The sequence below is a fragment of the Chaetura pelagica genome, unplaced genomic scaffold (assembly GCF_000747805.2).
Source record: "Chaetura pelagica isolate M959 unplaced genomic scaffold, ChaPel_1.0 scaffold363, whole genome shotgun sequence".
Taxonomy (NCBI): domain Eukaryota; kingdom Metazoa; phylum Chordata; class Aves; order Apodiformes; family Apodidae; genus Chaetura; species Chaetura pelagica.
This window is the reverse complement of record NW_009952720.1, coordinates 1,036,536-1,106,480: the sequence shown is the minus strand read 5'-3', so window position 1 is coordinate 1,106,480 and position 69,945 is coordinate 1,036,536. Positions and strand designations below refer to the sequence as shown.

At 44.4% G+C, this 69,945-nt stretch overlaps 3 protein-coding genes across 5 annotated transcripts in view; 2 read left to right on the top strand and 1 right to left on the bottom strand.

The window, feature by feature from the left end:
• Positions 1–14,098, top strand: part of FAM20B (family with sequence similarity 20, member B) — a 15,143-nt gene extending 1,045 nt beyond the window's left edge. The window contains exons 2-7 of the mRNA XM_009994638.1: positions 2,017–2,103; positions 3,818–3,927; positions 6,125–6,296; positions 8,642–8,833; positions 11,015–11,074; positions 12,826–14,098. Coding sequence (XP_009992940.1) covers positions 2,017–2,103; positions 3,818–3,927; positions 6,125–6,296; positions 8,642–8,833; positions 11,015–11,074; positions 12,826–13,057 — 853 coding nt within the window. The 3' untranslated portion in view covers positions 13,058–14,098. The remainder of the gene's footprint in view (positions 1–2,016; positions 2,104–3,817; positions 3,928–6,124; positions 6,297–8,641; positions 8,834–11,014; positions 11,075–12,825) is intronic.
• A 6,876-nt stretch (positions 14,099–20,974) lies between these two features.
• TOR3A (torsin family 3, member A) lies at positions 20,975–26,398 on the top strand. Its single transcript, XM_009994674.1, has 6 exons — positions 20,975–21,230; positions 21,567–21,680; positions 22,386–22,651; positions 23,254–23,426; positions 25,248–25,372; positions 26,148–26,398. The coding sequence occupies exons 1-6, from the start codon at positions 20,975–20,977 to the stop codon at positions 26,396–26,398; spliced, it is 1,185 nt and encodes a 394-aa protein (XP_009992976.1).
• A 9,130-nt stretch (positions 26,399–35,528) lies between these two features.
• On the bottom strand, positions 35,529–51,159 carry ABL2 (ABL proto-oncogene 2, non-receptor tyrosine kinase). 3 transcript variants are annotated; one of them, XM_009994637.1, is made up of 12 exons: positions 51,051–51,159; positions 47,461–47,631; positions 46,084–46,379; positions 45,093–45,365; positions 44,246–44,330; positions 42,381–42,558; positions 41,600–41,784; positions 41,158–41,310; positions 39,729–39,818; positions 37,868–38,041; positions 36,992–37,225; positions 35,529–36,676 (listed from the first exon to the last, which is right to left on the bottom strand). In XM_009994637.1, exons 1-12 carry the CDS (start codon positions 51,157–51,159, stop codon positions 35,529–35,531), a joined length of 3,096 nt encoding a protein of 1,031 aa, XP_009992939.1. The 3 variants fall into 3 exon arrangements, with proteins under 3 accessions (XP_009992939.1, XP_009992938.1, XP_009992937.1); XM_009994636.1 differs by adding an exon at positions 49,068–49,082 and having other exon boundaries at positions 35,529–37,225; positions 51,069–51,159; XM_009994635.1 differs by having other exon boundaries at positions 35,529–37,225.
• Positions 51,160–69,945: the final 18,786 nt, after the last annotated feature.

The window sequence follows — 69,945 nt, the reverse complement described above, 5'->3', positions numbered from 1 at the left end:
ATGGTGATGGATGGATGGATTACGCTGACCTGCAGGGAAATTTGACATAATTGAACATTTATGAAGAGTCTTGTGCACATCTGTAAAGCTTTCTGTTTGCCTTTGGGGAAAAGGAGAAGAAAGACAGATGTAAAAAAGTATGGCAGGCGTATTTTATGGGAGTGCACTGCAAATGTCAAGTGTTGTCATCGCAGTGTGAGTACATCTCTCTCCAAAGGATATTAGGTTGAGCAAGCATGAAGTTTTTCTGTCATGTCATGAATTATTAGAGGATGAGAAAAAAAATAATCTGCCCTCCTCTTCTTGAATTCACAGCCCTGTTTCTATATGGTAATGACTGGTATGGCTGGAAATTCACTGTGGGGCTGGGCTATGTTTAAACAGTGTAGATCTTTCATACAGACGTCTTAGTGGTTCGGGAGGCTTGTCCAATAAATGCAGTAACAAGACATGGCATTTCTATAGTGCTTTCTGTGTGAGTGCTGTAAAGCATTAAATTACATTCCCATAATGGAATGTCTGTGCAGGCAAATGCAGAGAGTATGCTCCATCAGGGACATGTAGAGCTGGGACTCATTATAGGAGTGCCAGACAGTTTATGGAGTGCTAGACAGTATGGTCCTAGCCATACTGGTGAGACCCATGTCCTGTTTGGGACTGCTGAGTAGCTAGGCTTGTAGGTAGAGTCTTGTTCTGTGCCACCTTTGCTCTAGAAAGGACTAGATGCCTACTGTATGTGGAAGCAAGACGTTGGTTGTGTTTTACCAATAAGTTTTAGCTCTACAGCTTTCAGAATGTGACTCTGTTTACAGAAGCCTGCTGCAAATACATCCAAAAGACCTGACTCCGAGGATGTGTTCTGAGGATTAGTGTTCTCATTTTAAAATTATTTGAAATCCAGCCTAAGTTAATAGCTGTCACAATCATGTGATCACGGTGCCAGTGGTATCTGTGAAATAAGATGCTTTTTGGGTGTAAGTTCCAATCTGGCAGGAATCCGTCAGATCCTCCTCCCAGCAACTCCATGCTGTCCTGCACTGGTAAATTCTCTTTTGAGCTGTCTTGCAGAGAAGCTAAAGCATGTGCTCAAAGTGATGAAGTGGACTGTCATCTCATCCAAGAGATCTTCTCTGGGTGGGGTTAACACATCAAGGGTAGAGCACTGTGGCATCTCTTAATGCTATTGCTGCTACTGCTTAAAGCTGGAGTCAGTTGGAAATAATCCAGTTTACACAATTTGGTACAATGATGGAAGTGAGAAGATAGGTAATCTAATTTGGCCTGACTTTATTTGAAAATGCATTGTATTTCACCCATTTGCTCAGTATTGATTGTGGAATGCTTGTCTGAAGCTTGCTGCTTAAGCAGTATCTAGATTCAAATGTCATGAATCTTGGAAAATTTGTGTTTGCCTTGCCTATTTAAGTAACATCTATTTTAAAAAAAAGTGAAAAAAAAGTCCACTGCTTCATCAAAATATATAATTCTTTTTATCAGGAGCATCTATTTTCTATTTCTTGCTGCTCATGATGTCTTTTCTCCACCAGAATAAAGGGTCTTTTTATATTCAGTGTAGTCCTTCAGGTCGTGCTTGCTGATCTTTTAGCTGCTAAAGGTTGTGTTTGGCATTTCTTCCACAATATCAGATTGTATTTTTTTGTTAATCTACAATCCATTCTAACCGCAAAATAATTTGTGGAGTTGCTGCTTTCTAGTATAAATAGTCCCCTGTTCTGTAGCTGGATCTGTGCACTTTGTTCTTAGATGTGACTTGGCATCTGATTGAATTAAAACTCATTAGTTTGAATAGGCACCACTTCCCAAGCTCTTGAGGCCACTGTACATTACTGACCTTTCCTCCTTATTTACTACTTCAGCAGTCTGTGTGCTGTTTAATCTCATTAACAATTTTTCCCATTGGCAATAATTTTGAAAGTGACTCGAGGTCTGTTACTCTGCACAGCAAAATTAATGGAAATGCTGCTTGAATCACATTTTGACTTATTTCAATTACAGATATGCCAGGGATTATGTAGTGGAAGGAGAACCATACGCTGGCTATGACAGACACAACGCAGAAGTGGCAGCCTTTCACTTGGATAGGTATGGAATGATTGGGTTATCCGGTTGTACTGTCTCTGCTAAACACTTCTTAAGAGTTGGGGAAAAGGAGTTCTTTGAGTACACCTCAGATGTGAGCTAATTCTAACCTGCCAATATACCACATTGAAGCCAAAAATTTAAACTAGTTGTGCAGTACCCATTGCTGCTGTTGCAGTCTTGAGGTGGTGTGTCAAAATCAAGGTATTTTAGACCAAAAAAGGTGATGTAACCAGATGTCTCTTGTCCATTTGTGCTTTCAAGAAACACACTGACTTCTGTTTCCCTGAAAAAGCAGTGATCAAACATTGTAAAGCAACAATTCAAAGCCTGTGTCCAAACCCTTCTTTCTTTTAGCTCCTTCTTCCTATTGGTTTAGTTTTGTGCTTGTTTCTCTGGTCTTTCTCCTGTCTTTGTGGGCATACACCTCTATATTCTTCAGGAATACCTAGCAGAAGATACCTGCTCACATAAACTTGGCAGGTGCCTTTGTTTTGAATGGTGACAGTTAGATAATTTGTCTGAGGATGCTGTAGTGTCAAGAAGGATCTGAATCATATTTTATGTTTAGCACTAATGGGGAGACTGTGCTGTCCAGGATAGTCGCCTTTCAGCTGTGGGTCTGAAAATACAAGGACAGGTTTTCCATAGCTAAGCTCTGTGCTTATTTTCTTGAAGGACATGCGTTGCCTTAAGCTGTACATAACTCTCTATATTGGCTATGAATTTTGTCTTTATGCATATGTAATTTGTTCCCCCAACATTTTGTGTTGTCCTTTCTTAGAGGAATTTTATACTTATGGAAGGGGACTTGCTATACCTAAATATCTAAAATACCTTGCTGTACCTAATACCTGAAAAAAATACTTAACAGCTGCTAGAGTGACTCACAGGAATGTAGATTGTCTCTTTTTTCAGAAGGGACAGTCCCTTTTCAGTCTTTTTTTTTTATGAGATGCAAAGACTACCCAAAGGGTATAAAAAGTACGTTAAGAGAGTTGGGGCTGACATTGTACTGATGTTTGTGCTCCTCTTTTAAGCACTTTGAAGATTCCATTACAAATACCCAAGTCATTTGTGGTCACAGAGCAAAGACTGTGGCAGACACAGGAAGGGAACCTGGTTCTTGTGACCACAAGTTTTATGATTATTCTTCCCACCTCTCTTTTTTTTTTTTTTTCCCAGACACATCAGGCGTTCAGTTTTTGTTCTACTTTTCTCTCTTCCATTCTTCCCCCTCATGCCAAACAAAGTAACTCCTAGGTTGTTTGCTTTCACATATAATTGAGTTTAGCTTAAGCATAACATTTTAATATATAATAATTCCCACAAATGAGAAATGCTTTTTCCAGGTGACCATCCCAAAGGCCATATGGTTACTGCTTCAGCCTGTGCACAAGTCAGATGATGGATATTTCTGCTATGAGGTCTGATTTCTGAGAGTTGGAGCATGGTGCATCCTGTGTTCCTCTGCTGCAAATGCTCTAATAATAGAGTGTCACTGATGGCCTGTAAAGCAAGTTTAACATCCAGGCACTTAAGAAAAAGGGGTTTCCTTACTATGCCTTGAGGAAGGGTTCTGACTTTATGATTTGGTCTCAGTCATCTTGGTTTCAGACAGTGGCACAGAGACTGTGTTTTTGTTTTGTTTTGTTTTGATTTAGACTTGCTGCCTGTGTCGCAAATTCTCATGTCACCTTTTTTCACCCCAAATCAGAATTCTGGGTTTTCGACGAGCTCCACTGGTGGTTGGCAGGTTTGTCAATCTACGTACGGAGATCAAACCAGTAGCCACAGAACAGCTTCTGAGTACCTTTATGACTGTGGGTAAGTGGGTTCCATGGATTGTGCAGCCCAGCGAGGAAAAAAAGTGTGTAATGGGGAAAAAACCGTGTGGATCTGACACTGTTATAGAACAGTTAACTATGATACAGGAAGTTTCTTTCTGTGCCAAAAGAGATGGTGCTTATTTGGCGGGGGAGGAGGACTTGATTTTCTCCAAGAGGTTTTTCCTCTGTAACCTCTCTGTGTTCCTTCTGCTGTTACAGATGGGATTTTTTATTTTATTTTTTTGTTGTTGTTGTTAGTAAGAATTTTTTTTCTCTTTGTTGTCAGAGGTGGTTAGAAAAGTCCATGATTAGACCTGAAAGGAAAAGAATGGAATTGTATTTAGTGCAAACACAGTGGTGATTTGGGATAATTTATAGAGCTGATGCATCGGTTGGTGTTAGATGTTTGTGCTACATCAGAGTCTGCTGAGCATTTATAACCAAATGTGTCAGAACTTCCCTGTATTGTTTACAGTAATGATGCTGTGAAGGGCACTTAATGGGAATTGCTAATGTGAACTCCTACCAGGTGGTCATTAAGCACTGAGAAATTACTAATGCGGCAGCCTTAGAGCCTTCAGGCTTTCATAAAATATTCAATTATTGCTCTGGGTTTTTTGTTTGTTTGTTTGTTTTCTCTTTCCTAATAAGAAGAGTTTAGAGATGATTGTTCATTACAGCTGATAAATGTGTGCCTGTGTATTTCTATTACAAGCACTGTTGGTAGCTTCACCTACTAAATTTGCCTCTTTCAGTTACAAGGTGTAACTTTCAGATGAGAGTAGTTCTCCCTTGCCAAACTCCATTTGCATTCAGATTGGGTGTCTACCTCAGGCGGACTTGACTTTTCCTAATTTCAGCCAAGATAACTAAGCAGTTTTCTAGCAGAAATGCTGACTTGAAAAGTATGGGTCTAGAAATTTTCAGTGCCATTCCTTAGAAATGCCTGTTCTGCAGAGCATGAACCAAATTTGGGGAGAAGTTTGTGATTGCTTGTCAACCCAAATTTGACCAAGTTTCTCAGGTTTTGAAGGAAAGATAATTTTTGCATATTCAGTGCGGATCTGTTTGATTTCCAGCTATAATCTCAATTAATTATCTCTTGCTAGACCTGCTGCAGGTCATGGATAGGAAGAGAGACTTGCAGGGTTTTCCATACAAATAAGAGATCCGGTCTGCTGCAAACTCCTACGTTGTAAATTATCTCTGTCCTCAAGTTGTCTGACTGAGGCAGTGGGAGCACAAGAGGTGGGTCTGGCTGGAGGGACTGTAAAAGGAGTGCTGGCTGGCTAGGGAATTGGCATGTCTAAGGGGATAGCAAGGGGAAAACACATCTTTCAGTGAGCTGGGCCTGGTTTGGGGAGGATGTTGAATGTGGAGCCAAAAGAAGGAAGGACAGAGAATAAGAGGAATCACAAGGAAGTGAGACACAGTTGACTATGTTGGAAGAACATCTGTGACTATGGAACTGGAATTGGCAAGGGTCAAGCAAAGGCAGGGTGGAACAGAAAAAGTTAAGGTAAAAGTGTTAATCTAGACTATGTAGATTATGCTGCAGGCTACGTAGGCCTCAGTGGACTAAATACTGCAGAGTTTCATTGCTCCTCTCCTGACAGGAGACAGACCTGAAACTTCTGACAGACCCACCTTCCTAGATCAAATAAGAATGACAGTTTTGTTGTGTTTCCCTTGCTGAGTAAGCTGTAGTAACTGAGATGTGTGGCAGGTCTCAAGGCTCCAGATTCACTTGAGTTCTGCTTAATCTTTTCACTTGCCTCTTTTTGGTCAGCTTTTTAAAAAAAGTGGAAAATCTGGCACAGAAAGTGTGAACTTTTAAAGAGCAAGCACTGCTAAAGTTGCAAAGTCAAGGTCTTGAGAACTAGGAAGGGATCACAAAAGCTTTTTGATAGTGCAGTGTTGTTTTAACTCTCAGTGGGATGAAAACAATAGAAAATATAGTTACTCTCTCCTTTGAATATTAGTCTTTAACATTGCTTTGATTTACTAGATAGATATCTGTTTAATCTCTTTTGAACCTCTCCCTCTCAAAGAAAGGAAGCATGAAGTCAGGTGCAGTGGAATCCTATTGCAGGGAAGGCATTGCTGCAAAAATATGCTCCTGAATTTCAGATGGCATCCCTTGGATTAAGTTCTGCTCTTTTGATACCTCATTATTTATTATTATTATTTTTAAGGTAATAACACTTGCTTCTATGGGAAGTGCTACTACTGTCGGGAAACAGAACCAGCTTGTGCAGATGGGGACATCATGGAGGGGTCAGTGACTCTGTGGCTACCAGATGTCTGGCCTCTTCAGAAACATCGACACCCATGGGGTAGGACTTACCGTGAAGGCAAACTTGCCAGGTATGAGAAAATGATAGGCTTATTCTTTATACATGATCATTTGTACTAAGATTACCCTTACAATACTGTCACTAATTGATAAGCAAGTGTTCTCAAAACCTAAGTGTTTTGCTGACAGCTTTCTTGATATGGCAGTAAAAATTCAAGAAGTCAGAGATTTAAATTAAAACAAGCACAAAAGAAATAATGATACTAAGTACTGTCCTTTTCCTACTTCTGGCCTGGAACAGGAATGTTTTTGCCATGACCAGAGCAAATGGTTTTGAATTTCATAAGATTTTCCAAGTCTGTGTCCTGGACAAGTGATTAGAAGGAGATTTTTAGCCCTCGATCTAAAATACCCATTGATTTCCAGGAAAGTGAGTGTTCTTGGAAAGAATCTCATCCAAAGGCTTCATTGGATTGCTTTAGAGTATTAAATGTACAGTTTGATTTTTTAGCAGATGTTTTCTCCTTTCCACAAGGTCAAAATCAGCTGTATTTAGTAGATGGTAAATTGCAGTACTGAATGGACAGAATTTCTTGGAGGTGTTTCTTTTTTTGAGAGACTGTTTTTCATCATGAACTGCCTGCTTACACAGGACTTTACCCTGATACCTATGCTGATTTGATATTTGCTGCATTTTAAACTTACTTGTTCTTGCCTTCTTTAGATGGGATTGTGATTGTGTGGTTCTGTTGTTTTGCACCTTGTCACGTTGGTCTTTTCCCTTTGAGAGCAGCAGGAGAATTAAACACTCTAGATGGCACACTCTCCTTTTTTTTCTTTGTCTGGTAATTACAGAAAAATAACTCTGTAGGAAGTTTTTTCTTGGCCTAGCTCCTCTGCTCCATCCTGAGTTGACCTTTTGAACATAATTCATAAAGTCACATTAGTGTATGTAATTTTTAATGGACGTGTAATAGATAAAACCCTGACCTTTGAAGCCCTATGCTAATACAATATAAATGATCAGAAATAAATGTCAGAGCAAGGTCTGTCTTGAAAAACTGAATGGAAAATGAGAAGAGAGAGCATAGTGTGTCTGAAAAATTGTTGCCAGGGTATTAACTACTGATCCAAAGTAAAATGAGAGAAATAGAAGCACTTGAGGGAGAGAGGGATGTAGCATAAAAGAAATGTATGCAGTACAAGGAGGAGTATATTTGGAGACTTCAGCCTTGTGGGTTAGGGCTGTTAAGTTGGAATGTGAGTTGGACCTTGAGGGGACTAGAAACAGCATTTGAGTGTGTGACATGTTAACAAAACCTTTGAGAAGATACATTTTTGGCCATTCTGATTTGGATGACTGGAGGAGAGAGGATATTGGGGGCTCAGGCTCCAGACCTCTAGAAGATGAGTTAGGGTGTGTGGCAGTTCTAATAGATAAATTCTGATCTTCTCCCTGCTTTTATGACTCTCTGCAATTTTGAGCATGTCAGTGAGCTTTTTTTTTTTTTTTTTTTTTGAGCATGTCAGCTTCTTTCCTCCATTTCTAAGTCACAGATGGTTTAAAGCATTTCCAACTTAACTGTAATTTTGTGAACGATTGTTTGAGCCCTTACATGGAAGATGTTGTAGATACACTTGTTACTTAGGTTAACAGATGGAAAGGATACATACCAAAGATTTGGCTGTTTTGATGGTGGTGTTGAATAGCTTTGGAAACTATAGAGAAGAAAATAAGAAAATGTAAAATTCCAGCTTTGAAGGACTGAGATATGATATCCCTGTTATAAAACTGCAGGTATGTGCCTAGGTTATGTGTAGAGGGAGAGAAAAGGGAAGCTTGAAATTCTGCCAGTGGGGAAGGTGAGAGACTCTGAAAGGAAAGTGGGGAGCAAAGGAAAAACTGAAGAATGAATACATAAGAGGCTCTTCTTCTCAGGGTGAAGGAGGTCATTAGTAACCGTGATGGGGTTATTTGCATTAGAAAGAAAAAATGAAGAGGATCACTGCAAAGCAAGGCTGATGGAAGCAGGTCGAGGCAATAGAAATAGACACAGTACTTCAGGTCCTTAGTGAGGAAGTTAAGGCAGGTAAGTCATGACAGTAATCTTGCTGTGAGGCAGCTGAACCACTGCTGAATTGTGAGCAGTGAGGAAACAAACTCTGACCTTGTTTTCTGCAGGAAGATGATGTGTAACCTTGCACTGAAAGTGTAGCTTGCTCCATACACTGGGGTGTTAATACAGGATTTACTCTTTTCACAAAACACTTATGTCTAGCTGCTGCTTCTTCATATAGCCTTGACTGCTGCCCTTACCTCTTCTTTATGCACTAATAAATGAGTAAAGGAGCAGCTCAATGTAATGTTAGTGTGCATTATTGAAGATCTGATTTATTCCCTCATGGTGGCCCACAGGTGGGAGTATGATGAAAGCTATTGTGATGCTGTGAAGAAGACTTCCCCCTATGACTCGGGCCCCCGTCTCCTTGATATCATTGACACTGCTATCTTTGACTATTTGATTGGGAATGCTGACCGGCATCACTATGAGAGCTTCCAGGATGATGAAGGAGCCAGTATGCTCATCCTCTTGGATAATGCCAAAAGGTAAGGGAAATCCTGGTGGCCAGGCAGTGGTGAGAACAAGGGCACATGTTTATCTGCTCTGTATCTCTGGGTTTTTTTCCTCTCACTACTTTTTTTTTTCAGTACTACCTTTTGCGCTAAAAATTCAAAGCTTTTCTTCTTACTAGAAATCACTCACCAAGTACTAGGGTCCTTCAGAGGCTGTGATGCTTGCTCTGTGCTCTAGTTACTGTGACTGCTTTGGGCAAAGTCTTACTCAGACTACAGAAACTCCCAAATTAGCACAGTATGACCTTTTTTCTGCCAAGCAGCTTTCAGAAGTTTCCTTGTTGTCTCTCTTGTCCCCAGAAAAACCCATTTTTTTAATGCTCTTAATTAATGAAAGATGAAAAACATATGATTTATTGTTTACCAGTGAGTATTACTCAGTGCCAGAGTAAAATAAGATATTTTCAAAACATGTTTCTGAATAATTTTGCATTCCCTGCTTTTGGAATCTGTCTGCTCTGGTTTTAAAAGTTTAAAATGGAGATAGAACTGATACTGAGAGCAAGATACGATGATGTGTTGAGTGTGGACATTAACTGCTTCAAGAAAAAAGTGAAGCATGTAGTAGCTGAGAAGAATGGATAAGTCCTTGAGGCTAAACTTTACTATTAAGCCTATGTATTTAAAATGCGAGTTGTTCTGTCTTTGCTGTAGTTTTTGTATGTTGGCTGGCATAGTTTAAGTTAAAAATCCTGTTGAAGATACAGCCTTGTTGAAATCATAACAATTTGCTTAATTTTTTAAAAAAACAAAGGTAGCATATTCCACTTTCTCATTATTTAGCCCAGAGACTCCCAAGGTTTTTTTCTGATGGGCACTACCATCTGCAGAGGAGAACCGTCAGCTTCTTTCTGTTGGTGAGCTCTGGAAGTCTATTTGCCAGGCTCTGCAGTGGCTTTGCACACCACTTGGATGAAGTGCACACAGCACTGAGACGTCTGATCTGGACAGATTCTTGGGAGGCTTGGAGTTAGTTCTTTCCCCATTTGCCTTTTGTATATAGTGGATTCCTTCCTTCCTTTCTTCCTTTGCTCCTAATTTTTCTGCAGTGGCTGAGTTGAGTAGTTTGTCTTTATGTGTCATCCTGCTCAGGAACACTCCTTCAGTTAATGTCATCAGGATGCATTCCACCTTGGGACTGCTTAATTATTGCTGTAGGTGAATTTGGCAGACGTTGCCTTTCTATAATGTCCTGGCAATGTGCCAGAAGGAAGTTAATGTATTAGTGACTGGAAATAAACACAGTAGTTGAAGGTCATGTTAGACCTTTCATTGTGCATATAATGTTACAAAAACATTGTGGGGCATTGCAGGCCCAAAACTGAATTGTTTTCTTCAAAATGTATGTAAAGTTCTTTTAGCTCCTTTGAGATAAGGGATAGGGAGATATTTTTTTCTTAGAATCATAGAAGATCTCAAGTTAGAAGCGACCCATAAGAACCATCAAGTCCAGCTCTGCTCCTCACGGGACTAAAACTAAAACTACCTAAAACTAAACCATGTAACTAAGAGCATCATCCAGATCCTCATTGGTGCTGTGACCACTTCACTGGGGAGCTTATTCCAGTTGTGTAGCTACTAGTAACAGAGTTACTTGAGCAGAGTAATGCTGAACTCCCAGAGCAAGTTCTCTTTATTGTTGGGAAAGTTATTGATAACAGTATTATGAAGGGGGGGGGTTGGAAACTATTAAAAATAACCCCAAAACAGTGTTTAGAAGGTGAAATCCTATGAGGTCCTTTTGACAAGCCTCCCTTAGAAAGTGTGATCATGAAATATTAAAGCAGATCACCTTCTTTGAACTGTTGACTGAAACTTGGCCATCTAAACCAGCATGTGGCTGCTGTTTAATTCCCTGGTTTAGCAAGATGAGCTTAATTTCTAAACTCTTCTGAAGTCTGTTTCAAAGGTACCTTGGTCTGATAAAGAACTAGGTGTGCTGGTGTTGCTTCCTTTTATCTGGTACATCAGCTGATGCTGTTGAGAGTTATGTCTGTAATTGCTTATGGCCTGTTTATATTTTAATTTAAATTATTTGAATTGGTGGAGCATGAAATTGCTTAGTGTTGAATTTTTTTAATTCTTTACAAATCTTTTGATGTAGAGAACATTAGGAGTTCAGCTGCTTCACTTGATTTTCATTTTGCATTTCAGCTTTGGAAACCCTGCCCTGGATGAAAGAAGTATCTTAGCTCCTCTGTATCAGTGCTGCATGTAAGTGAGTTGCAGGGATGCTGTTCACTTGACTTACACAACTACTGTCTTTAGGTGTGCAGTGTAATTAAGTGTGAAGCCTTCTGGCAACCCAAAAATGTTTGCTGGGGTACATAGGGCTTTACTTTTTTGGGGTACTATGTTTGATGTATTGTCACTGCTCAAGTAGCTGAGGAAGCTGTTTTTATGAAGGTGTAAAATCAGATGGCAGGCTGTAGGAAGCAGTCTTGCTTACAGGTCAAATCTGGGTCAAATCTATCCTCAGTCAGGATGATAGGTACTCTGGTGCTGCAGCTGTCTGCATCCAGCTCCTGCCCAAGAAAAGTTCACGTCGCAGTTTGAGTTCTCCCTGACAGAAGCTGAGAACTCCACAACGTGTCTGGCAGCTTAATTACCTTCATTTCCCAATCTTCTTTCTAAACAAGCCTGCAGCACTGCTTAGGGTGCTTTTTTCAAAGTGAGGTTTGTAGGATTTTGTTTCTGCTTTGGCCTTGGGAGCTGTGGGTTTGTTAGTTTTATTTTTAGAGGCTGTGACTTGTTGATTTCTGTTTTCTTTGGCCACTCTCTCACCAGGCCATTGCTACATCTCATTAACAAATAGATAAAAGTACCAGGGAGAAAAATACTGATATATCTGTTTCATGCATCTGTTACTTCAAGATAACTTTAAAACTTCCAAAGAATGCATTTAGTTGAGAGTTCCTTGAGCCTGTCCTTGGAGATTTCTGCCTCCCAAATTGCTCAGGGCCTGTGAAACCTGGGAGCTCTGCAGAAAGCCTGAGCTCTCAGCCCCTGCTTGTGCTAAGGAAGGCTCTTTGCATGCTGCAATAGATCTGGCCTACATTCTGCAAAGATCTTTTAGAATCCATATGGAGAACAATTGAAGTAAATTATTTTCAAATTCTTCAAATTTTCTATATTAATTTTAAAGGCATTTTTATTTCTTGTTTTATGAAGATCTTTTGGAGTCTTTCTCATCTGGATTCTCCTAAATATAACCAGAAGATTATGTAATAGACTTCACTATTTCCTACTTTTCAGATATCCTTTGTGGTATCAGGCAAATGCCATGAAAGAATTCGTATGTGTGATTGGTTTTAACTATAGGTTTGCTGCACCACTTGCTTATATTGCTCTTTTCTTTGGTGGCCGTCAAAAGCCAAGAGTTTAGACCAGTGGTGCTAAAATGCAGACCTTTGGGGGAGAATCCTTAGAGTCTTCACAGAGCAAGATGGTTTAAATGGGCTGATACGAACAAGCTCAATGGCCAGTGGGGCAGAAAGATGACTGCCCTGTTCACTTTCTGTGGGACTTCAGTGTGCCTGACTTGTGTCCTTTGAGATTAGTTGTTGGTCAGTGATGCTCTTCCTGACGTAACATGAGTTTTGTTTTGAAATTAGCAGCCAGATTGTTAATTTTGTTTCCTTTTTGAACTGTGTCTGGGAGCTGTCAGGACTGAAGAACTTCCTTGCTAGCAGCTGGAATTGTTCTGTGTAACATAAGGATTACATCACATTACATTCTTTCTTCTTCCCCCTCAGTTTTCAAGCTTCACTTAAATACTGCAGATAATGCAGTTACACCTGGACCCTCCCATTCCAAAACCACTTTTGTAGAAAAGGTGCCATCCTGGTTGGTTCAAATCATGATGTAACAGGCTCCCTGGAGAGGCTGGCTGTGGTATTGCTGGTGGAACTTGGGCTGGACAGTGGTACAATGACTCTTTCTTTCTTTCTTTCTTTCTTTTGCAGCATCCGGGTTTCTACCTGGAACAGACTCAATTACCTGAAGAATGGAGTACTGAAGTCTGCCTTAAAAACTGCGATGTCTCATGACCCCATCTCACCAGTGCTTTCTGATCCTCATCTGGATGCCCTAGACCAGAGGCTTCTCAGCATTCTGGCTACAGTGAAGCAGTGCACAGACCAGTTTGGGCCAGATGTTGTGCTGGTGGAAGACAGGATGACACTGTCTCATTTGTAATTGTAGTGGAACACAGATGAAACTCCTTTTTTTAAAAACAAAAAAGCAAACAAAGAAAAAGTTATAGAAAAACAGCACAATCAGTTCGGAAAGGCTGTGGCCAAGATGGACTGAGATGAACAGGAAAGCTTCTGGGCCAGAAAACAGAGGTGACACTGGCTTTTACCGTGGGCTGACAACAGTGAGAGGTGGGAAAACTGGAGCCTTGGATGGCTCAGTACCCGTAATGGCATCTTGGCCATTGTGGTGTGTCCATTGCTGGCAGTGGACACAGCGCTGGATAAAAATGGCTCTTGGTGTTGGTGGAAGTGTGTGGAACACAGACACTGATTTTTGGACCGAACCTAGAGGGGACAAATGGAGATGAACAATACAATCTTCTCCCCTTCTCCTCCCCACATATACTCTTGAGAGTGTTTGTCTGATTTCAGGGTTGTACATAATCAGCTGGGAGCTGGTTAGGCATTTTGCTGCTTCTTTAGAGAAAGAGGAAGTGGTGAATAAAATAATTATTAGATTGAAGAATTGTGCCACCCCCTCAGGGGTGGGAAGTTCTTTGGAATGCCATTGGGGTGGGAGAAGGCACCTCTGCTGCTCAGTTGTCCTTTCCTCAACAAAAGGCTGGGAAAGGGGTTTGCCTCATTTGTGATCATGCTTCAGTGTTTTCACAGAAGCCCTATCAAAGATTTATCCACAGGGTTGGAGATTTAGGAGAGGGCAGGGTGGTTATACAGCACTTGGTAATTAAGGGGTTAAAGTAAGTTTCTACATGTCTTTAATAGGGATCTGGCAAGGTCTGAGTAGAATAAATATCCTTGCAGTCCTGTGTCCATATTAACTGAATTTTCACCTTAGCTGAGGAGAGTGACAGAATCTGTCCTTGGGAGCAGGTTCCATTGGGTGAGGTCACACTCCTTACTGTGTGTCCTGCTGGATGTGGGGAACATGGAGGTGTTGCACTGGGGAGAGCTGTCTTGCTAGGCTTCCCCAGTAACCAGCAGCCATGGGCAAGGCCCAGAAGCAGGGGGAGAACCCTGAGCTGTGCTTTTCCTTCTTCAGTTCGCGTGGAGAGTGCTGCTCCATGTTGTAACCACAGCAGCTTTTGAGTCCCAGTGTCTACCTGGCCTGGCTTGTGGCTGAGCTCTGAAGCTGTCAGCTTTTCCAGTAAGGTTTCTGCCTTCCCCAGCTGCTTCTTGTAACCCCCAGTGTGATGCTCTGACTGGGGAGGTCATCCCAAGGTCCTCACTCCTAATGGTTTTGCCCTAGATAGGGGAGGGTTGGGGTAAGTTTGTTTTCCAGGGCAGACTTCAGCACTGTGTCAGCCTGTACTGTAGAGGAGCTTGTGGCCATGCAACTTGTCACACTGGTGGTGGGTCTGAGCCTATGTCTTCAGAAGGAAAGCAGCTGTGTCATTACATTTTCAAATTTAACAGCTTTGCATCAATTTTCAGTTCAGACAGTATGGTCCTTAGAAGTAAGGCAAGAGCTCACTTCCCAAAGTGATTTTGTGTTGGACTTAAGAGCAAGAGCAGCAAAATGTCAGTTCAAGGCCTTTTCCTTGATTTATCTGTCAAGATCTTTCCAGCTCTGCAGTCTTGTGGTGGGCAGATAGAGCTATTTTCTGTTCTTGTACCTGCTGCCATACCTGATCAAAGAGGTGCTAGTGAGACAGTTTGTTGTTAAAATGCAGTTTTATTTTGTTCAAGTCTTTTTTTGTCATTGCCTGAGCAGGGTATCTTGAAAGTATAATGCAACCGTTTACCTGAAATTGAGTTTTGTGTTGTTCTAGATCTCTTCTGGACATGGCCACATCATAGACCTGCCTCACAGTTGGGATGGGATGTGGGGTTATTTATTGAGGTTACCAGTCAGGACTACAAGGCACAGCCAGCTTTTAGGACACTGATGTTAAGCTAGTGCCTGTTTATTCCTGTACCTGATCACATAGCACATACTTTAGAAGCCACGGGCCTTTGGAGAGTTTAACCCACTTGGGTTGTGCCTTGGGGCTTCCCTTCGGGCAGGAGCATGTGCTTGGCTGACAGTGAGTGTGGGCAGGGATGGCCCTGCTCCTGAGCCAGTGGGTAAGGAGGCAGGAAGGACTATGGGCAACAGTGACGTGGATAGAGAATGCTTTTATTGTAAAGCAGAATAGGTTGATACTGAGGCATTTTGGCATAAACTGTTTCCCTGGAAATTAAGATGATTTACTCAAAGGGGAGACAGTGAAGAAGCACATGGTAGTGGCTTTTAGCATTTTTAAAAGCATGTTCTTCTCTTTGAGCTTAATCATGAGCACTTAATATTTTGGGAAGGATCTACCAAAATGTGATGTTTTGATTTCTATATGATCACTCTTGATCATTTACATTTGATTTAATAATGGTTTCCAAAAAATGTCTTTATGAAATCAAATTAGGGTTCAGGACTTAAGCCTTCTTTTTCACAGGGCTCTAAACTGGAGCTTTTGCCATCAGTTGGAACCTGGAGCTAAGTTTTTCCATAGTATGAATGTCAAAGATTGAAAGCAGTGTATTGTTTTTTTTGTGAACAAAGGTCATGGAGCTCAGCATCATCAGTATGAGGAAGCAAGAAATGGTTTCTATTTTTATTTTTTTTTGGTGATATTTATGCTTCTGGTTGCAGTGAACACCGGTGCAGCTTGGTGTTCTGCAGCAGGAAAGAAGAATAAATTCCTCTCTTACACAGAATCAGGAAGGTCTGATTTTGCCCTTGTGATAATCTCTGGCATTTTGGCAGTGATCGTTGTTTTGCTTGGATACAGGACACTGAGAAATTTCAAATGGTGAAATTTCAAATGGGGAAATCAGAAGCAGCATCCACATGCAAACAGGGTTCACTTGAACCTCTGAAAAACAGCATAATGTGTGAGGCAGGTGCTGTGCTCTGTCGAGGAGGTTTTCATGACACCTTCTAACTCTTGTTCACTGTGCAGACTGTAATCTGCTAGCTCCAGATGTTACAAACTGGTTGTGTTGCGGGTATTAGTAATATCAGAGTGCTTGAAGCACAGAAATCAAGAACTAATTAAAAAGAGAGCATCATCAACCATCTGCTATTTATCTCCTCCTTCCCAAGTCAGCAGTCAGGCTGGAGGAGGCACTGAAGTCAGCTCCTCTTCCAGCAGCTGATGAACTGGGGTGTGTCTTGCCAAACAAACTTCAACTGAGAAATACTAATTTATTAAGAAGGTAATTTATTTGCTGTGGCAGCTGGAGCAAGATGCTCGAAACAGACACCCCTCTTGGAGCTGTCAGAGGATTGCCCCTGGGAGCAGCTGCACAAATGGAGGTTGCTAATAAGAAAACAGAATGCAATCATGACTTTCTACTTGTATCCTCCGGGGTCAGATTCTGCATAAAGCAACATTGTGTGAATAAAGATTTTAATAAAACAACATTGATGGATTGTTTAACTCTCTCTCTCTCTCCTGTCTCTCTCTCTCTTGTTCCAGCATGTGGTGGGCTGAATGTTTCAAGTGTTTTGGTGTTCTCTTTCATGGTTATTCCTTCATTAATAATTATCAATGGTTTATTCCTGTCAGATATATCCAAGAATAGATTCAAATGTGCAGGTTGTTTGCAAAAGCCTTGGAGGTAAGGAAAGATGTGTCTAAAAGAGTGTTCCAGAGTGATGCAGAAGAAGAGTGGTCTTCAGACAGCTTTTGAAAGTGCATTCCATGGCCCTGTATCTGCCAACCACCAAGACTGATTCCTTGGTTGTGTCCCAGTAGGTTGGCTTTGTAAGACAGAGCAAGGGATATGTAAATTGAGCTGGCAGAAGATGTCTGTAGAGTTGGCAGGTGTTCGTGGTTGCCTTGTCCAAGCTTTTATTGAGTACCTTTTATGAGACAGGACAAGTAAACAACCATCAAAATCTGTTCCCATGGAGTGCAGGGGTTTATCTGACTGTAGCAGAGCTCATTTTCTTAATAAACCACTGCAGTGAGTTTTCCAGAGGTGGGAGGTGATGCTCCAAGTTCTGAATGCCAGGCATCTGGCAGCCACCAAGAGCTGCTGCTGGGGACAGGACACAGCAAAACTGCCAAGGGACCATCCTGCTTCTGGCAACATGGGGAATGGTCTTGGACCTGGCCTTGCAGCATCACGGTGGCATTGGTAAGTTTCTCAGTTAAAAATTTGGAATTCAACATTGCTGATTTTTGTAAGAACTCTTTGGGTTTTATTTTGGGGTTTTGAGTGGGAGGATGTTCTGGGTTGGTTTCTTTGTCTCCTATTTTTGTGTAGTGACAATTTTTCATGTTCTCCATCTCTATTTTTGAGGTGCCAGTTTCCTCGGGGAGCAGGACAGGTTTCTTGCTTCTGTGTAAGCAGTTCAACAACTTAGAGAAACCAGAGATGCTTTTAAATTTTGAAAGCTTGAAACTGCTAGTTCTGAGAGCTGTTTTTACAAAAGCTTTGTTGTATTACTGCTGTGTTATTTTGGAGTGGTTTGCCTTAGTATTGGGGAGAATTCACATAACTGGAAGATTTTAAAGCATTTCTGATTGTGTAATGAACATAGTTTTACAGAAGAATGGAAAAAAAAACTTTGAGCCAATGGAGAACCAAAGAGTTTGCAAAATTAGTGATTTCCCTGAATTTCTTTCAGTTTATTTCCCTAGAAATTTTTATTGATTTAAAAAAAATAGAAATTAAAATAAATTCTTAGTTAATATATCCCAGGTGTGAGACTGGTGCTCCATTGTTTTTTCTTTCTGAAGTCTGAATATTTTTAAGAGACTGGGGATAGGACTTTGTGGGGCACAAAACTAAAGGAAGGGGGAAGGACTCCCTTAATATAATTTATTCTAGATCTTTTTATTTACAAGGCTAATCTGTGGCTGTATTATAATGAACTGCTGGAGAGGGACTCTTCTCTTGCCACCTTCTATCAAGAGTTCACCTGTGGATGTGCAGAAGGAATTGCTTTGAAAACCATAAAGCCATAAAAAGTTGGATGCTGGGCATTTCCCTGTTCCGTGGATCCAGCCTGTAGTATAAAATCCTGGATTACAATGTTCCCTCTGAGTGTTTGCTGTTCCAGGAGGTGTTAGAGGTGCTGAATAAGCCAGGCATAACCACATGCTTGTGTTTTTTTCTTTCTCTTCAGGTGACACCTTCACTGTAAGACCTGACTGGACCTGAGATCGTGGATTTTTAATCAGGTGGTTGCTGCTCAGCAGGGCTGCTTTGGAATAACCAGCCATGAGGTGAAAAGCCATCCATTTTCTCTTGATTTTTCCTCACTTCAGTGTGTTGTTAACCTCAGAGCCAGGTCAAAGAGAGTATAGAGTTGGCAAGTTATTAACAACTGCTCTGTTTTCCCCTTCAGCTCTTATGACATGCAGAGCTTGAGCACAGCTGATATCCCAGGAATTATGCCACTGTACCCTGGAGCTGGCATGGTGTTGCCCAGTCAATTGTTTTAACTTTCAGAATGTACTTTCTCAAACTTTTGTCCTTTGAAAGATAGAAGCATCTATTTTTTATCAAGTCTGTCCCTTTCTATAAGCTCTCTCCAGCTAAAGCATTTATTCCTGGGAGGGCAGAGTTTCATGTTACAGCTCCAATGGTTTGTTTTTTTTATAAAGGTGGAGAAATGCTCTTAATTCAGATGCTAAAACTAGTTTTCAGAAAGGCTGGTAGCTGTTTGCTGTGGTTACAGTAAGTTTGATTTTTTTAATTGATTTATAAAATACTCGCAGATTTTACTTCTGTTTAAGTTACTGCAACTGGTGTTAAGGTTTAAGCCTGACTATTTTTGAAGCTGGAGTGGCCAATTGGGCTAATACCAGTCTTTTCATGCCGATGTGTAATATCTGTAGGCACCTGTAGATGGTGATGTGCTCCACTCCATGCCTTGGCAGTGCTGGATCCTGCCCCTCATCCACTTAAACAAGTGAATTGCCAGGCTGGATGAATTGTGTTTGGTGTCCTCCTTATTTTTATTTTTCCGAGCATATGGAATAGCCTTAAAATTCTTTCTGTCTCTAAAGTATCTTGTCCTCATCTCAGTCAGGGTCAGTTGTGGCTGGACTTCTCCTGCTGCTCAGTGACTTGTAGCGGTGTTTGTCTGTTACACTAATCCAGTAGTGGGAACAGCTTAGGGTAAAGTGCAAGTTGTAAGAGGCTTCTCTACTTTGCATCTCCCCTGCCCAGCTGAGTTAGTGTCCCTAGCATGGCAGCACTTACCAGTTGTGCTGTGGAGGGTTGAAGTCTGCCTGTTTCCAAAATCAAGGGGGTCCTAGAATCTCCTGCCAAAGCCTGAGCAGCCAGCCCTAACCACTGTGCTTGCTGCTTGTCTGTCCAGGAGAGGTTTTACAGCTTGTTGGAGAAAACCAGTGGTTGGTGGTGAGCTTAGTGGTAGTAATGAGTTGTGCCTCAGTTCTCATACACAATTCTGTGGTGATTCTGTGCTGCATTTATTTTCCTGGCTGCTTGAGTGGAGCCCATCCTAGCTGTACTGGTGGGTGAGGGTGCACTGATGCAAAACAGCAGCACTTTTTGGGGTCGATGAGGGATGACACGCACCTGGTGTCCCACAGCAAGCCCATCCACCCCAGATCTTTGATCTGATGGCTAAACTGAGCTCAGGGCAGAGCGGGCAGCGGGAACACCCTGGGCAGCTCCCAGTGCCGCTGCTCTGACCCACCCCCTGCCTCCTGCATCCTTTGAGTCTTGCATCTGGGGAAGAACAACCCCATGTACCAGTACAGGTTGGTGGCTGACCTGCTGGAGAGCAGTGTAGGAGAAAGGGACCTGGGGGTCCTGGTGGACAGGAGGATGAACATGAGCCAGCAATGTGCCCTTGTGGCCAAGAAGGCCAATGGATCCTGGGGTGGGTTAGAAAGGGGGTGGTTAGTAGGTCAAGGGAGGTTCTCCTGCCCCTCTATTCTGCCTTGGTGAGGCTGCATCTGGAATGTTGTGCCCAGTTCTGGGCCCCACAGTTCCAGAAGGTCAGGGAACTGCTTGAAAGAGCCACAGACATGATGGAGTGGAACTGCTGAGGAAAGGCTGAGGGTGCTGGGTCTGTTGGGCTTGGAGAAGAGGAGACTGAGGGGCCACCTCATCCCTGGTTACGGATCTGTTCAGGGCAGTGTCAGGAGGGCAGAGCCAGGCTTTGTGCAGGGATGTCCAGTGACAGGACAAGGGGCACTGGGTGCAAACTGGAGCCCAGGAGGTTCCATGTGAATCTCAGGAAGAACTTGTTTGGTGTGAGAGTGCCAGAGCCCTGGGCCAGGCTGCCCAGAGAGGCTGTGGAGTCTCCTTCTCTGGAGACATTCCAACCCCCCTGGCCACGTTCCTGTGTGATGTGCTCTGGGTGCCCCTGCTCTGGCAGGTGGGCTGGGCTGGGTGATCTTTTGAGGTCCCTTCCAACCCCTGGGATTCTGTGATTCTGTGGTTCTTTGTGCCTGTTATTTTTGCATCCCCTCGTAAACGGCCCCGATGAACAACAGCTGCGTTTGTGGCAGCCAAACTTCATCTGGGCTGCTTCAAAACCACATTATTTGCCTTCCCTGGCGGTTCGGTGTTGGTGCTGCAGGCTTGCCAGGGGTGGAGGGTGGTAGCAGTGCCGTGGAGCTTCCCTGGGGACCTTCCTGGGACATCTCCAGCCCGGCTGGAAGAGAAGCCACTCGCTTCTCTCCCAGGGCGCGACCTGGGGAGGAGAACCCATCCAAGTTTTGTAGGGAGCAGCCCGGGTTCGTGTCGGGGCCGGTTTGGGCAGCGTGGGGCTGGGCACTGGGGGGGCGGGCGGGTCCCGGAGCGTGTCCCTGGGTCCAGACGAGGCGGTGACACCTCCCCAGGGCCCGGAAGTGAGATCACGGCTCGGAGGCTGAAGGGGGAGGCTGAGACACTCGGGCAGGATTCGCTCCCAGCCGCAGGGATTCCCGCCATGGGGCTGAGCTCCTGCCTCCTGCTGTTGGTGCTGCTGCTGGGGGGGTCGGGCGGCAGGGACAGCCGAGGGACACCCCCGAGGGGGGCTTGGGAAGAGGAGGGGGAGCTGTGGGGCAGGGCGAGGTACGAAGCCGTGAAGAAGCACCTGGGGGCTGTGGGTGCTCTCTCCAAGAAGTACTGGCAGTACCTGGCGTGCAAGGTGTGGCAGGAGGGCTGCGAGGAGGAGAAGGAGGAAGAGTCCAGTCCCAGGCCAGGTAAGCACCTTCCTCCTTTCTCTCCCTTGCCCATGTCTGGGGTTCAAACACCCCGCTCCTTCCATCTCCTGTGGGTGCTGTCCTCCCCTCCCCCAAAGGTTACTGCCCTGGGCATCCTCCTCCCTGCTCAGCAGCCCCTGGGCTGCCACAAACACAGGTCTTGGTGTTAGCTGAACCAGCTGCTGCCCATCGAGTGCTGATTCCCCATCCCACAGCCCTGGCTGATCCCCTGCACCTGAGCAGAGGGCTGCCCTTAACTGGCCTCAGCTGGAAACCCAGACAAAACAAAAAAGGCACTTGATAGCACCTCTCAGCTCAGACCACTGCGTTTTCCAGGTTGGAGTTTGCCTCTGGTGGGGCAGGATTACCTGGAGATCCTCTCTGCCTGGTACTGCAGCTTTGGCAAGTGCTGCAAGACGGGAGACTGCCGGGTAGTCAACAACATCACAGGTAGGTGTTGTGCTGTGCTTGGGAGACCCCAACTAGTGCTTGTCTGCTGCCTCTTTCTCTCTCTTTTTTTGTTTGTGGAGTTTTCTTCTTTTTAAAAAGGTGTATTTTAGCAAGCAGTGTAAGTAAAGGGCATTTCTGAGCAGGTGGGGAGGGGGGTGAGCTAATTTCTGTTCCCCATGATTCCTTTGTAGTTGTGAGGCTGCAAGAGAGTTTTCATCTTGCTGTGCTTGCTTGTCTCCTCCTGTTTGCCACCAGCCCTGCCTCCACCCAGTGGCTCCCAGGCATATGAAGTGGGACCCAAACTGGCCCAGTATACAGCCCCTGGTCTGGGGGGAGCACTAAGAGCTGTGTGGGAGCCCTGTGCATGTGTCATTTTGTTTTGCTGGCCCTGAGATGTCTGGTATCTATACCCACTGCTGGGAGCTTGCGAGGGAGTCATCAAATACCTCCTCCACTTCCCAAAGGAAAGAAGGATTCAGAGGAAGATCTGTGTCTCTTTGCAGCTGGTGCAGGCAGGGTCCAGGCAGCCTGCCTCATTAACCCTGCAGCTTTAATGCCAGACATGTGATGTCCTTGCAGACAGGCAGCCCCACCAGGAGGGCCCTGTGGGCTTAGTGTCTGCCATGTTTTCTACTCTTACTCTCACCTGCAGCAGCAGCTGGGTTTGCAAGGTAAAACTGAGTTCTTGGTCTCTCTTTCCTGCAGGGCTAGAAGCTGACCTCAATGAGCAGCTCCATGGGCAGCACTTGGCCAAAGAAGTTGTCATCCAGGCAGTGCAAGGGTTCCTGCAGAGCCCACAGCCAGAGAAGCCTCTGGTCCTCTCCTTCCATGGCTGGTCTGGCACTGGCAAGAACTTTGTGGCCCGGATGCTGGCCAGTCACCTGTACCGGGATGGGCTGAAAAGCGAGTGTGTCAGACTCTTCATCTCACTCTTCCACTTTCCCCATCACAACTACGTGGACTCGTACAAGGTGAGAGCCAACAACACAGTGTTGCTGTGGGTATGGGGTCCACCTGGGATGCAGTCCATTGTCTTCACAGCATTTGGGATTTGTGAGCAGAACAGTGTTGAGAACACAGCAGCGTTATGGCTGCTGCTGAGCATGGTGTGTACAGCATCAAGGCTTTCTCCTCCCATGCTGCCCCTGGGGTTGTAGGTTGGGGGTGTGCAAGAAGAACACACACCAGACAGCTGGCTCCAACTGACCAGAGGGATATTCCATACCATGATGTGTCATGCTTAGCAGTAAAACCTGAGGGGAGGGTGTTTTGGGGCAGGAAGCCATGGCTGAGAGCCTGGCTGGGTATCAGTAGTAGGTGTGATGGCCTTTGCATCAGTTGCTTTGATTTCTTTCTTTCTTCTTTTTCCTTTGCTTATTAAACTGTCTTTCTCTTGACCCACACATCTACTTGCTTTTGCTTTTCCTGTTCTCCGCTGTCCCACGGTGCTTAGCTGCCAGTCAGAGTTAACCCTGGGTAATCCTGAAAGTGAATCCAGGCTCAGCCCTGGTCCAATCTCCTGGTGGCAGTGACTGCTGCTGGGCTTCTCACACCCCTCTCTGCTGCTCTGCAGGCTCAGCTGAAGAAGCAGATAAGTGAGACTATGCAACTCTGTAAGCAGTCCTTGTTCATCTTTGATGAGGCAGAGAAGCTCCATTTTGGCCTCCTGGATGCCCTCAAACCTTTCATGGCTCCCTATGACAAGGGCCAGGTGGATTACCGGAGATCCATCTTCCTCTTCCTCAGGTGATTTCTGGGTCCCCAAAGGGATGGGGAGGAAGAAAGTGATGGAATTTATCCCCTAAAGTGTGTGACATACTCGGGGAGCAAAGCTGGGGCTGCTGGTCTTTGTGGGAAGTTCTTGTACAATGTGGCACTGTTGGTTGGGAGCAGGAGGTGGGGAGTTCCCTGGCTGTGGTTGCAGGCTGAGGTGCCATCTGTCTGCTGTGCTGGGAGGGCTCATCTGACATCCTCTCACCTTGTGGTTTAGTGGTTGAGGTTAGTTGCTTTCCCACCAAGAGTGAGGAAGGATTTTGGCATCCCTAGTGCTATCCTAGGCCTAAGTGGGATGCACAGAGGGAGAGGTGAGACATCTCAGACGTGAGACAGGCACATGCCTGAGGTAGCCAGAGAGAAATGCGAAGGAGAGACAAGCATCTTTGGCCCCCTTCAATTTAGGATTTACAACCTTCAGCTTGGCTCTGGCAAGAGGTGTTCCCACAGGCTGGCAGTGTGCAGAGCATTCCCTCTCCATCTCCCACCATCCAGGAGGCTACTTTCACCTCCAAGCTTGGTGGGTCCCCAAGGAAGCTTCTCTGCCCATGGAGGACCTATACCTGTGCCAGGTGTTTGTGGAGCTGACCACATTTCAGTCATCCCTGCTGGGCCTCCAGCAGGAGCCAGAGTGGGGGAGGCAGATTCTCCCTTGTTGCTCAGGGCAGGGTGGATGTGCTGCTGGCTCTGCTGAGCTGACCTTGTGTCCTGTGTGGCAAGCTGGGCAGGGGCAGTGGGACATCAAACCCATCGTGCCACCAAGCAGAGGGGAGCAGGGTGCCTTGAACTGCAGCAGTGTGTAATCTGTGAGGGTTTCATCACACCTGGTGGCACTGTGACACAGATCTGTTGTAGGAGGGCTGGCTCTGCCCCAGGGCTCCTTTGGACACCAGCCTGGTCCTGCAGCTTTGGCCAGGTTTGGATGATGAGGGTAGAGTGGGACTGACTGGCTCTCCTCAGTCATACAGGGGCTGAGTGGGAGCAGGATCAGTACAAGCTTTCTCCCCTCACAAGCCAGTGCAGGGGGAATGGTGGTGGCTTTTTAATTTTGCCTTCCCCCCATCTGGGGAATGTGCCATAGTGCCTCTGAGCCTCCCATCTACACCAGCCCTGCAGCCAGCTGGTTCCCAGTGTCACCACCTCACTGGTGGCAGGACACCCTGGGGGATGTTGCAAACCCCCCATCAGCACATGGGGGCTGCCTGGCCTTGAGCTGCTTTCCAAGGCGAGGAGCTCCCCTTGGAGCCTCAATGACTGTCCAGACCTCATGTCCCCCACCACAGTGCTGCCCCCACGGTTGGGTTGTCCAGAGGAGTCCTGGGGTGGGACCTGTGCTGCTCTGTCCCTCTGCCAAGTCCTGGGCTGCTGTTTGAATCCCTGCCCTGGACTTTAACTTCTGGTGGGACTCTTGCCATGTGCCCTGTCCTCTGACTTGGACATTCAAGGGTAGCTTGTAAATAGACTGGTGTGGGGCCAAGTGTCACTTGAGAGGTCAATGGCACCCCATCCAGGACAGGGCACTGATGGAGGATTCCACTGGCTCCTGGTTCTGCCCTGGGGGAGAAAGCAGCTGCCCCAGGGTCTGGGCTGGCAGGATGGAAGATAGCTGGATAGATGGCTGTGGAAAGGGTTTTTTGGGGGGAGAAAGCTGGTTCCTCTGCTGATGTTTCATATGCTGACCCTACAAGGCACATCCTTCATTGCCAACAGAATTGCTGAGACCTCTCTGTAGGGGAGGCTGTTGCAGCTCTCAGCTCTGGGGGCACAGCTGAGAAACGTCCCTTCTGTCTGCAGCAACCTGGGTGGCAACACCATCAATGAGGTGGCCCTGGACTTCTGGCGAGCTGGCCGGGCACGGGAGGACATCTCCTTTGAGTTCCTGGAGCGGCAGCTGCGGATGGAGCTGCAGGAGTCTGCAGGTAAGAGCCAGACTCACCTGTGGGGTGCTGTGGGCACGCTGCCCACAGACCTGCTCTGTGTCAGCTCAGGCCCTTTTTACACAGTCCGATCCCCTTGCCAGAGGAGGTTTAAATTGGATATCAGGAGCAATTTCTTCACCCAGAGAGTTGTCAGGCCCTGGCACAGGCTACCCAGGGCAGTGGTGGAGTCATCATCCCTGGAGGGATTTCAAAGATGTGTAGATGCTAGATGGTGCTGAGGGACATGGTTTAGTGGTGGCCTTGGTAGTGCTGGGTGAACAGTTAGACTTGATGATCCTAAAGGTCTTTTCCAACAAAAACAAGTCTATGCTTGTGCTGCATGAGTGCACATGTGCTGTGGAACAAGCCTTTGTTCCAGCCTTCCAGGGTTATTTGCAGCATGGGCCCCTTCCTGCACCAACATGAGCACAGCACTACTGCAGCAGCAAGGCACACAAGGAGGGAGCTGGGAATCCTTCTGGCCTCCCTCAGCCCTGGATAGTGGCCAGGCTGTGACAGGCAGTCCATAGGGAATTATCAAGACTTTTCTGGGGATTCAGGCTTCTCTTGGCCAAGCCATGGTGGTGTTCCATGTTCAGACTAGGTTCTGGCCAGCTCTTGACACATGGGTGTCACTCTTTCTCACCTCTTATGGCTTGATGAGCCTAGACAGTTTCCCCCCCCCCACAAACAGAGATGAGCTGTCCCTCACAGAGGGTTCCCACCTCTTGGATGAAGACTCTGAAGATTTTTTTGGTCTTGCTTTTTGCTACAGAGAACAGTTATGCTCGCAGCCACCTCCTGGAAGAGAACCTGATTGATTTCTTTGTGCCATTCCTGCCCTTGGAGTACCACCACGTGAAGCTCTGCACACGGGATGCTTTCCTGGCCCGGGGACTTCCATACACCGAGGCAACTCTCCACGAGGTGGCCAGCATGATGGTGTTTGTCCCCAAAGAGGAGAAGCTTTTCTCTGCTCAGGGCTGTAAATCTGTATCCCAGCGCATCAATTACTTCCTTCCTTGAACACCAGGTGGAACTACACCAGTGATGGAGCTGGTTCTGCACTCTAGGAGCTGCTCTCCTTGCACTAAGTCAAGTGGGCAGATTACCCAGCACAGGGACAGAGACTTAACCCCTTGTTACTCCAAGGGCTGATTGCAGGGAAGGAGGTGCACCCTGCCCAGCCTTATTCCTGGGACATGGGGATAACCTGTGCTTGAAGTCTGTCTGATGTTTTCAAGTCCCTTCTCTTAGCAGGTAGTAACCTGAAGTGGTGGTTTGGTTGTGCTGACAGAAGCTTTGTTTCACATGAGTGGGGATGTCTAAGTTCCCTGGTTTGTTACCATGTAATGAAGGCTTTGGACAGACTGGTCCTGTTCAGAAGGCCCAGCAGAAGCCACATCCTCATCCCTGACTTCACTTTTCTTGGTCACTTCACAACCTCTCAAACTGCACAGAACTGTTTAGCTGGAGTTCAGGCTTTTCTCTCTTGCTCTCCTGCCTTCACAAGTTGTCTGCTGCTCAGGGACACTCGTGCCAGGATGATGGTTTGTGCAGGGAGGAGGACCCTGTGTAGAGAAAATGACTGAGTATCTCCTCTGGAGATGTCAAATCTGTTGCTTCTCATTTTGGAGTGTCCCTCTCTCAATGGAGTCTTTCGTTGTATGGAAGCAGCTGTGGGGATGAGGTGAACTTCTGCTGAAAACATGTTTCTGAGCAGCTTGGTGAAAAGCCTGTTCACTGCAAAATCAAGAAGGGGAAACTAATTCCCCTTCCAAGGGCTAAGAAGGGCAGTTGAGGAGGATGGTGGCTGAAGGAACAGAGAATTTGGGTTTTCAGGGATGTAGTAAGCTTGGGGTTTTTCCTTTGTTTTTTGATGGGTTTTTTTGGTTGCTATTGGGTTGTTTCTTTTTTGTTTGATTTTGATTATTTTTTTTTTACTTTGTTTTTTTCCTTCAAGTTGCACGGTGTGGTTTTTTTTGGCTGGTATCAGCATTACTACACCGAGGGGCTGTTTGCTGTCTGGGTACTTGCCCAGTGATAAGTAAAGTTACAGCAGGACCAAAAAAATTTCGACAGTGTTACAGGAATCACTTTGTGACCTCTAGGTCAAAACTCCCTTCCAGCACAGCTGGGCTGGGGTGAGGAGGTGAGACAGCACACGCCAGGGACAGGGCTGAGCTCCCTGGACACCCCCTGTGTGGACCTTTGATCTATTTTAAGCTTTGAGCCTGGCTGTGGTGCCAGTGATGAGCAGAGTGACTTTTGGGAAAAGATTGACCAGACACGCTCACTGCTCCTGAGGACTTTGAGCTCGTGTTTCCCTCCAGGGCACGCTGGCTCTGTTATCTAAGCAGGCTTCATAGTCCAAGGCAGCTGCTTTCTCACTGCTCAGCTGAGGCAAGTTTAAGTTGTCACTAGACTGGAACTCAGGGCCTGTGCCAGCGTGTGCTGTTATTGGGTATTTTTAGACTTGGTTTATGGTTAATCTCATTCTTAATCAGCCTGGGAAGGAGCAGAGGGAGATGGACCCAGGAAGGGAGGATGCAGCCCCATAGAAGGACCCAACAAGCTGTGTTTTATAAGCCAGGCAGAAAGTTTAGGAAGTTTTTAGTTAGTGAGCTGAAGTTTAGCTGCTTAGAAGGTTGTATAAACCAGGATAAACCATGTTTATTTTATTTTTTTTTACATGGAAAAGAATCTTCAGCTGCCCAGCATAGGCTTGATGCTGTTTGCAGTGGGAGGGAGTCACTTTATCAGCCGTTTGGCCAGTGTGGGGCTGGTATGAAGTTGGTGTGTTAAGCAGTTCTGACTCTGTTACTGTTTAAGGAGGTCGTGGTGTGACTAACTAGGGCAACGCTCAAACAGTGATGCAAGACCCAGTGCTCTGCAGGTCACACTCATGTGTGTTTGAGTATTGAGTGTTTGATTATGCAACCCCAACAGCAGGATCCACTCTACCCACGCCATGGCAATGTTAGTTTTGATTTAAAGGCATAAATAAAGATCCTGCTTTTCTCTGCAATCTTAACAGAATGAAATTATTTCCCTTCTTTAACAGGTTTATCATTTTCTTTCCTACCCAAAGTAACAAGCTTCAGGTTAGTACCAAGTTACTTCTTTTCCTAAGAAAGAGCAGCACACAGTCAGGTGGTTTTTGCCAATAAAATATTGCAACCTTTATTTAAAACAAAATGCAAATTGGCAAAACTTTGTGGAACAACAGGCAAAGAGGCCCTTCCAAGGGCCTTATTTACATCAAGTTTAACACTGTTCGCAGTTCACAGTCAGACGATAGTGAGAGAATTAAATTAGAAAAAAAACAACCAAAATATATTACAATAACAATTAAAAAACAAAAACAGTTGACAACACTGGTAGAGTGATTGGTGATGAACGTGTTTCATTTTAATCCACTTCCTGCCCTCAATGAGTTCACTACTGACACAAACAGCGTGCTGAGCCGACGGGGCTTTACCCCCTGTGCACAACAGAGACATTTGGAAGAACAACCTCCTTTGGTACAGACATTTCTTACCACGTAGGTATCATAAATAAGTCGGGTGTCCCACAGCCTTGAATTTCCTCCCATGAGGGAAGAGGCTGAAGGATTTGTTCCACACTATAGGCCACTGGAGTGCAGCCCTTCCGTGCTGGACGGTGCCCCCGGCACTGCAGCGGGACTAGTCGCTACCCTTGGGTTTTCCTCTGGGGAGCAGCAGGGTTGGGCTGAGTGCTTTGAAGAGAAGGCAGCAGCCTGATACTTTTGCAAAAAAAAAAAAAGATCTTTCTGGATCCATGAGTGCTTGTCACAGCTGCTGCTGCTGCCTGGGAGCACTGACAGATGGGATGCAGAGCGCCAGGGTGCGGGGAAGCCTGTCACAGGTAAGTGGTGCAGACATCTGGGTCTGCTTCTTTATGACTGCCCAGTGTGACCTATCCTGCCTGCTCACACAACCACTGCCTGGCAGGGGATGCTGCTCTGGTAACACAGCAGTTCTGGGGCAGCCCCACACTGTGGGGTTTAGTTCCCACTGCCCACGAAGAGCTGTGTGCCAAAAAACTCTTGCCTAGGCATGCTGGACGGTAAGTCAAGGGTGTGTGTGTCCTTGTCACACCTACATGAGGCTGGTGGTGCTCAGGAGACAGGTCCCAGGTGAGGAGGATGGAAGCAGGCAGCCCCCTTTCCCCGCTGTGTTCTGCATCAGCCACACTGCTCCATTCAATTCTGCTTTCTCAGCAGCTAAACTAGATGCAGTCCCAAGACCCAAACTCTTAATTCAGCTTCACCCCTATCCCCACTAATGAAAACTATTATGAAGTTGAAGTGCTGCCAGTCAGAGCAGCTGAGTGTACCACTTTGGGGCTAAAAAGGGTGTACAGTGCAGGAAGAAAAGAGAAATTGCACTTGTGAGGTGGCCAATTCCCCACAATAGCTTGGAAGAGAAACTGCTCCACGTGGACTCACTCGTGTGAGCAAGTGTTGTGCTTGGTGTTACTGCCCCTATGTGCTGCCATCCCCTGATGCAAAGAAGGTTACTTCCTATTCTTGCCCGTGCTAGTGCAAGTGAGACAGCCTGGCTGCAATTGCATCCTCACCCCATAGGGCTGCCTGACAGTGGTGAGGAAAGAAAACACAAACAGGAGTTCATGCCTTGACCCTAACCTCAAGAGTGGAGTAAGAGGTGCTCTTCATGGGGCAAATAACAGAGCTCCACCATCCTTATGTTACACTGGATGTGCTGTGTAAGGCTGAAAGGTAGTGCAGCAAGGTGCTGCACTAGAGACTTAAGGCTGCATAGAAAGCCAGAACTAGCAGAAGGGAGAAGGGAACAAATTTAGGAGAGTAGCTGTGGAAGGATGAACAACTGAATGGTGATTTACAGCAGAACCAGCTTTCAGCTACCCTGCCAGAGGGCGGGGAAGAATTCCAGTTTGGGAATAAAACACTGTTGGGCAGCAGAAGCAGCAGCAATTCTGCAGCCTCCTATTTAGGGGGACAAAATCCCAGTGTCAAGTTAGTGCTGCCTCTGCCACCATCTACCTCCCTGATGCTACTAGGACCATAGGTAAGAGCAGAGCAAACAATCTCCATGAGTGACGACAAGAAATCTCCAGATTCCACTGTTGTTTCTTCTCCACTGGAGGGATCAGAACTGAATGGGTTTCTGTGTTGCCCAGAGAGGTTGTGGAGTCTCCATCTGTGGAGATGATACTCAAAAGCCAGCTGGACATGGTCCTGGGTGGCAGCTGTAAGTGGGCCCTGCGTGAGCAGGGGTTTGGTCCAGGTAACATCCAGAGGTCCCTGTCACAGAGGTACTGCTCATTGTCTCTTCCCTGGGGAGAAGAAACCAGCTGCCTCTGAAGGGAAGTGGGGATGACCAGTGGAGGGGAACCAGACCTTTGTGGGGGCACAGTTTCTTTGGAAGGGTGAGAAAGGGCTGAAAGAGAGGAGTTGTAGTAGTTAAAAATTCCAGCAATTGTTAGCTACTCTGTCACTTTTGCTGGAGCTTTTCTGGAAGCCTGGCATGGGGTGGAGAAGGCTTCTTTCAAAAATATTCATCAGAACTGGACTAGTAGCCTTAAAACTTTCTGGTTAAAATACCTTTCCCCTGAGAATCACTTCAGTTTCAGTCTGTCTGTGATAGTAGTACAGTGATGAAACCACATGATTGTCTGCCAGGGCAAACAAGACCTGTCTTTCTGCCCCCAAAAAAGCTCCCCTGCCTTTCCACCGAGTACTGGTTGTGAAGCAATTCCACAAGCTGCCTTCCCTTTGCAGGTCACCTTCCCAAAAGCCATTAGTTTGGTGGGCAGCAATGCACACCTTCCATTAAGATGCCTGAAAGAGATAAAGCACAAAAGCCCTCAGCAAAAGGTGATAAAAAGTGTAGGTCATAAGAGTTGGGTGCTCAGCTTCAGGGCTGAGGTTGCTGTGACAGAGCCTCAGGAGAGTCCCCCCTGCCCCACTGACCTGAGGCAAGTTGAAGATCCTACAGCAGGCTTTGTTGGGAGGGCTGGGTGCTACTCAGGCAGGATGAGTAACTTGCATTTGTCTCTACTTCAGTGCCACCAGCTCAGTGCAGTAAAACTAATTCACTTTAATGCCTGTCAGTTGGGGGGGGGGCGTGGTGCTTTCTTCCTCCCCATTTCGCTTATGTGGAAAGTGTAGCTCATATCATCTGGTTTACCTGCTGTACTGTTCCACTGGTGCACATTCAGGTGTTGTGACACAACTTTGTTTACTGCAGACCAGTAGTAATACGAGGATTCTTAGCTACCAGCCCATTTCTGAAGATCTGCCAGGCCACTGTTTCATTATGCTCTATGGAAAAAGACAGGGACACTCTCTGAGACAGCCCACTCTGCTTCCAAGCACTAACAGGCAATGGTTCTAGAAGGAAATGGAAGTGCCCAGCTTCTAAACTTGCACCTGTGCTCCAGCCCAACTCTAAATGCTCAACCTAAAAGCAGCACAACCACACTTTAAGAACAAGTTAAAAAAGCCTTTTAGCCAAAAGTTACAAGATTTAAGGTGCAAAGCAAGCCAGATCCTCTTTCATCACCACTAGTGTGAAGTGAGCAGCAGCATGCAGGGTAATATGTATTTGGAGCCAGGTACCAGGCCTGTTTCCTTCTCTCAAAGCAACAGTTGAGGTTTTCCTCCTTGCCAGGACAGTGACATCTTGGGGACTTGTGCGTAAACACAGCAGACTGGCCCTTGGAGGCCACAGCAGCCTACAAACAGCACTAGGATCAAGGAATGCAGCTTCAACCAGGTAGCTGCTTTCATTCTGGGATTGTCAGTAGGCACTGGAGGCTATAACCTAGGAGGAGCTCTCTGAGGCAGAGCTGGGACACTTGTCCTGTCCCAGGGAGAGGAGTGAGCCGTGTCTGTGCATGTTCCTCAGGCCACAGCATGAGTCTGGCCTAGCCTTTAAGATACAGGAATCCATTTTAAAAAAACATGGCTGTGATTAGCCTGTGTGCTGACATACCTGGTTACCTTCACATGCAGAGAAGCTGAAAGCCTCTGAGACTGGTAAGCACTAGGACAAATCCCAAGAAGCCACAGATGTAAAATGTTAGTGTTACGCCAAGAGGAGGGACTGGTCCAGGGAATCCTGCAGCAGGCAGGGTGTGTGGCAGGCCAGGCTGCACTGTCTGCCTCTTGGGTGGGTCCCGCAGCACTGTGACCACTAAAGGAATGCAGGGAAGAGCCAGGTGTGGTGGAGGTTCTGCCTTACCTACTGTGGGACCTCAAGGTGATGAATCAGAATTGGGGAGTCAACCCAAGAACAAGTTATAACAATCTAGAGCTTAAAAAAACAACAAACCAAACCACCCACCCCAAGAACAACACTGGCAAGTTGTGCAAACGCCCCCAACTACTCACAAAAAGACCATCAAGCAGCACCTGTGCTCGACCACTAGAAGTATCAACAGAGTGAAGGCTGTGGTGGGGAAGGGGTATTCCAGTGGTAAGCCTGCCCAGCATCCCTGACGCTTCCGATACAACGAAGATGAGAACATGTGGTGGATGAGGTGGACAGGAGGGAAAAGGGAGAGGTTCATATCGTAACAAATTTTGCAGTTCTCATTACAGCAGCAACAGTGCTGTGGAAGCCATCTGGGCTAGTGCATCCACCTCCAGCAGCTCTGAATACTGTCAGTGCATTCGACCTGTCCCCTGCAGAGCTGCTCCAGCTCAGACTGCTTGGTACCAACCCAGAGGCTCCTCTGCCTGGTCAGGAGGCCACATCATGTGTCAGTGCAGACAGGGGAGGCTCCGTACAGCCGAGCAGCCTGCAGCCACTCTGGCACTCCAGCTATCCCACGTCAAGCCATCCTTCCCAGAGCAAGAACCTGCTATCAGTTCTCCTGCCTCTCCAAGGGAGCAGCAAGGAACATCCTTCCCTCGCCATACCAAGCAGATTAGACTGATTAAGTAGGGACAAACACTCGGTGTTCTGCCCCTTACAGCTTTCACCTGCCCTCTCTCCATCCCCATTCTTTTTTTTTTTTGAGATGAACCTGTAAACGTGAGGAGAACTCAGTGATCTGAGGTACTTCACAGACTCAAGTATCAGTCTTTCCTTTTGAAAGCATCAGTACAGAAGAAAAGTCCCTCCCCCTCCCCCTGTGTGTGTTTCTCTTACCCCAACTGACAGTAGCTACCTTTGCACCACGTCGCTGATTTCCTGGACACATGACAATAAGTTATTAGGGACGGGGTTTGCCCCAGGGGCACTAGCAGCTGTTGAGGACACCTGCAGCTCCTGCAGGCTGAGTTCCAGTTTGCTCACGGCTTCCCGGAAGGCGAATTTGTTGCGTGTGTGGGGGATGCAGTCCACGTAGCCTGAGCAGTAATCCAGCAGCTGGTGCCCCGTGTCCACCAGCTGGCTGTTGGGCGTGTGCTCCAGCCCAACTCTAAATGCTCAACCTAAAAGCAGCACAACCACACTTTAAGAACAAGTTAAAAAAGCCTTTTAGCCAAAAGTTACAAGATTTAAGGTGCAAAGCAAGCCAGACCCTCTTTCATCACCACTAGTGTGAAGTGAGCAGCAGCATGCAGGGTAATATGTATTTGGAGCCAGGTACCAGGCCTGTTTCCTTCTCTCAAAGCAACAGTTGAGGTTTTCCTCCTTGCCAGGACAGTGACATCTTGGGGACTTGTGCGTAAACACAGCAGACTGGCCCTTGGAGGCCACAGCAGCCTACAAACAGCACTAGGATCAAGGAATGCAGCTTCAACCAGGTAGCTGCTTTCATTCTGGGATTGTCAGTAGGCACTGGAGGCTATAACCTAGGAGGAGCTCTCTGAGGCAGAGCCGGGACACTTGTCCTGTCCCAGGGAGAGGAGTGAGCCGTGTCTGTGCATGTTCCTCAGGCCACAGCATGAGTCTGGCCTAGCCTTTAAGATACAGGAATCCATTTTAAAAAAACATGGCTGTGATTAGCCTGTGTGCTGACATACCTGGTTACCTTCACATGCAGAGAAGCTGAAAGCCTCTGAGACTGGTAAGCACTAGGACAAATCCCAAGAAGCCACAGATGTAAAATGTTAGTGTTACGCCAAGAGGAGGGACTGGTCCAGGGAATCCTGCAGCAGGCAGGGTGTGTGGCAGGCCAGGCTGCACTGTCTGCCTCTTGGGTGGGTCCCGCAGCACTGTGACCACTAAAGGAATGCAGGGAAGAGCCAGGTGTGGTGGAGGTTCTGCCTTACCTACTGTGGGACCTCAAGGTGATGAATCAGAATTGGGGAGTCAACCCAAGAACAAGTTATAACAATCTAGAGCTTAAAAAAACAACAAACCAAACCACCCACCCCAAGAACAACACTGGCAAGTTGTGCAAACGCCCCCAACTACTCACAAAAAGACCATCAAGCAGCACCTGTGCTCGACCACTAGAAGTATCAACAGAGTGAAGGCTGTGGTGGGGAAGGGGTATTCCAGTGGTAAGCCTGCCCAGCATCCCTGACGCTTCCGATACAACGAAGATGAGAACATGTGGTGGATGAGGTGGACAGGAGGGAAAAGGGAGAGGTTCATATCGTAACAAATTTTGCAGTTCTCATTACAGCAGCAACAGTGCTGTGGAAGCCATCTGGGCTAGTGCATCCACCTCCAGCAGCTCTGAATACTGTCAGTGCATTCGACCTGTCCCCTGCAGAGCTGCTCCAGCTCAGACTGCTTGGTACCAACCCAGAGGCTCCTCTGCCTGGTCAGGAGGCCACATCATGTGTCAGTGCAGACAGGGGAGGCTCCGTACAGCCGAGCAGCCAGCAGAGACTCTGGCACTCCAGCTATCCCACGTCAAGCCATCCTTCCCAGAGCAAGAACCTGCTATCAGTTCTCCTGCCTCTCCAAGGGAGCAGCAAGGAACATCCTTCCCTCGCCATACCAAGCAGATTAGACTGATTAAGTAGGGACAAACACTCGGTGTTCTGCCCCTTACAGCTTTCACCTGCCCTCTCTCCATCCCCATTCTTTTTTTTTTTTGAGATGAACCTGTAAACGTGAGGAGAACTCAGTGATCTGAGGTACTTCACAGACTCAAGTATCAGTCTTTCCTTTTGAAAGCATCAGTACAGAAGAAAAGTCCCTCCCCCTCCCCCTGTGTGTGTTTCTCTTACCCCAACTGACAGTAGCTACCTTTGCACCACGTCGCTGATTTCCTGGACACATGACAATAAGTTATTAAGGACGGGGTTTGCCCCAGGGGCACTAGCAGCTGTTGAGGACACCTGCAGCTCCTGCAGGCTGAGTTCCAGTTTGCTCACGGCTTCCCGGAAGGCGAATTTGTTGCGTGTGTGGGGGATGCAGTCCACGTAGCCTGAGCAGTAATCCAGCAGCTGGTGCCCCGTGTCCACCAGCTGGCTGTTGGGCGTGGGCTCGGCGATGGCGCTCGACAGGAGATCCGCGCACTCCAGCAGCGCTTCCTTGCTGATTTTGTCGGCGGAGATTTTCTCAGCTGCCTGTTTGGTCTTTCGTAGCGTGACTTTCGCTCCGGCCGAGCCATTGGCCATTTTCACCGGGGAGGTGGAAGACGAGGACAGAGGCACTTGAGGTGGAGGCACCACCGGCCTCCCAGATTTTCCACCAACAGGTGCTGCTGCTGCTGCCGCCTTCTTAGTCCCTTCGCTGGATTCCAGTCCTTGCTGCGCTCCCGCCACGTTGTTCAGCTCTTCTGCTGCCTCAGAGCAGGCAGGTGGCTGTTGCAGGAGCCTCATCACTGGTGGTGGAGGTGGAGCACACTTTGGTTTTACCCGTCTGGGCCGGTCCCTGTCGCCAGAAGAAGTGACCTGATGCTCAGATAAGAGCTTAAATTTATTACCCTGAGAGTCTGTGCCAATGAGCTGCACGTCTGCTGGAGAGTGTTTTAGAGTGGGTGAGATTAGGACTGGCACTTTGTGGTTATGAGTGGTTGGAAGTATTGCTGCAGCCTTTACTGGAGATGACCACCCCGGTCTCTCGCCATCCTCAGGGACCACTTGACGTGGGCCACTGTTTTTTTCTTTGCCCTTAGGAGCTGCTGCTAGCCCTGGACCCTCCTTTTCTTCTGATCCAGAGGGGGCTCGGAAAGGGAGCGCTGTGGCGCCCCTTGGCAAGAGTTTGGCTTTTGGTCTCTCTCTGGTCAAGGCAGGGCCTTCTTCAAACCTTTTGGGAAGCAGGTCATTGGCCCTCCCTGTGCTCTCATCGGGCTGAGAGGAGGTGGACACTGTCCGTTCCAGCTGCATTTTTGACCTCTGGGAATTTCTGGGCAGGGTCATTGCCATCCTATCCTGCTCTGGAAGCCCTGAGGACATGGAAGATGTAGAGTTTGACCTTGGAAAAGGCTTTGAAGCTTCTTCATTGCCAGTGGGTTTTCCCGCTCGTAAACCCAGTGTCTTTTTAATCAAGCGTGGTGTGAAGAAGCCAGTGATGCCCGACCACCCACCACCAGTGCTTATGCCCCCACCACTGCTGGTACCAGTGCCATCATCATTGTAGAAGGTCCTCTGCACAAAGCCCCCACCATAGCACTTGGGTGGTGCCAGGCTTGCATCCTGCTGCACGGGAGGTAGAGAGAACCCATCCACCTGCTGCAAGGAAGCAACAGATGAAAAGTTACCCGTCAGCTCGTATTTCTTATGGGGCTGATTCTCCATCTCCCGGAAGGAGCTGCTGCGCTTGGGAGGTGTGGGAGCGTTCCTCTTCTTCATGAAGGAGCTGAAGAAGCCACCTTTTCTGTCCCTGGTGAACGTGGTCTCTTTGGCATCCTCCAACAGGCTGCTGGGTGACTTGTCCCTCTGCTTGCGGGGCAGCGCGGGAGACCCGCCTGCTGGCTGTGAGCTTCTGATGAAACCTGGGCAGAGGAAACACGGGTGAGTCTGCAAATCAATTCCCATTTCCACTTCCCTATCCTGCAGTGGGATTTATGGGCCTGGCATATTTAAGCTGCCCAGGTTCTGCAGAAATAGGTTGAGAGGGGAAAGTCAGCACGTTGATTTTTTGTGCAAAGCTGGTGTGATTTTGATCTTTTTTTAACTTTTTCCCCCACTTCTGCATGCATGACTTGTCTGGTGTCTACACAGAGGAGGCCACTTAGGAGGGAGTTCAGGAGAAAGGGAAGTTGCTCTTTTCTTCCAGTTTCTTATTCCCTTCCTGTAGTGGTGTTTGTTTTTTTTCCTCCATCCCTAAATGTCACAAGTATAAAAGAAAACCTCTTGTTGAATTGTCAACTTGAGCTTTGAAGGTGTCATTTACAAAAAAAGCAGCTGAACTAAACTGAAAAGGAAAAAAAATGGGTTTACTTAAAGAACATTGAACATCCTGCACTGGTTTCTATTTGCTAGGACAGTAAATTAGGCTGCTGAGGTGGCCAACAGCCCTAATGACACAGCAGCACAAAGCACCTTCCCACACCATATTGTTCTGTTTTCTAGCAATTCCCACCAGCACCAAACTTGTCCCAGGACATGTGGCCTCACTGTCCCAGTGCCCATACCTGGTGCTGAGCTGGAAGTTGAGTGTTCCACAGTATCTTGTGTTCCTTCAATGTTCTCCTTGTTCTCTGCCTGTTTCTTCAGTGTTCTAGTCTTGGAGGGAAGCATGGGTAACCGAGGCAAGTAAGGAACTATGGATGAGGAGGAAGCTGTTCTTCCAAGCTCCTCTGCTACCTCTGTGAGGGGAAAAAAATAAAAAGTTTGAAAAATACTTGGAACAGAGACTGGCAGTGGAGAGGAAAAAAACCCCAGGTCATTACTGCAAACCTAGACTGGCAAGAGGAGACGCATAACTGAGAATTATGTATGTTTATGGGTTTAGTTTTTGCTCAGGTCCACAAGTATTCAGGACTTGATGTTTTTCCTAAGACTTTCATTTATGTCTTTGTAAATTCAGAGAAAAAGAAACAGGGGTAGGATCTGCACAAGAAGTCTGGTACAAACCCAGCTCTCTGCTAGGCCAAGGGTTGCTCAAGAACTAAAGACAGCAGTGAACATATTTGCCTCTTGTTTTTAATTAAGGTGCCTGCTGTGGATGCTTCTGGGATCCCCCACAAATTGTGTCCTCTCCAGATCTAAAGGTGCTCTGCTTGAGGCAATTCCCTCCACCTCCCTGTTGGAAACAAAGACTGCATGTTTCCTTCCCAACATCAACACAAGGTATGTGACTGAAAAACACTGGAAAAAGCCACAGCCTCCTGGTCACATCCAGGCTGGCATTTGTGGGGGGCACTTGATGTGCCTACTAGAGATCCTCTCAGTTAGAACTCAATCTTGTGTGTTTTTTTCCACAGTAGGGAATTGGATGAATCTGCTTCATATTTAATTAAAAAAAAAATAATAGAAGATGCTGCAACTGTTCTGCTTGTCTTTTATCACACTTCTCACCAGTATTTACCTTCTAGTTGATTGCTTTTGAGAGTTGTACAGATATGCTCCTAGAAGCAGCTAAGTAGAAAATCCAGAGATTAAAGCACACTTTTTAAAAATTAAAGCTGATAGAATAAAATTTCATTACCTAATTGCTTCAGTCAGCAGTGGACTGTGACCTGCAAACATCTTTCAGCATCATTCACTATTCCTTACTCTACAGTCTAGTAAAGAAGAGGCTTCCTCTAACAGAGGAGACTATATTCTTAATTCTTTGGCATCTTGGTGCTTTAATGAATTACTATATTGTATATATGTCTGGTATATGTCTAAAGTTTATTCAGTATTTGTGCACTGATTAAAAGCATGTATTTGCAGACATAGTTAAGAAATTAATTAAGGGACAAAGCCTCTCAACCTCCATAGCTAGCAGATAAGCCTGAAGAGCCCATCCACAGGAGACAGCTCTCTGGGGTATAAATTCCAGTGCTGATTCAGAAATAAAGCAACAGGGGCTCTCTTGAAACTGCTTGAAAGAGTCCAGGGCAGAGGCACAGAGATGCTGGAGGGAGGGGAACATCTCCCTGCTGAGGAAAGGCTGAGGGAGCTGGGGCTGTTGGGCTTGGAGAAGAGGAGACTGAGGGGCCACCTCATCCCTGGTTACAGATCTGTTCAGGGCAGTGTCAGGAGGGCAGAGCCAGGCTTTGTGCAGGGATGTCCAGTGATAGGACAAGGGGCAATGGGTGCAAACTGGAGCCCAGGAGGTTCCATGTGAACATCAGGAAGAACTTGTTTGCTGTGAGAGTGACAGAGCCCTGGGCCAGGCTGCCCAGAGAGGCTGTGGAGTCTCCTTCTCTGGAGACATTCCAACCCCCCTGGCCACGTTCCTGTGTGATGTGCTCTGGGTGCCCCTGCTCTGGCAGGGGGGCTGGACTGGGTGAGCTTTTGAAGTCCCTTCCAACCCCTAGGATTCTATGATTCTATGATTCTCACCCTCTGAGATGCTGGAGTCATGGAACATGGTTTCAAAGGCCTGGTGGGTCTCAGCAAAGGAAGGTCGGTCTGGTGGGTTCCACTTCCAACCTGCAATGGGAGAAGTAGAGTAAGTCTCACTGTCTGAAACAGGTAGGGGATTTTTTTTGTTGTATCCAAGGAGACAGAAAATATATCTTTTCTCAACTACAGTCAGACTCTCATCTCCTACCATTAAACAGGCTTAAGAGTCATTCACAGATATTTCCAGCAGCAGTCACCCTACTGTATCCTAAAAAATAGGTCTCAAGAGGAAGGAATCAGTTCTAAACATCCCAGTTGTGTGCCAACTCCTCAGCTTTCTCTGATCTCCCTGTCCCTCTTCCTAATATTTTTTTTGCAAAGAAGAGTCCCATGTTTGCTACCCTGGCTGTTTGAACTGAACTCATCTAACCCAGTCACAGATAACTGTATGTGAAAAGCTCCAGGCAACGTTCTGCTCATACTGAAATTCAGTCAGAGCCTTCAAAAAGGAGAATGTGTGCAGCTTGTGAGGGGACAGGGGAGGAGAGGGCACTGCTCCAAGATGGAGCTAGGAAAGTTATGGAAGGGTATCCTGGTGAAAAGTGTAATTTCTGTAGCTGACATCTGCACTAGGGGAATGCATTCTGGAAGCACTATCTGCTGATATCACAAGAGGGTCTGGAAGTGACTGGCATTCTGCTCATATTGGGCTGCATTAATATAATTCCCTGCTTTAGGGTTTTTTTCAGCTTCCTGTTGTTTGTGAAACAATATCCTTTATTGTTACTCAGCTTCCTTCTTTCCTAACTGCAGTTCACCTTGACTTTCTTGGCCATGCTGGTGATCAGGCTGGTCCCCTTGGTCAACAGCATGTTTTGCTCCCTAGGATCTTCAGTCTTTTGCCCAACAGGTTCTCTGTTCTAGCAGGACTGAAGGAGATTGGCAACACTCTTAAACTCTGTTGCTCTCTTCCCACAGCACACTGTATCTTTTGGTCTTTTATTAGTAGATTTTCAATTTGTTATGGAGCATGAGGGAGCTTTTCATGGCCAATACTAAGTAACATGCTTAGAGGATTGGTTTTGCACAGCCTTGTCAACTACATGTTCCCTGCACAGGTGCTGTGTTTGCAGAGAACTAAATCTTCTTCTAATTTGGTTCTTCCACAGTCTACTGACAAACTACCAGGACTGTTTGCCACAAAGTGCTACCTAACTGTACTCAGAGATGGCAGTTTTTAAAAGTGAATTCTTTTTCCCTAGAGACCATCCTCATTTTGCATCAGTAACCAGGTATGTCTTAGGTGACAGGGCTTTTCCCACACTAGCTAACAAAACAGCACTGAGCAGCAAGGACCTCAGAGTTAAATACAGATTTTTCCTACCCTTCCCAGGCTTTGTCCCCCAGATTAGAAGAAGATACTCACATGCCCTCATCAGTTCATAAACCTTTGGAGGGCACCCCTCTGGTTGTTCCATCCGATAGCCCTTTTCCAGCAGATCATACACCTGAGAGAGGTCAATGCCTGGGTATGGTGACATCCCATAGGTAGCAATTTCCCATAACAGCACCCCAAAGGCTGCAAAAGGAGGAAAACAAGATTCCTGGTCATAAATCTGCCCTCCCCTTGCATTGCTCGTTACATTGCGGCCTGTACAGCAGCTTGAGGAGGCATCATCTTCTTGCAGATAGTTCAGGCCAGCCTAGGTGAAGACATTACATGCTAAAAATGCTGATGGTTCATGAAGTTGTGGCCTCGCTTTGTGACTGTCTCCCCCTCACATATTTCTGTCTGAGCTAGAAAGCAAATTACTGTCTAGGCTGGCAGAGAAAAAATGAAAAAGAACATTGAAGTGGAGTTGTCTTACCCCACACATCCGATTTGATGGAAAAGGTGTTATAGGCCAGGCTCTCAGGAGCTGTCCATTTGATTGGGAACTTGGCTCCAGCATGAGCTGTGTAGGTATCTCCAGTCATAAGGCGACTTAAGCCAAAGTCAGCCACCTTCACCACATGATTTTCTCCAACTAAGCAGTTCCGTGCTGCCAGGTCCCTGTGCAAAGGAAAATAAGCACATTCCTTTACTGGAGCAAGAGCAGGACTTTTGAATACAGTCTTGTGGTTCCTGAATAAGGAAACCCTCTATAGCTGAGTTTTGCTCTGAGCTGTGTCAGAAATTGGCTGACTTGTTCTCAGGAGCAGTAAGGTAAGCCAGGATTAGGGTTCAAATTCTGTTACATTTCCAGTACTGATAGCTGTTATGATGGGAAGCTTATGTTTCCTGAGAATAGGGTGCAATCAGCAGCTTATCACACACAATAGCAGCTTCATGGCATGGTTTTATCTCACTGGAGTAAAACAAGGCTTGGGGTTGACAGTGTCTGACATATAGGGGGTACATCAGAACAGGGCAACAGCAACTTTCATAGCTGTCAGGCAGCTGGGCGCAAGATTTTAAGTCTTTTATGAAAGTCACAGGGGAAGGTATTGCAGGACAGTATTGAAACCAGAACAATCAAAGGAGAAGCCAGTGTGAAACCTATCTTTGGAAGAAACATCCCCAAATGAGGAATTCCTGGGCCACTGTGCTGCTGGCCTGTTCAATCACTGCAGTCTGAAACCGGACCAGCTTGACATGACTTTACCCACCTGTGAATGAAGTTCTTCTTCTCCAGGTACTCCATGGCAGAGGAGATCTGGGTGGCCATGTAGAGTAGCACAACAGCACTCACTTCCTCCCGATTGCATTCCCGTAAATAGTCGAGCAGGTTCCCATATGGCATGTATTCTGTCACAATGTAAAAGGGTGGCTCCAGGGTACACACACCTAGCAGTAGGAGGAGGGAAGATGTGAATAAAGCTTCCCTTTCTCCCTAGTTTACCACTCTTTCTGATTTAGTATCCATTTGTTGCATTTTGTAGCGATGTTTCCCTGAAAAGCGGAGACTTCCATCTCAAGACCCAGATCAATGCTGCCCAATTGAAAATTCAGAGCTTCCATCTATTTACCCTGTTCATCCACTTTATGGATGGAGAGAAGCAGGCCCATCAAAGCAGCACTGTTCCTATTTTATACACCTGAAGGAGTAGTGCTGTTCTTCAGACAGTTACAGAATGAAATAAGAGCTATTTTGAACACATATGACTTCCTTTTCTTCCCCTCTCTTCCTTCATAAAGCTAAAGAGGGACCAATTGGACACAGGTACCTGTCAACTGGCAAGATTTCCAGACTGAAATGTCACTACAGAGTAATGTGAAGCACTCCCATGTGTGCTGGCAGGCAAGTAAGTGATCAGCACAGTGGGACCTGCTCCTAAAGCAGCATTCTCACACATTCCTGGGATGACTACTTGCTACAGTCATCACAGTTATGTACCAAGTATGTATCAGTGGAGGAGGAGGAGGAGGGCAACAGGATACTCATGTCAAATCTCTCTGAACTGCCCCTGCAGCTCTGCTGGAGGCCTGCTCCTACCCTTACAGGGGTAAAACACAACTATGCTGTGCACCAGAAAGAGCAAAAATGCCTCTCTTTGATGAGAGAGCTCTTACTCTCTACCCCTGGAACCAGACAGGGCTAGGCAGACACTTCATCTGTGTCCATTTTTTAAATGGGTACAGAATAGTTGCCATTATTAAAAGCCTTCACATTCCTCACATTTCTCCTTTCATCCTAGGCTTGGTTTGACAGCTTTGCTCCTGAAAGCAGCAAAAGTCCAGAGGCAATTGAACACTAGGAAAGCTTTAGGGTGTCTCCTTAAGAATCTTTGTACATGTAGAATTAACAGCTATGCAGCCTATTTCATAGTGATCATCATATTCTGCATTTGCCAGTGAGACAAACAGGGCACAGCCAGCCTGTACTGCCTGCAGATTTCTTCTGTTCATGTGCTGCTTGATCTGACTTGCATCTCCACTGCCTTGATCTCATTGACTTATTTGGTGTGACACAAGGGGTCCATTATGACAGCAGCAATCTGGTGGTCTTCTGCTTCATTAGGGACTAATTTATTCTAATCAGTGCTGCTTTTTCTATAAATGCCTCTGATCTGAGAAATTTGAAAAACACTACTTGTTGTGCTTCCAATATCTTTTTTTTTTCCTTTGGCTATTCTTGTCATTTTTGTTCTATCAGAAAAAATAAGTTGTGGGAAATAATTTTGAAAATCTGATTTAACACAGCAGAAAAGGAATCTGACCCTGATAACTGAACCCTGGAGCATGCTGAAGGCTAAGGGTACAATCTAAGAGGACTGATATTGCATACTTGGCTATAATGCATAGTTGTGCCTCAACAGCAAAGCTGCCTGCTCTAAGTGACTATATTTGATGTTTCATTTAGAATTAGTGTCTCTTGGCTCCAATACTATATAAATAAGTAAACTGTCAAAAATACCATCCCAGAACCTGATGTGATTTTTAAAGTGATATAAATACTGAAAATCTGCCACTGCTTTGAGCAAGACATTTTCTTTTGGTGGAAAGAACAGAAAGAGCAAGGAATTTCACTCACCTAACAACTGCACTAGGTTTGGGTGCTTGATCTCCTTCATCACAGCAGCTTCTTTCAAGAACTCCTCCACCTCCATGGTATCTTCCTAGATAAACAGAGAGGCAAAAGGAGAAAATTCATCTTCATGATGATGGATTCAAGGACTGCTGAACACCACACATCATAGCTGAAGATAAATAATGGCATCCTTGTCTCCATTCTGCTGGTTTGACTTTGGTAAAAGCAAAATATAGCCCTGAAAAGCTGGCTGGCCTGTGGCATGGCTAAGTGACAGACCTGCAGTACCCAGAGAGCACTAGGCTTTCTTGTCTGATAGTTATTGTGCCTGCCAAAGCAGTTGTGGCTGGGGAGGGGAAGACTCTCACTATCACTGGCTTAGCTCCCCTACCTAGCTATAAAAATTAAGCTTGAAAGCTTAGGGGGTACATAGAATTGTAGGTGTTAATGCTGAAACATCAGAAGGTTTTGAAAAGGAAGATAAATGGAGAATCTGAATTTCTCCAGGAGTAGGGGAGAGGTTGTAGAAGATACTTCCAATACCTTTGAGTTCTTAAAGCTTCCACAGCTCTTCAGAGGGAAGGGAAGTGGACTGGGCATCCATTTCTACAGATCTGACTTGGGACATTCCTGCAGGAGCTTACTGGGCCCAAATGTCAGTTGTTTCTAAGCCAAAGTTTGATAAGCTGACTTTGTTCTGCAAAGCTACTCTCAAGCGTGGATTTTATAGAGAACAGCATGTTCCATTTTCTGATACTCAGATCATTAGAGATATAAGTGAGAACATTGCAATTTCCTTATTCTTATCATAAATGGTGACCAAACAGTGTGTAACAATCTGAAACCTCACCTTTAATGTTTTCACAGCAACTGTGAGGTTGTATTTCTTCCAGACACCGACGTACACCTCGCCGTACTGCCCTCCCCCCAGTTTGTGCTTCATGGTGATGTCAGTCCTCTCCATCTCCCACTTGTCGTGGATGGGGGACACTCCATAGACAGTGGGCTTATTGCACTTGGGTGCTGGGTAATGCAAAGTTGTCACCAGTCCATCTGCTACTGTGGAGTGATGGTGCACCAGCTCTGCCAGTGTGCTGAAACGGCTTTCTGCTGTCACGTATACCTGTTAAGGATGAACCAGAATCTACTTAAATGAAGGCAGCTGCAAGATTTCAGTAACACTGGGAAACAGGTACAGTAAAAACATTCTAGCAGGTTTAAAAAAAAATAAAAGAAACTAACAAGCAGGTAAGGGGATCAAATTTTAGAGTGTTTATTCCCAAATTTTAAAGTATTCATTCCCAAATTTTAGAGTATCTATTCCCAGGTTGTTGGGCAAATTAATACTAATCTGTGGAATTTTTTACCTGCAGAGGACTGCTAGATATAAGCTATCACTTGAGAGCAGTTCTGGCTCCTGCCTGATGCTTTCCAGGACTAGAAACTGCAATTCTTGCACTTGGCTGCAAAGCCAGTTTCTGCATCACTCAACACATCAGACTGTTATTTGATCAAGGTTTCAAAACGATGATCAAAACTGCTGACTTCCCAAAGCTCTGGTTGTTCTGAGTGGATCAATGGAGAGATAGCACATCAAGCCACAACTGCTTTGCTCCCTAGCTGCTGTCAGCCAGGGTAAGTACTGTCTGCACTTCCTCCAAAGTGGTGTCCCATGAGTCACCACCGAACACTTGGAACGTGTTCTTTATTTAAATAAATCAACCAGTGGACCCATTTTCTGCCTCACCCACCCCTCTCTTAACAGTCTACGACTTGAGATTCTGTGCCACCTCTTCATAACCTTATTTCCTCTCCTCACAGCGTTATCCAGAGATCCTTACCTTTCCATCTGAGGTGGTATTGATCCTGTAGTGGTAAACACGTCCCTCGTACCTGAGCGAGATGGACAGCTGCCCTGGGCTGCTCTCGCTTTCCCGGACCAGGAAGCTGCCATTGATGAGGCTGCTCAACAGATACTCTGCTGCGCTGCGGGACACCGGCCCGTGGTACCACGAGTGCTTTTCCAGGCTGTTCACTGGTGTGATGTAGTTGCTGGGTACCCAGCCCTGCCCGTTCTTCGAACGTACCTCACTCCATTCACCGTTCTGGTTGTAGCCCAGGACTCGCAACTTCTCGCCTGTGACCAGAAAGAAAAAAAAAAGCAAAATAAGCACAGTACAATCCCTGGGGTCTCAGTAAGGGAGATACTCTCTGTCAGCTGAGTAAGCCTGGGTTTGTAGCTTAGCAATACAAACCTGAAGCATATGTAACTAAACTACTTCATAAATACTTTGTATGTAGCAAAGTTTCAGACAGAATCTGTAGGCTACTGTTCCCTAACTTACTGCAGTGACTGATGAACTCAAAAAGCTTCCTGTCTCTTCGAACGTACCTCACTCCATTCACCGTTCTGGTTGTAGCCCAGGACTCGCAACTTCTCGCCTGTGACCAGAAAGAAAAAAAAAAGCAAAATAAGCACAGTACAATCCCTGGGGTCTCAGTAAGGGAGATACTCTCTGTCAGCTGAGTAAGCCTGGGTTTGTAGCTTAGCAATACAAACCTGAAGCATATGTAACTAAACTACTTCATAAATACTTTGTATGTAGCAAAGTTTCAGACAGAATCTGTAGGCTACTGTTCCCTAACTTACTGCAGTGACTGATGAACTCAAAAAGCTTCCTGTCCAGCTTTTTAGACTAGAAAGACTTTTTTTTTTTTTTTCCTGGAGGGATGACATTTGTCTCCATCCTGAAGCCTTAAATGATGTGATTTCAAACAGGTCTGCAGCAGGTCATGTTCTGATACAACCATTGAACAGAAATAGAAAATCCCTGAAATTCTTAATTATTGATTTTGCTCCAGTTGAAAGTGCTGAATTCTGTTAACATAAATAATGTAAAGGTTTTCCTCTCTCCCACCCTACAACTGATGTCTCAACATGCTGGTGATGTGGGGAGCCTAGAAAGGGAAGAGCTCGACTGGGATGGGCTGTTGGGCCATGTCACACAGAGCTGTGCCTGTACCGGGAGAACTGCCCAGCAGGTGTCTCTGCAAGCCAAGTGAGTGAGGGACCATCTACTTGTAGTCATCACTTCAGAGAATAATCTTCCCTAACTCCACTCAGTCCTGTTCCTATCCAGAGAAGGATCCTGCTTTCTGTTTTCTGTTGCTAAGTTTTCAGCTTAGTAGCTGCTCCGTGGTGTCAGAGCCTTCCTTACCTTTGGTGATGCTGAGCGTGTTGTCACCGCTTGCTACAAAGTCATAAAGTGCAACAAAGAGATTGGGATCGCTCTCAGTGGCTCCAAGCAGGTTCTCCTTGGAGCTCCATCTGATGGCTTCGTTCAGTGCCTGGGGTTCAACATCACAGCCATAGGGGCGGTGCAGGGCCTCTGAGGAAAGAACAGGTGAGGACATGACTTTGTGTACAACTGCAAGCAGATCAGAATGCAGTGTGCAGCAGAGCAAAGCACAATGTGCTCTTTATGGAAGGGGAACACCACATCTACACAATTCAGATCGGTGTTTTTCAACCCCCACTTTGCTGACTCTTTGTCCTATAGGTTACTCCTAACAGGGCCTGGAGAAGGTGATTAACTGCCTAGATACCAAGTTGCATCTATAAAATTTCTATGTAATATTTATTATATATACTTCTATTTCTATACACCTCTATTTGAAAATATTTAAGCATTAAGTGCTTTTTATCATGTGAAGTAGTGAAAGAAACCTTTCAGTGCTGAAATGTTATGTTTTATGTCTTTATTCTTTCTGTGGCTCAAGTAGATAGCCTGGATCTGAAACCAACACTACAGATACAGGTAAGACAGACTGAATTATGACACAAATTAGGTCTATAGGTTGGGACAGTAACTGATTCAGGATTAGCAGAAATGGTGGTGATTTATAATACATTTCAAGACTGTGTAATTATGAGATGGAAAACTGACAGGGACAAAACCAATCTAAATATACATGGTCTTGGAAAGAACTGTAGTAAGGAAAGCAAAACTGCCCAAGCACTTAATGGTAGTGGCTCTGCCAAGACCATCATTGGCTTTCTAACCCAGAGGGAGGTTTCCCAGGAATATGTAGCAGAATAAATTTCAATATTAAGACAAGAGCAAGAGTGATGATGTGATTTCATACATGTGGGCTGCTCAAAAGAGCAAAAAATACAAAGGTTTAAAGATACAAATATTTTCTTTGATGGCACAACTGAAGTTAAGTTCCTGTCACAATACATATTTCCAAAATCTCTTCAATTCACTGTAAAAGTACTTAATTAAATGCATCAAACACAAAAAAAGTCTTCTTTAAAAAGTTGGGATGCTTTTTTCACTTTACAGTCATTGCTTTGACCCATACCTGAGGGGCTGAGATGTCAGGCTCAGGATGTTTTTAAGCAGACCATTGCCAGAAAATGTGTGTATGTAACACCTCCTCTTGCCCACACTCCCATGAGATTTATAGCAGTGAGCAAGAGCTTGTCTATAAGGCACTTTTAAAAGGGAACAAAGAGCTCAAATGTAATACTGGATGGGAAAACTGGGAAGTCAGTGAGACACAAAACAGGAAGAGGCCTGTGCCAAGTAATAGGGAAATGTATGCCAAATCTGTGTCACAGGACAGAGTTCAAGCCTGGAAAATGGGGATGTAAGGGGTGTTCCCAGCATCTACATGCAATCAACTGTATTGTAGGCACATGAGAAAGTAAATGGTTGAGATTTGTTCCATTTTGTTTTTACACATGTAGCCTAAGTGGCTTTTGACTGCATTTTTGGTAATAATTCAGAGTTATACTGCTTGCTCCTCATCTTGCAATTACTTAATAACCTAACTCCTGAGCCTTGCCAAAGGAGCCCTCTATTATGATTCTCCTAGCAAGAACTGAAGTGATGAGAGATTAAGCTACCAAAAGGTAACTTGATTTTTTTGTTCCTAACCATCAGCTGCAATTAGTTTTACAAGATAGTAACCCATCAGACTGGGTTCTACCATGGAAAAGAGGATGACTGCTCAGCTACCTGCATTATAGCATAACTGCAACATCCCACTGTAATTTCATAGAGCTGGGTATGTGCATATGCATGTCCAGCTGATAAACACCAGGAAAGAACACCAGTTCCTACATCCAGCTCTCTTTATGGAGTAAAAATACATATTTAATTCAATAATACATTCTTTTTACTCCTCCAGTGACTTGAGTTAGAGAGAGGGTTTCAGTGCCTTAAGCAAAGTCACTCAGAGAATGTACTATACAAGAAATCTGACTTGCACATCACTGCTAAGGAGCAAACACAAAAGTAGGCAGTGTTTCCAAAAATATCTGACCTTTCAGCTCCAAAATACCTTAATGGCATCTAAATAACTTCCTACTTTCAATTATAGATCTGCTGAAATGTGAAAGGCTTTGAACTAAAACTTAAGCATTTGTTCTCAAGCAATGTTGAAGGTTTCTTTCTCTAACCAGAAAAGCTCATGAACTGAGCATCCAACCCCTGCTGATCAGAGCACTGAGTGAAGCATTTAACCAACTGCTGGATGGATGGGTCAGCCAAAGCAGCCCAGTGTCAGGTCAGCTTCAGAGATGCTGCAGCAAACCCCAGGACCACCCCAAGCCCAGCAGCAGGCACAACAGCCAAGGCAAATCCAGCAGAAATGCCACCTGCTGTTTAGTGCTGAGCAGCTCTGCTGACATGAAACCACTGGTGGTGCTGTGCTGGATTGCCAGCGAGGAGCCAAAGCAGATGTGGGGCTACCACCACTTCCTTAGGAATACCTGGAAGACTGGCACATGTTCTTAACACCCACTTTCTGTACAAAAAAAAAAGCCAGCAGAAGTTAATGTTTGATGAGGAGCTTCAATCACATAGCTCCAGCACTTACCTAAAAATCACATTACCTAAAAATCAAATGCTTTTAAGAGTTCATGTCTCAGTAACTTCCTTCACTTTCATTTTCAGAGTGACTTGGATGCTTAAGCAAATGTAAAGGTTATCCAGAATCTACTAAAGGGGAATTTACCACGATGTAAAAGCACCTACTGCAGGTTATTATTACATAATCACCTGTGCTGCTCAACACAGCATGGGGTCTATACCATCCAATATGTACAGATACAGGAAGTCAGTGAAACATGATAATCAAATAGACCTTGTTTGGGAAAATAAGATAACCAGAGCATATCAGAAATTATACCCCTCTGATTGAATAGTCTGCAATCTCTATTCACACCAAGAGTAAGGAAATGAGCTGGGAAGTTTTGGTTTTTATCAGCTCCTTTTAAAGGCTCACCATAAATCATATATGACCACTTTCATTTCCTATACAATGGAAAACTTACATCATCCTTTAGTGACCAAGGTAGTACACGACCATGCACGGAGGTTACGCTTCATCCATCTCCTTCCTTTTCTTTATTCCCACAATACAACTTCCTTCTCTCCGGATATGAATGCTTTTCCTATTCAGCCAACATGTAAGGGGTGTTTTGTCCCCTACCCCGTGCTGCCAACACAGCAATTCCTGATCTCTTTGGTCCAAGAGCAGGAGGTAGCTATGCTAAATTTTGAGAATCACATCAAGCGCTGACGTGGTCTCTGTTTCTGAAATACTGTCTAACTGATCATAGAAATGAAGCATTTCAATAATCCTAAAACCTGGATAAAAGTAGGTGATTTCAGTTCTGCCCGAGGCTGGTCTCATACTACAAGACAAAGATAGACCTGAAAGGACCCACATCTTCCCTGAAGCACTCAGAGAAAAAGAGGAAAGAGATGGCACAGCATTACATCCCTGAACATCATACCTGTGAAACTCGAGACACCAGGCTCAGAGGCTTCCTCACCAAGACAGCAGAGCAGCTTGTCCTCTTTGCCATAGCTGCTAGACTGGAAGAGGGCTGTTCCCACAATCATCCTGTGCTTCCCAGCAAGCAGAAGAGGCTGCTTGACTATAGAAGTCCTGGGCTGCCAGTGCCAAAAGGCCACCACGTGCAGACAGTCCCTGCTCACAAGGCTGACAGCCAGTGAGAAAGCAAACACTGCTGAGAGGCTGAAGGAGAAACTGGGAAAACTGAGCTGCTGGTCAACTTGGTTATTAGCTGGAAGTGAGGGTGGAGCTTCCCAGGCAATGCTGAACAAACAGAGGATGTGGGGACTGGGCTGCAAGTTGAAACAACTTTGCGATGAGCTATAAAGACAGTTTTGTTCCTCTGAGAGTTAGGCAACAAAGTGTTTGGGAAGAAAGCAAACAGTTTCCTTGGAGAAATTCCTTGGTAGATATTACAAAACAGATCACCCATTAAGGGACCGCCCGGATTGATTCATTTTTCCACTCCACATAGCATTGCTGCAGCACTATTTACATGAATCAACAGGAAAGGATGGTAGTGAAAATACACCTCTAAGAGACGCACAAGCCCTGGCAAATAAACGCTCTTGAACATTTCAGGGTCTCAGAAACAAACAGAAAGCAAGGGCAGGACAGTATGCCCAGTCTGAGCTGCCTATCTATAGAATCATGGAATGGTTTGGGTTGGAAGGGACCTTAAAGATCACCTAGTTCAAATCCCTCTGCTGGGCAGGGATAAGTATTTGGTGATTTAGCTCTCTCCAAAAAGTACCATCGGATTACCTCTACAAAGATAAGATTTGTTGGATGAATTCCTTAAAAGCCCTAGTTTTCTAGCAAAGGCTGCATGGCTTGCAGCAGGACAGGCCCCTCCTACCATGTGGATGAGGAAGGGTTAAAGAACAAGCTATCACCATGGAAGTTTCACACCTGGGAGGGTGGTGGGCCTGCAGAGGGGTATAAAAGTGAGCAGGGAAGGGGAAGTGATTTGGCCTTTTGTAGGGGGGAGAGAGGAGCTGTTGCAGCTCACGGAGAAGAAAAAGAAGCAGCATTTTGTTAATTCTTGAACTCTAACATTTTGTGAAAAACGCAGCTGCATCGTGGTGAGGACTCAGATCAGGCTAAAGGTAAGAAATGAGCCACCTGGCTTGTTCCAAAATTTGTGTTTTGTAAGGCTGTGGATGTGGAAAAGCACTATGTAAAATTGTGGATATGCTGTGGTGACAAGGAGCTGCTTTTCCCTATATGGTCTGTGACATGAGGTGTTTCTCCTGCCACCATGAACTAATGTATGTGGAAAAAATAACCAAAGAAAATACCTTAGAATACCTGTATACTGTTGTCTTCCTAAAGTTCTGACAAGAGGGCAACCTCTTTTCTTCCTCCTCTGAAACCAAGCTCAGTGAGTCCTGCATCATGCTACCCAGTACTTAAGAGGTTGAGCTACCTTTACTTAAGAGCTCCTCAGCTTCCTCTTTTTCCTCTATGGTTTTGCCTCTTGCAGTTAATTGTTTTTTCCCCTCCTAATTGCTCCAAGTGCTCTAAATTACCCTGTTATTGGTACTAACCTCAGCACAACTGTTAATACACAAAGGATAAGCAGAATTTGTAGACAAAGACAGCACAGCCTCAAAAAAACATGGATGAGCTTCGTGACAAATGCACTTTTCAGGTGGGTCTGAAATGGCACCAGGAAAGGGCAAGTGATGCATCAAGTTGTGGCTAAATTAGTCTTAGCTGTAATAGTTAAGAAAGTTAATAACCAATTTACTTGTTAAAATACAACGTATCTCTAGAACAAAGAAGGATTAATAGGAAGGCAGGCTGGATGAGGAATGCAACTTGCAAACACATCTATTGATCCCCTCAATTTTATCCTGTAAGAAGAGTACTCTGTGCCTCATGGCTGGCTGGTCTGTCAACGAGCTCCTGATGGGAATCAAGTAGTACCCAGCACCTGTAACATCTTGGCTCTAAGTTCCCTGTGACGGGGCAATTCTGTCCCTGCACTATTCCAGACACTCACCCTTCTGAAGGTGTTCCACAGGAGGAAGGACATGGGGTGTCCTTGCAGGGTGTGTAGCTGTTCATAAGGTCTTGTCAAAAGCATCCAGGGAGAATAAAATAAGGCATCTCTCCGTGTTCTAGATGAGTGTTATTTCTTTTACAACAGATTTTCCTAGATAGTTGATTAAACACTGTGGGCCATCATGTTGATATCTGCATCCACCACATCTGCATCCTGTTCCTATTCATTTCACATTAACTGCACAATATAAAATCTTAATTCTGTTATGCTCAACTTCCTCAGTGGAAGAATTCACCTTTCAGACACTGCAGCTCTTCCCAGCTTTCCAGACTATTCCCTGTGGTGCCCTTCAAAGCTGTTTCCTGAGAGTGGTTACCCTTCCTGTACAACTTAAATCATCCATTTAGAACCATTTCTCTAGTTCTTCCAGCAGTGGGGAAAAGTTGAATGTAAGGAAATCTTGCTGACTGTGCTACTTTGAAATGTAGAGTTCAGGGAGATTCTAAAAATCTACTATATTCTGAATTTATTAATCAAATGAAAGGATGTGTAGATGGAAATAGAGGTCTGAAAAGGATTTGGTGATGTTGGAAGCAGGCCAAAATGATGGATTTGTCAATGGAAGGGAGAGAGACAAAGAAAGGGTTATAGGGTAAATACTACATGTTGCATAAAGCCTTAATCTGGTATCTTAGGATTTTACAGCAAAAAACATAGGGTGTGTATTTATGTGTGTATATTTATATATACACACAGTGTTCTATCTTCTGGTTTCTCTTTTACAAAGGAACACTTTTGCACAAGGCCACCAAGGTACCTGCATATGCTACATCATTCACTTTATTTTCACTTTGAGTTTGCAAACTAAAGATCCATGATGGTATTTTACACACTATATGCTGGCTTTTAAGAGTATGAAAAAATAAGCAATGGTCAACTCAAAGCACAAAAACCAGACCATCAAGTAACTAACTACTGCTAGTATAATCAATATTTTCCACTGCATCTTCAAAAAACTGTATCACTTTACATCATTAGACTTTGAGATCTTTAACCAGCTTGGCAGTGGGAGGTTTTCTGCCTTAATGAATACGAGGAAACAAAATTGATAACACAGCAGCAAGTGGGTTTCCTATTTTGCTGACATGATTGGAACGGTATCAAATTCTACAGTAGCTTTGTTTCTCAAGCCAAGTCTCAGCACTTCCTACTAACCAAAAATACTCAAGGCAAACTACATACTAAAAAGCAAACCCATGCTCAACAGGCCAAGTTCCTGCTGTCTAATAATGTGGTAACATAGAAGCAGACCTATGAACTTTCTTTACCCTGTAACAGACTTAAGCCCTTACCTAAATGGACCACCTAGTCTTTCTGCTGACATATATGCTGCCATGAAAAACACCAGTTTAAAAGGGTTCAGACAGCTCACATATGGCTTTGGTAAAATGCAGGCAACCTAACTAAATGCCATTCCCAGGTGTTCCTCTCCTGTAAGCAACCAGACTCTTAATAATGTGGTTTGCTTGAGCTAGGCACAGCCATAGTTAGCCTTTGGGCCTCCCACAGAGTGGTGCAAGGTTTAAGTACTGTAAACAACCAACCACAGAGTGGTGCAAGGTTTAAGTACTGTAAAAAACAGTGTTTAAAGCCAAGAAATACAGCTCCAAGCCAAGAACTTGGGATGGGCAAGGAATAGGTTTCTATTTATGGTACCAGTCTGGGAGAGACAGAATGGGAGGAGACTTCAGAGTCAGCAACAAAATTGCATCACGAACAGCTCACATAATGTAAAAAGAAATGTTTCAAACCAAGCTCACAGGACTGTCTTGCCTCAGTTAGCAAAAGATATGAGAAACAGAAAAGGTTAATAAAAGTGAGCTTTGGTATCACAGAAATGTATGGAGAAACCTGGAAGTTCCCCATACAGCTCACTGCCTACATGCAGATTTATTCTGCAACATGACAAACTGCTGCATGAGGTATTCCCCTGTACTTACTTAATGGTTCAAATGGTGTGTCTTCACTAGAAGACATGATTTTTGGCTAGCTTGATATAAAAACCCAAGGGCTTTTGGTGTCAATTTTAATTGGTAGAAGGAGAGAGAAGGATTGATCTCAACTAGTGACACCAGTGGATAAAGCACTCAAGACATGACTGTGTACCTGAATGTGACAACAGGTTAGCTATGATAAGATTAAAACAAACTGACATTGATAGAAGGAACTGCCTGCCTACAGTTTCACTGGTTCCCATTATCCTCTTCCTTTGCTATTAATGCCATCAAACGTTCAGAGGTGTTCCTCAGCCTGTTTCCTTGCTCAGATGTCAGTGACACACAGGTCTACCATTTCTTCCAGTACCAACTTAATCCAACACTTGTTTATTTTCTCAGCTTTTTTCTGGTAAAGAAGTGTCTCTTTGGTACAGAACTCAGAATGAAATAAATCAAGCTGTAAGACACCAAAACTTCTACTGAAGCATTTGGTAGCATTGCTCTTTCAGGAGAGAATTTCAAAGTAGATGAAGTATTGATCATCTTCAGTACAAACACTGCTAATGCAGTAGACTGGCTCTCATTACCTCTAAGATTTTTTGTCCTCTCAGAACTCTGGCAGGAAAGTGACTCTGGGATAAAAGCAACTAAATGAAACAGGGTTTGGTTTGGTGAGGGTTTTTTTGCATTAAAACAAAACAAACCACTTCAAGGTGAGGAACCTGTGAGCACAGGAGAGCTGGACTTAACAGTCCTTAAAAGGTGGAATGAATATTTCCTGCCCCAGGTATTGGGAATGGTCAGAAGCACCAGAATCCACCCCAACAGTACCAATCTGACTTCTCTGAATGTGCCTCTGGGTGAGGAACTGAAACCCAACAGATAGTAAGAAAGACTTTCCTGCAGTAAGAAAGATTTAAATGCTATTAAAATTCTGCACAAAAAGGATTTTAGGATGAAAAGCTACAAATGTAACCTCTTCACAAAATTCTGAATACTGTATCAAAATGGTTGTTACCCTAATTACTAAGGGTTTTTTCAGCTCCTACAAAGCTAGTCAGTTTTACAACTGCTGGTATCTAGAAATAAGCAGAGACACCACCAATTTTAAATGCTCTGTATTACATACCTGTTTCCATTGAGTACTGAGGTGATGAAGTTCCAATCTCTGTTTCTCTGAACCCTGCCTATAGTGGCCAGGATCCACTCCCACACAGTAACAGTTTAAGGGAAAGGAGTGCTATGAAAGGACATCCAGATTTAAAGATAACTGGGAAACTGCACACATGTAGATCAAAAGTCTGTTTGACATTCTTCCTCTGTCACAGTAAGTTCCAGTAAGCCTCTCCAGTATGAAGGGTAAGGAGGATTAGGTCACCCATTCCTTCCCCAGGAAAGGTGGGATGGTCAAACATTATGACAGCTTACAGCAAGTCACTCAGCACTTCTTTTTTTTTTAAATCCTTACTTTGGGAAAGAAGTTGCTTCATGTGAATTGCACTTCACTACAACAGAATTCCTGAGGAGCCCTTTATACCAGCCAGATCAAAGTCAAGATATTATCTACTTCAAAGCAAATCAAATTAATAGGTATTTACTCACACAGTGTTAAGACAAACATTTGAAGCAAGAGTTCTTCTACAAAAAGACTACTTGAAAAATTATGGTTCTAACAACCCCTAAGCAAGCCAGAAGTAGCTACACTAATGGAATCTAACTGGTGAGATGTTTATTTTGCACATGTAAAGCACTAACTGATCAGACCTCTGAGTTAACATAAATGTCCAAGCTGCTTTTCAAGTGACATAATTACATCCTATTAGAAGTCTCACAGTATTAGGAACTCTTCTTAGACTCAGCACCTGGAACAATGACAACATTAAACTGTTTCTCAGCTGACTTTCTGAAATTATTTTTAGACTTCCTAGTTAGAGGGAAAACCTGGAAGGCTATGGTAGAGCATAACCCACTGACTTGTAATCTTAGGAGTGAAAGAAAATGTCAAACAGCTCAAATTTGAGCTGATGTCACAACTTGAGGCTCAAGTAATTTATTTTTGCAAGTGCCTTGGACAGGCAGCACTGCTTACCTTTTGGAGGATATTCGGAGGGCAAAGCTCCCCAGGTGAGCTGATAGAGCTTCAGTTTCCAGTACATGAGTTTAATTTTTTTATGGAATCCCAAAATGCTTGTTAGCACAGATGCGACTTCTCAGTTCCATCCACCCACGCTGAATATGCAGCAACTGCCAAAGCTACAGAGTACTTCTGTTTTAAAAAAAAAATTTCTCTAGCTAAAAATAAATCACAAAACTGTCAACCTCATTTGTCAGCAACCAATATGCTGCTCAAGCCATTGTCCACAGCCATTTTCTTCTCTTGAGGAAGAAGGAGTTTCCTTTTTAAAAATATTGACTTCATCTGACTAAAATACTCTTGTGATCTTGCCTCCTTGAAATGTATTTGTCTTAGAAAATAAACAGCATTTCCTTTCCTCCAAGATAAGCCAAGCTTTAGCATGAATACTTTCCCCAGAATTGCATACTGTCTTGTTGATGTGAATGTGGATGCTTGTCAGAAGAACCCCAGAGCCTGATCTTCACCTGAGCCCTGGCTGAGGCAGTTTTAGTCGTCCTGCTCCTTCTCTGCCCTACAGGCTGATTCACTCTTGTGGGGGGCAGTGTGAACACGCACGTATGAAGTCAGAGCAACACATCCATTGCACTAAACTTAGCTACTGGCTGCTGTGCCACTGCCCCTTGGCGAAACCCAGCCACTTGTCATTGGCTCTGCTGACCAGACAAAGGGCTCCATTCACCAGTGCCGTTTCCAACAGCTGCTAAATAACCTGGTAACACAAACCCCAGCTGCGGTAGGAGGAGAATTCCTAGCTCAGCGCCGACAGCTTTGCAGTTTTGGGCTGTGTCACTGCATTTGCCCTCTCAAGACGACTAACAGAGGTGTCTGAGTCCTGTATTAAGACAAGCATGTAGCCATTGAAGTAACGTTTTTGGAAAATCCTCTCTGGGCTATGGCAGAACTAATAATACAGCTTTGAAGGAAAAGAGATGATAGCAAGACTGAGCAAGTTCAATATTCCCATTTTAAAAGTAATCAAAGCTACAAAAAAGTCACAGTTTGATGCTGGTGTAGTAAAAAAAAAATAAATCAGTTTCATTACAAAGAAGGATAACTAAATAAACGAAGATTATTAATAAGTCAAGTGGATCTGGATTGAAAATGCACATATCATTTAGTAGGTTTGTGAAGGATGTTCAGCACAGATCTGGTATTTCTGGACAGAATCATAAAGTTTTTTAAATAATTAATTGAAGAGACTAAGAGTAGCCAAGATATTAAACTTGAAGGAATTTTATATGCAGCTAAGATACAAACATATATTTTATGTATGTCTGCTATTGTAGTGGTAGCATTTACTGTATAGTTAGGTATGGAGATGTTTTTTTGTTTTCAGGAAGTACAAGTACTTCTTGTTAACACTGAAAACTATAGAATATCGAAAGGAAGTATGATAGGAAAAACAAGTCCTGCCTCTCATGATATAGCAGAACACTTAATGTCAAAAGCAAGTCAGCCAGCTGACAACTGGGATTCTTCAGTCATGTAACAACAGCCATACTGGGTCACGTATACCTGTGAAGGATGTTCAGTACAGATCTGGTATTTCTGGACAGAATCATAAAAAAGTTTTTTAAATAATTAATTGAAGAGACTAAGAGTAGCCAAGATATTAAACTTGAAGGAATTTTATATGCAGCTAAGATACAAACATATATTTTATGTATGTCTGCTATTGTAGTGGTAGCATTTACTGTATAGTTAGGTATGGAGATGTTTTTTTGTTTTCAGGAAGTACAAGTACTTCTTGTTAACACTGAAAACTATAGAATATCGAAAGGAAGTATGATAGGAAAAACAAGTCCTGCCTCTCATGATATAGCAGAACACTTAATGTCAAAAGCAAGTCAGCCAGCTGACAACTGGGATTCTTCAGTCATGTAACAACAGCCATACTGGGTCACGTATACCCCAGCATCCTGCCTTTACCACTGCCAGCAGAAGTTGCCTGGGGAAAGGTAATGATCTTATTCCAGCACACTTCCTAAGCCTCCAACATGCTGCAGCAGCTCAAGGTCTTTCTAAACCAGAGCTGGTGCTGCTGTAGTTACACTTCCTAACAGGCTTCTTCCATAATCTATCCTGCTGCTAGCTGAAGTAATGCAAACTAAACCTGTCACATAAACAAGATCCTGCTGCAATGGCATCAATAGCTCAGATGCACACTGTAGAATAAAGGACAGGCTCTTACTTTTTTTGAACATGACATCTGCTAACTTCATTTGATGTTCCTCAGCCTGTACAGTGACAAATCCTGAACCTGTTGGTGCTTTCCCTGCCACTTGTGACATTCACACTCCTCTATCTTACTCTACCTCAGCCACCTCTTTTCCAGGCTGAACAGTTTGTCTCAGGCATTCTGATGTTGCCATTGCCCTTGGTCACCTTTAAACACTCCTTGGTGGAGGTTTTTTTCTAGCTCTACCACACACCTCTCCCAATACCCAATCAGAATTACACACAGTACTCAAACCACAGCTTTGTGCAGTGGCAGAACTATGTATTTTTCTATTCCTCACGCTCCCTGCTTTTTGGATTATATTTCTAAATGTTGTCATGACACTGCCTTACTGCAGCTTAAGGATTTATTTCTCTTTTTGGATTAGTCAGCTCAAAGCTCAACACCTCACATGCAAAGCTTGAAATATTTTCCTCTGTGTACCACTTTCACAGCTGTACACTGAATCTTGTCCCACTTCTTCAACCTCCTGCAATTCTTCAGTCAACTTTTGTCTCTACTGCCATTAACATTATTGACAACTGTACTATCTTGCTATTTGCTTTCTTTCTCTTCACATCATTTGTCACAACCTGAGAGCAGATTTTAATTAAAAGAAACCATGAGGTGAATTGAAGGAAAGTTAGAAAGTTGAGTAGAAGACATTTTCTTTATTCCTATTTGATAGCTACTTCATTTCTAGCATCTTTTCACCAAACAAAAACTTGAATGTGTTCCAGCAAGTTATATACTATAATCAGTGATTTGTAGAGTGTATGATCTGGTTAAGTCATCAGATAATGCAATCCTGTGGTGAAGAGCATTAAAAAAAGACAAAAATTACTTTGCAGGGGAAACTGATGAACTAGAAGACTGGTTAAAAAAAGGTCTAATTGGCTTCAGGGAGAAACACTGCAGAAGATGGGAAACTTGAATGTGCCTGGATGCAAACAGAGCAGAAACATCCTGTAGATGATGTTTTTCCTACTCATTTGTTTTCAGAGCAGTGAAGAAAAGCAAACAAAGTGGAAATGAGTGATTTAACTCCACAGAAACATCAGGCCAAATCTTTTGACCAGATTAAAGATTACCATTTCAAAAACCAGAAATTGCATGGAAAATGCTTAGATTAACCTTAAATTAGGCCAGCAAGGACAGAATCTGAACCATAGACAAATAAACATCATAAAGGAGGTAGATGCAATTCCAGACTTACCTAACACTTTGCCAAAAGACAAATCCCCACAAGAGCCAATTTACAATGCTGACCTGAACACTAGCAGTTTGATTCTCTATAACACTCCAAACGTTCTTTCCTTGTGCTAGGGAAATGTGCAGGAGGAAAAAAGTTGTAGGAACTTATCTTAGATTGTAAGGAGTTTGGAGCCAATTCTAACTAAATTAAATCCTGTTTTACCACAAAGCCTTCTATTAACCTGGAATAAGAGGAGACAAACAGTATAAGTGATACTGTAAGAGTAAGACAGGCTTTTCAAGACTGGATTATGCATGGTAACTTAAAAGCATGCTAAGAATTAACCACAGGAAGGGAAGGACCTAATGCTGACTTAGCCCCCTCAAAATGTAGATGCTTCAAAACCAGAATGTAAACACGTGTTCTTTTGGACTGCTTCAGTGATGAAGCTCACCTGAGTGCTACTCCCCTCGATTTTAAGCAATTCTAGTCCTCTTTTGTTCTGATTTTCAAAATGTTGTTCAAGAGGCTTTTGAACAGAAATGCAAAATGACAAGGAAATAATTCCCTCTCTTCTAAAACAGATCCAGCAACTAGAAAAAGTGAAAAATTATTTAATTTTGTCATCTGCTTGCCACACAATTACTTGACTAATTTTTTCTGTTCAGAGGGTGAAACAACAACTCAATGTTGACACAGGGAATAAAACCCACTGCTAGTTATTTAAAGAGTCTTCCTCCCACTTCATACTGACATAGCTGTCTGAGACATCTTTCCTGCTGCCAGTATTTGTGGTGGTACGACTGGGATGCTCAGAGGATTGGTCAGGATATTGTCAGCTGTTTTTAACCAAAGGCTACTCTAGCCTCTAGTACAGTGTCTGCCTTTGGGTGCCACCTCCCCCAGTGCTTAACTTACTCCATCTACTATATATATTCTGACAGAGGAAGGAAGAGGGAAAGGGCTGGAAATTCCCAGTGGGAGGTCTAACATTGCAGCTCACTCAGCAGTTTGTTTCCTCTCCTTCTGTAAAGTACTGGTTAGTTCCTAAATTGCATCCATTTACAACATCAGTTTTTGTGGATCTCACTGTAGAGAGTAACATGTTTTTCTGTAGAGCCAAGGAGTACAGCACAGTACATCATGAACTGGAAGGATACATCAATATTACCTGGCCTCTTGTGGCACTGCTAAGTGTTACACCAGCAGCAATGGTGGTAGTGCCTAGGAGAAATGCTAAAAACTGCCACTCAAGTTGATAAGAGTTATCACTGATACATGACGTGTGAACAAGACAAAAAAGTACGACGTTGTGAGTCGTAGAAAGCAGAGAAATTAAAGCATTCCTATAGCTCACAGGAGGACTTGTACAGCCCACAGAAGGAATGGCACCTCTACTCTATTGCTATCAAGGAATGGGGAAACTATGAAGTGTAAGATGACTTAAACCTAAACTAGAAAATAAGATCTCTGACAAAAGAACAATAGCTGCACTCAGTTTCATGGCAATATTTTTTGTGCCCTGTGCTGTAGAGCTTGCTTTAAGGGAGGCACATAAAACTGCTTTTTAATGTAAGAGTGTTGTTTTATGAAATGTAAATTTTGAACTGAGGTTGAGACCAAAGTCTTACTGTCCTTCCCAGAAGATAACTTGCTTGGAGCACTCTCACGTCTTCTGGTTTGAAAGGCCAAGAAGAGTCCCTTACAATATTTTTTTTTTTCTAATTTAACAGAGTTCCACCTCATTCCTTTTTCCTCCCACTCCAGAGAAAAACATTCCCAGTTGTTGCTGGCCTGTATAGGTTGTCAGGACAGCTGACTGCTGGTATTACACAGGGCTATATTGTATCCCCTCAAGAACCAGGCACATTTTGGGACCAGGGCTTACTACCGGGCTGTCGAACACACACCAGGTGCTGTCCTGAAGTTGAAAATTCCAAGCCAACAGGCAGTCCTGCAAATGCTCCTCTCACAAGTATTCTCTCTCGAGCCTCTTACAATACAAACCTACTCCAAATCAGGTATTTGAGTAACTAAAAACATGGTGAACTTGTACTCAGTTCTGACTTAGCCTCTTAAAGCAAAGGGACAGAACATTGCCTTTTGTCCAGGTACTGGAAACTAAACCAGCTTTGGCTTTTGGTAGCTCGGGAGAAGATTTTTCAGTTAAAGTTTTACTATTTACAGCAGTTACTTGTGGTAATCCTGTATTTAAATGTTTTCAAAATAACTGTAGCTCTCCTCCATGCAGCAGCTAGAAAGCAGAACATTTCCCATCCCATGCAGATACCCCTACCAGCCCAGGGTTTCTCTATCTCATCCTTATGGAGACCTCTTATTTATCATTCCTGCCACCAGCTTCCTGAAATGCCATTAAAACCCTGCCTCTTAGGGCATTTATCTATTGAAACTCCATGCTATTGTAGTGTTTCTTAACTCTCAAACTTCTTTGAAGCACCCTTGAAGTAAAATACAAGCCATGCCTCAGCTCAGGAGTTGCTATTTGTCAAGCAACAGAGCACCCAGAAGCAGACACTATTAACTTCAGATTGAAAGCTGCTTTAACATGTAGGTTTAAAATGGGTCTTTCAGCTTAGAAGGACTTTATAGAATCAAAAGCTAATTAATATTTGAAAGTTATTTGAAGGGACTTGAGAATTAATGACATGCCTCCTGCTCATCTACATCATTGCCAGAAAGTCTTCCCACTGCTCTCAAGCTACTTGAAGCACTTAAAGCCAATATAACTGTGCTGCATGGGCTGCCTATAAGTAACAACTTCCTGGATAGCCTGAAGGAGCAAGCAGATGCCAAAGCTGTCAAAAACAGGGAAGTGAGGCAAGGAAAGATATTTATATGTATGTATTACTGCTTTGAGATCCAAGTCTCTTGCAATCTAAAATAATACATACAAGCATAAGAAAATTACATTTTTATAAAGCCTGTGTGGTCAGCCCCTGAAAAACTCAACCAAAAGCTGAAATTTAGAAAGCAGGCAGCACCCAAAACATCTAAGCTCCTCCAACAAGGATGCTGAAGCTCCTGCACAAAGGAAGGATCAGCAGAGATTCTAGGGCAAACATCCCTTAAGGTCATGCTTTCCTCAAGAAGAGTAGATTGCCTGTGCCCCTGAAATAGAAAAATCTGAGGTACCTACAAAGACCAAGTGAAGCACCCACAAAGATAAACAGCACACAATCCATTACTGAAATACAGATGTGAGGGCCTAGGGAATATCCAGGAGACACCTGCACTGAGTGCAAAATATTCTTTTTCACTAAAAAGACCAGTAAATTAAACATGCAGGGTCACACCTCAGGTTCTGAAGCCGGAAAAGCTGAGTAATGGCAAACATCAAACTGTCATGACCAAATACACGGAATCAGCCCTCCAAAGGACTGACTAATCTGCCTTGGTATGTTCTACTAGTAATGTCAAATGTGACTGTTAAGTAAAACTTCCACATTGAGAATGGCACCCAACCCAAATGTAGCAGATTACCAATGTAAGAACTTCATTCCTTAATTACTGGAGAAACTAGACTAACATTTGTTCAGAGAACTGAGACTCTTTTGGCAGAAATATTAGTCAAATAATCCATTTGTTTATCCTATTTTAAGTTCACACCGAGCTTGAAGGACAGCCAGCCTTTTCCTTTAGCTGTCAGTCTCACCAACTCAGCAATGAAGAGCTGCTCTTCATGGGCATTGGGTCATCATCAGTTTTCCATTCAAGGCATACATGTGTAGCATGGTGGAAAGCCATAATGGGCAAGAACTCAGCAAGCACTGAAGTAAAATATATGTTTAAAAAAACACAACACCCTTTAACCAGATAAGAGCTGATCCTATTCTTCGAAACCTGGGGAAGTAACCTCTTTATAAAGAGATACTGCCTTAGACTCTTCAAGCATCTGAGTTAACTGATTTCTGAATATCAAAGATTCTAAAAGGACAAATTTCAGAGGCTCTTTTCAGATAGCACCCTTGATAGACAGATACAATTCTAAGTGTATGCATACAGACTATTAGATGTATTTTAAAGTAATCCTAAACCCTTAGGGTTTAGGGATTCATCAAAACCCTCCCCCAGGCACAAGAGACAAAAAACACTGAACTATTTCACTAAGGTTTTGAGGGTGTGGAATGACCATGTGGCTAAGTGAACCCAACAGGCAGCTGCTGCCAGATGGGTGGTTATATCCCCTGCTCCCAGCTGCCTGCTTTGCTGCCTCCCCTGTGCTCACACCCAGGTCCATCTCATGTACAGTAAGTTGGGTCCCGAAACCAAACTCTCACTTGAGTTTCTTCTTGGTTTAGCTCCCTGGTCTGCTCACCACAGGGCTAGATGAGAACTAGTACTGGTAAAGAAGGAGCACGGTGGTGGTGGGGACTCTTTTGACAAGTTTTCATAAATTCATCCTTATTGTATTGTCTCATTCAGATGATCAGGATACAAATAGGCTCTGTCATGTAGAAGTTTAATTCAAGATTGAGTATTTGCTAGATCAACTTAAAGCCTCTCTACCACAGTAAAAAAAAAATATAAATAAATAAATAAATAAGAGTGCCAGTGTTCTTACTTTGTTAATTCCTGGTGAATCTGATGTGAATATAGTAGATGGATTATTTGTAACGGACTTCATGCTACTGGTACTGCTACTGTTGGCCCCATTAAGGGGAAATTACATTAGACACAATAGACACACGCTCTGGCAGCAGGACTGAAACTAAATGACTCATCCAATTAAAATATATGGAATCTTATTCTTCTAAAGAAAGGGCAGGGCTTCTTGTGTAATGACAGGTACAATATAATTATGAGGAAACTGACAATTGTGGCTTTGTTCTTCATACATAAAGGTGGCTGCTGTAATATGAGACATACACAAAATACAGGTTGCTCCTGTAAGCTGAGGAGGAAAAATATTCAGGTCTGGGTGTGGAGGTCTCAAAGCAGTTTTATTGGGCACTTTGCCAATGTTATGAAAGCAGTATATCATGTAAGGGTGGTAGCCTACTCTCCAGGGAAAAAAAAATACAACTGGAAAAATCAGTGTGCAAAAATATGCACAAACTGGGCAGGGGAAAAGCTGAAGGAGAACTGAGAACACACTGGTAAAGCACAGAAAAAACACTATAGACTATTCAAGTATTATTTATGCTTAGAGGGACATGGCACCCACTCAGGCTCAAACCACCAGAAATCCACCTCTACAAAGAGGTTAGCATTATCCTGACTACTTGAAGGGGCTTACGTAGCTCTTAAAACCATCATTACAGACTGAGGAAAAGAAACACTCCAAGTAACTCCTTATCCTAATTAAGATTCATAAACTGAGCCTTCTGCAGCTGTTGAGATTCATCTCCTGCTTTTGTCTGGAGATCTGGGGTGGGGATCAGTGTGGAGAGCACAGACCCTGGCAGACACGAATGCTGACTGTGCAGCTGTCTTTGGAGGCATGTTGCTGAAAGGATGTGGCATTTCTCCTCAGAGACCAGGCCTGAGATGTGTGGTCATATTTTTTTCAGCTTTAAAATTGCATGAGTACTAGCATACAAAGGTGAGAGTGAACATGTCATCCAGTGATGTGCCTGTTCTTTTACACAACAGGTGGTCAGGAAACAGCAGCATGCATATCTCATCCCAAACAGTGAGGTTTTTCTAAATCTACTTGTGACAAGATGCAACAACATTTTTCCAATGAGGATACAAATTCTAGGAAGATTTCTTCCCAAACCCTCTGGCAGGTAACCATCTAGCCTACTCAGACATCTCCACCTAAACCATAAGGTCCACAATTTTTGCTGAAACCCTTTTTAGTGACTTGAGGAGAAAAGAGAAATATGACATATCAGATCCCAGGCTTCTGCTGAGGCTGTACCTGGTTTGTGGGTGACTACCCTGACTAGTGCTAACTGTGCTGTACCCTTTGCCACCAGTAAATGCTTATTCTCACTTGCATTAAATTCACAGCCTACAGAATGCCTTCTCAGGCAAGGCATGCTAATATTATTACTTGATACTAGATGGGGTATTTTTGTAGCATTTGATATCTCAAAAGCCTCCCAGCTTTGATATTTTATTCAAAATAGGGTAAAGTAGGGTAAAACCTGCACTCTGCAAAAGACAGTCTAAAGCAAAGAAACAAAGTCATTTGATAAATATCAGACTGGAAGCTATGGCAGAGCTGGATTCAAACTGGTGTTGGTCCTTCCTAAAGTGCAACACTTAAAGATTTTGTTACAAAATCCTTACAATGGCTCTCTAATGAGTAACACTTTCAATAGAAAGAGGAACAACACTTGTAAACAGCTACTGTCTCAACTGTTCCTGTTCTCTAAACAAAAACTCCAGCGCTTTCTCACACTTCAACAGGAGTTGAATAATCTCAACAGGATTAAAACAAGTAGCTTTAAAGGGAAGAAAACCTGTCACACTGCAAAGTGTAACTGACAGCCTCTCCAGTCAAACTGGGAGCAGAAAGCATGGTCCTGTGGAATAGGTGCTGCCTCAGGAGTTCCACCAGAGACCTGCTGTGCAAACCAGCCTGTCCTCATGCCTCTCAATCATCTGCATGATAGAACACTGTCTTCCTTTTACAAACTTACTACTCTGCCAGTGAGGGGGAAAAAAAATGGACTAAATAGCAAAGTACTACAGAAAATCGTTTTCTTAGCTGCAGGGTTTTTTACTCATGCCAGTATCTCTTTTTTTATATTGAAAAATATTAAATTACAATTTATCTGCATGGGGAGAAACCATTTTCTTTAATTCCTGCATCTAGTTTAAGAGCCAACATCCTATGTCTGTCAGCAAAGGCAAGAAATTTGGGAACAAACTGTTTCCCCAGGAGCACACAGAGTCAGACAGAAAGACACTGTGCATCACTTACCTCATTTTCAGACAGATATGGCTCCAAATAAAGATACAGGCAGCAGAACAAGAATGCTATACGCTCATGAAAAAGGAAATAGTTCTAATTTGTCCTCAGCACTAGATCCTGGACATTCAATTCTGTTTCCCTTTAGGCTTCAGACAACCTCATTTCACAGAGTATTCACCATGGAATGACACTTGTTCTCCACATATAGGATAATTATCTATTTTCTAAAAGCACAAGAGCAATTTCTGGAAGGGTAGCCTTTGGTTTGCTGATACAAAGCACCACTGTACCAGAGCAGTTTATAATACCACAGCCTGCTTCTCTACAAACACACCAAGATGCTGATTCTATAATAGCTTTTATAGTATCAAAAATTGCAAGCCTACCTCCCTGTGGGCTTAGGGAATGGAGCATAGGGAGTAACGGTGTGATAAGGAGTGGTTTAATCTTTTTGTGAGAGGAAATAATGGATGGATGTAACAAAGCCAGATGCCAAGGCCTGAAACGCATGTAAAATTTCAAGCTTGTAACAAATTAAGAAAGCACAGGGGAGAAAAGGACAGCCAGGGCACACTAGGAGTCATGCCTTTGCTTTGACATGATAGTACCCAAGACAGGAAGTCTGTCTTGGTTGTATTTTACACAGATTTTCTTATCTTCTTTCTAGTAGTCTGTTTTAGGACTAATTAATGTTTCTTTCAATGTGGCCTTTCACTGCCTAGTATTAAAGGGAATATGTGACTTAGAAAAACACAAATGCCTCCAAATTTAGCATAACTAACCCCACAGCTGAACAGCCAACAATGAACACCACAGTAGTGTCAGGTGATCTTACTTTGTTTTTTAATTACATGTCGAAACCTAAACACGAGCTTTGGGATCTCTTTGCAGAGACCCTGTGTCTCAGCCAACAAACCAGAAGCATAAATGCTTACTGCAATTCGCTCCTTTCCTTGTGTTGCTCTACTGGTAAACAAACCAAAGACAGTATATTTAAAGTTCTCTTCTGTTGCTAATTCTCTGTAGCTTCAGCCTCTTCAGTATATTTAAAGTTCTCTTCTGTTGCTAATCACCATAGCTTCAGCCTCTATGGATGTTTGATAGATAACATTCTTTGAGCTTCCATTTCAAGGCAAGTCAAACAATTAACAGCAGCAGACCTATTACCATGCCACAAGTGTTTTGAAATACAGGCTAGAACCACAACAAACACTTTCTCAGCCTACAGGATGAGACAAGAGGTGACTGAACACAGCCTGCAGACAGCTTTTCTGTGTTTGTTTATGCATAAGTTAAATCTAAACATCTCCATAAAGCAAGCAGGCATTATTGCAGTTTTACAGATGAGAAGTGGCTCTTGATTTGAGGGCTTAGGCTACCTAGCAGAAGTATCAGATTTAATGTATTTTCATGCAGGGAAGGGTGCCTGCACAATTTCACATAAACAAGCTGGAAAACCTTTACTGGCAGATGAAGTTATGTAGGATAAAGCCCAACAGAAACAAAACAACTGAAAAAGAAGCAGTTCAGCTACCAAAGGCAAAAGTAAAATAAGTATCTATTTGCTTTCAAGTTAAGACAGCTAACACCTTTATTTTGGTATTTGGATCTTGCTCATTTTCATAAACCAATAGTTACTTAAAACAGATTTCAGTGTAACACAGTAACCTCGGAAAAACCCCTCAAGTTTTTATCACTACCAGAAAAACTTTTAGCGATGGATAAACTAAGTCAAAGCATTGTAGCACCCTCTCGTGGCAGGCTGGAAAATCATGATCTCCATAAGCAGCTGCAATTAAAATTCTCTTACCTTCTTAAGTTTAAATCTCCCACAGCCTCCTCAGCTAACGTGGTGGTTCTGCCCAGCATGAGGCTGTCCTCTTTCCTACTCTCCTGCCCCCCACTGACAACGCAGAGTGTGTTTCAAAGCCTGTTTCCCTGCTCTAAGACAACAAGGTTAGCTTTGTGTGGAGAGGGGAAGGCTAGAGGAAGTGGAAAGGATGTCTAAGAGGTTCTTTGTGGTCAAGTGCTGTTCTTGTTCGGGAACAAAACACTTACCGGCAGTGCTGCAAGCAAATAGATCAGCTGCAGTGTAGTTCCGCAGCAGCTGATGCACAACAGAAAGGTGCTGATAATCAGCACCTGGGGATACCATTCCCAGAAAACTAGCACAGCTCACCTGAGTCTTAACAGCCTATAATTGTGTGGCCTTAAGGCATAAGCCAGTTTCCATGGCCCACAGCACAAGTGAGAATAATACCAGGGCCAAGTCTGTCCACCTGTGGCTGAGTAGGTATTGAGGCCAGCTGAGCACTACTCCAGAGCTGGGCTGCACCTAGAGGCACTTGCAGCCTTAGCTTAGCCCACAACCCTTAACATGAGAAAAAAA

Bases quoted from the DNA above. Each gene is read 5' to 3' on its own strand.
- TOR3A (XM_009994674.1), top strand. From the start codon at position 20,975: ATGGGGCTGAGCTCCTGCCTCCTGCTGTTGGTGCTGCTGCTGGGGGGG. The intron at 21,681-22,385 runs GTAGGTGTTGTG...TCTTTCCTGCAG, and splicing joins GGTAGTCAACAACATCACAG to GGCTAGAAGCTGACCTCAAT. The intron at 23,427-25,247 runs GTGATTTCTGGG...TTCTGTCTGCAG, and splicing joins TCCATCTTCCTCTTCCTCAG to CAACCTGGGTGGCAACACCA.
- ABL2 (XM_009994635.1), bottom strand. From the start codon at position 51,159: ATGATTGTGGGAACAGCCCTCTTCCAGTCTAGCAGCTATGGCAAAGAG. The intron at 46,380-47,460 runs GTAAGGAAGGCT...TTCTGGTCACAG, and splicing joins CACGCTCAGCATCACCAAAG to GCGAGAAGTTGCGAGTCCTG. The intron at 45,366-46,083 runs GTAAGGATCTCT...CATCCTTAACAG, and splicing joins ATACCACCTCAGATGGAAAG to GTATACGTGACAGCAGAAAG.